The 60,948-nt window shown below is 36.3% G+C and overlaps 1 protein-coding gene across 1 annotated transcript; it reads right to left on the reverse strand.

Annotated features, from left to right (window-relative positions):
• Positions 1-33,084: 33,084 nt before the first annotated feature.
• On the reverse strand, positions 33,085-52,216 carry TSPAN19 (tetraspanin 19). Its single transcript, XM_004602823.2, has 8 exons — positions 52,151-52,216; positions 51,804-51,876; positions 46,474-46,598; positions 42,181-42,255; positions 37,587-37,697; positions 35,563-35,706; positions 34,495-34,578; positions 33,085-33,161 (listed from the first exon to the last, which is right to left on the reverse strand). Exons 1-8 carry the CDS (start codon positions 52,214-52,216, stop codon positions 33,093-33,095), a joined length of 747 nt encoding a protein of 248 aa, XP_004602880.2. The 3' UTR covers positions 33,085-33,092.
• Positions 52,217-60,948: the final 8,732 nt, after the last annotated feature.

Consider the following 60,948-nt stretch of genomic DNA (forward strand, 5'->3'; position numbering starts at 1 on the left):
TCATTGCACATTGTCCAGTTTATTGCAGAAATTAAAATTACTACCAGTGGGCAAATTAATGGAACAAGCAGAATCTTATAAATTAGGCCTATGTACATCACTCATTTAGTAAGTGCCAGAGTTGAGTTTAGAGGTTCTTGATCTCCCCTGTTTCAAGATTTACTTTTAAACATTTGTGCTATATTACTGTAGACAAAGAGTACTTAACATCATAAAAATAGTATGTTGGAAACAACTTCTCTTTATTAATCTTCATTATGACCTGAGGCAGCATTGCTTGGAATACTCAAAATTGTGACATTTTTATATATAATTAAAACCTCATTCCTCACAGCTGCATAATTTAGTGTGTAGAGAATTCATAATAATTTCATCTAAAAGTATTCAAGTTTTTCTGCTTCATGTAGCATTTACTTGATATTATTATTTACAACAAATCAAGTTTGTAAATAATGGATAGTGTCATATGGTGTTTAGAGTTTTCTATATTCACAAAAAATTTGATCAAAAATGGGGGACTTTACTTTTGTAGGATACCAGCTCAAATTTGTATGATTCCAATCCTTGCAGTACTATCATTTTAAATCCGGCACAGAGACCCAAAACAAATCTTATGTGAAAAGGCTATCTTGGTTATCTCTTATCAGGTCACCAGTTTCCTGTATATTCTTGTTTTATGGGAACATGAGTCACTTGAGAAGAAATTTTGTCATTTCCCCTGAGGAGAAAAGGGATTGTAAGAGGTTTATTTTATATTTAGGAGATAAGTTTTTCTTGTGATGTACTTTAGACAGATGACATGTCAGATGTAAGGAAAAAAACTCAAGAGCAATTTTTTTTTTACAAGTAATTGATAATTTTAACCTCCACAAATGTAGACATCTTTGTTCTATTGGAGAATAAGAAAAGAAACTTAATGTATACAAGAGCAGGCCAAGAATTAAGACACACTTTTTCTACTGCTCTTGCTTAGAATCTTCACAAAGTTACATGAAGCAACAGTCATGATTGAATGTCTGGCTACTCATTTTTTCTAAACAACGGCTGTCTTCTCCAGTCAGTAGATATGTCAAAACTTCTTCATATTGAATGTTTTCCCTTGAGGAAGAAAAGGTAATTCACATAGTAAGTGCTTTGTTCTTTGTTTTCAATTTTGTGATTTATCAGTTCAACAGTACTCTTTCCTTCACATTCTGATGCAAGTGCTAACCAGCCCAAACCAGCTTCAACAAGCAGCAATATAATTTCAAAAGGAATAGTTTGCATGAGAAGTCATAAGGGGGATCACACACTGATATTGGAACCTAACTAATACACACATTGTTCTTATAATCCAATGTTGATATAATCAAAATATTGACGACCACAATCTCTGAGGATATGTTTCAGATATATAAAATTTTTCTTTTAAGTTTTTGTAAACCTCTGACCCATTTGTATGGTGAATTTATTTAGTGTTATCTCAAAACTACTGTAAAAAAACATGAAGACTCACATTCATTCATCCTGTGATTAAGATAAGAAAATAGGGGCTAGAGTGATAGCACAGCGGGTAGGGCATTTGCCTAGCACGTGGCTGACCTGCGTTTGATTCATAGCATCCCATATGGTCCCCTAAGCACCACCAGAAGTAATTCCTGAGTGCAGAGCCAGGCATTACCCCTGTGCATCATTGGGAATGACCCCTCCCCCCAAAAAAAATAAGAAAATAGTTAGGGATTTTTGTTTGTTTGCTTTTTGGGTGGTGCTTAGGGCTAACTCCTGGCTCAAAGATCACTCCCGGATCTTTATGTGTTGACTAAAGAAATATGTAATTTTACATGTGGCAATGTAATAATTTCTTTTAATCAGAAAAAATAGTAACCTTGTATTTTTATGAAAGAAGAGTTAAAAATATGTCATAATCTGCTATTAAACTTTTGGTATATAATAATACTACATCACGTGACTAGGATAAAGGATTGAATTATGATCTCATAATCTTTGTATTTTATTTTTTTTCTTTTTGTTTTTTGAGTCACACCTGGAGATGCACAGGGGTTACTCCTGGCTCTGCTCTACTCAGAAACAACTCTTGGCGGTGCTCAGAGGACCATATGGGATGCTGGGAATAGAACCCTGGTCGGCCTCGTGCAAGGCAAACGCCCTACCTGCTGTGCTATCACTCCAGCCCAATAATCCCTGTATTTTAGAGATCTTTCTTATAGTCCATATGTGGAACAAGTGGGTATCATGAAATGTAATCACTGTCACTGTCACTGTCATCCCATTGCTCATCAATTTGCTCGAGCGGGCACCAGTAACGTCTCCATCGTGAGACTTGTTACTGTTTTTTGCATATCAAATATGCCACAGGTAGCTTGCCAAAGCTCTGCCTCGAGGGTGAGATACTCTATGTAGCTTGCCAGGCTCTCTGAGAGAGGCGGAGGAATCGAACCCAGGTCGGCCGTGTGCAAGGCAAACAACTTACCCTCTGTGCTATCACTCCAGCTCAGGGATCAAATTTAATTTTATTCTCTAGGGGAGAGTTCTTTCTGTCATTAGAACTGAAAACAGATTTTCATAATTTTACACCTTACTTTTAGGTGATTTACTTGTCCTCTTTATGATCACACAGATCTTCTGGGCTTCCTCTGAATCTTAGATGATGCAGAGAAACAGTTTTATCTAGAGATTCTTATCTTATAATCTTCTTGATTAGACCACTTATACAGGATTATGTGTATTCTAATCACTATGGTACACTGTTTCTTGACCTGCTAAAATGCCTAGAAAAGTGGTGGCCTTTTCAAACTCTCTTACATATATCAATATTTTAAATTAAAAATACCAGACAACATGAAAAGTACTGAAAATTTAATCAAACTCTTATAAACAGGCTGCAGATTGGTGACTGAGGGAAATGGTAAAACCACTTTGGTAGAAGTGTGCAACATTTCTAAAATTTTACTTATATTTATACTGTGGCCCTTTGCTCTTGAAGTGAAAACGTTGCACACATACACAAGATAGTAAAATAATTTTTGTGATAAACTTTTGCTCTTAAAGAGTTGACTTATTCATACCTGAAAACTAAAAACAGAAAAGAAATATTATAAAGAAATTGTACATATATAATTCTAGAGCAGGTAAAATCATGGGGGAGAAAGGGAATAATATTTATTTTATTTAACTTTATTTTATTTTATTTTTAATATTTATTTATTTATTTTTGATTTTTTTAAAAACTATTGAATCACTTCACTGTGAGAACAGTTACAAAGCTTTCAGGTTTAAGACTCGGTCATACAATAAAGAAACACCCATACCTTCACTAGTGCCCATTTCTCACCACCAACAACCCCAGTATACCTCCCATCCCACACCCTCCCCCTACCTGTGTGGTAGATGATGTCCACATTACTCTCTCTACTTTCATTACATTCAATATTTCAACACAGGGCCCACCATTGTTATTTGAGATATTTTCCCAGCACTTAGATAGCCGAAAAGGCAACACTAGACACTATGTTTTCTATTCCTGATTATGAATAGCATAGGATGCAATTTTGGAATTCTGGAATTTTAATAATTAAATCTGGAGGGATTTCTGCCAAAAGCCGCTGGGTTCTGGTACTTGTTTCTGAATCTTTGGGATCATGGTCATTCAGCAACTCGATCAGGAGTCAAAGAGGCTATTCTTTGGCTGCAACTCAGGGTCTCGTTCAGATGGGGGAGAAATAAGGCCGGCACCACCCCCATCCTGTGATGCCCAACATACACCTCCTCACTGTGGACCCAATGAACTGTCTGTTTCATTGGCCTCCGGAAGATGGCGACCCCTGAGCCACGGGGGGGGGGGGGGTGGGGGGGGCGTGTGGGGGGGGAGATGGTGGATCATCATCTTTTCCCACCTGGGGAGGCCTGGGACCGAAAACTTAATTCAGAGTCTGGGTGAATTTCTGCCCAAAGCCGCTGGGTTCTGGTACTTGTTTCTGAGTCTCTGGGATCATGGCTGTTCAGCAACTCGATCAAAAGTCAGAGAGACCATTTGTGGATGGCAAGTCCAATAATATCTATTTTATGGTATTAGAATTAATATATGACAGAGAAAGAATATGAAGGAAGAAAAACTTCACATTACAAAAAATTTTTAGTAACTTGTCAGAAATTTAAAGTTTGATGTGTTTATATTTTACTACATGCAAATTTTGTTTAAAACTCAATTTTATAAAATTTTGTATTCTCCCAAGTAGAGGATGTTGAGAGGACCCATTTGGGTTGAAAGATGCATACCAAAAGTAGACTATAGACCAAACATGATGGCCACTCAATACCTGTATTGCAAACTACAACACCCCAAAGGAGAGAGAACAAAAGGGAATGCCCTGCCCCAGAGGCAGGGTGGGGTGGTGGGGGGTGGGGCAGGGGCGGTGGGAGGGATACTGGGAACATTGGTGGAGGAGAAGGGGCACTGGTGGAGGGATGGGTAAACAATTACTATATAACTGAAATTCAAACATGAAAGTTCATGAGTTTGTAACTATACCTCATGGTGATTCTCTAATAAAAATGTTTTTAAAATGTATTCTCATTTATGTTATTATGTTCAAAAGTTTCTGGAAGCAAAATCAATAGGTGCATGTGTGTTATTTGGGAAGTCATAAAAGTGTAAACTAAATTAATAAAGATCAAAGAATGTATAAATTAAAAATGAAAACAAGAATAGTATCAAAATTATTGTAGAACCTAAATCATAAGTATACATGTATTTCCTACAAAATTCCTTGTTACTTAAATGTTAATAATTCTCAAAATAAAGTTTTAGGGAGAAAGTTTGGTTGAATATGGGACAGCCTTTATTATTATGCCTTGAGCATAGAATTTAAATAAGAACACATGATGTCTTTTTAATGTAGTTCTTACTGAAATAGTAAAGATTATAAAAGATATTTTAACTCACTCAATAGTTACTGAGCAATTAATAATCAATATCCAAAAAGGCCAGGCACAATAGTCTGTCCTTGACCTTAAATTCTAATGGAAGAAAAAAGGTCTTAATTTGATAATCATTTTAATTAATAATATAGCACTTACATTAGAAATATTGTTATTAAAATATTAGGAATCAAACTGAGAATCTCACAGGTACAATAAAACAGCAATAATTTATTTTCAATTAAGTATAGTGGATTATGAAAACAAGTTCTAATATGTAGAAAATATCCCCAAATAATATTCTTCATGTCTTTCATGTAAAGCATAATCATAAATTATTAGTATTTTAGTAAATTAATCCAAAATGAAACCAGTTGGAAAAAAACCTTAAAAAACACAATGTCAGACATTCTTTTTTATTATTTTTTTGAACTATAAGCCAACTCCCAAGATTTTTTTCTTAATACTTTCATAATATAATTTGCATCTGGCATGGTTTCTCATCATAGTCATAGTACCCAGACAAAATTAAACTAAATTGCTTTGAGTGAGTTAATCTATAATCACATCCAAAGGATACACATATAGCTCCTCAGAAAACATTAATCTTGTCATTACTTATTTTAAATACAAATCCTACTATTCTGTTGTAGAAAGTGTTAAACGTAAGCTTTGAACCAGTAGTACATTATGTCTAGTCCGTAGTTTTCTATTATTTTTATAATATATAGACTTATCTATATATTATAAATATATATATAGAGAGAGAGTCTCTTGCCCGAATGCCTGGCTGTCTTCCCCGGGGCCCCTCAGAGGGGATGGGCTCCAGCTTCCCTCCCCACCTTAAGCAGAACTCTCGGCGGCCGGCCAAAGACCACCGGAACCTAACTACAGCCATGCTGAAGGCCCTTCTCCACATGTTCGGATAGGCCTCATGCATGAAGGTACCAGCAGAGAAACCCAGATGTGTGTAATCCCATCAAGGGCCAACATCCAGAGAGAGACTTAAAATTGAGCTCCCAAAAGCGATATCTTGTAGCCTACTTCTCCCTCTGGGAGATACTGGCAATCTTCTGAGAGTTTCCTGCCCACATGGGACAGCCTTGCAAGCTTCCCATGGTGTATTCATATGCTAAATCCAGTAACAAGCTGGATCTCATTCCCCTGACCCTGAAAGAGCCCCCAGTCCGACATCCTTAGGAGGGCTGAGTCCAGATAGACTTCTAAGATCTCAGGGAAAGGACGAATTGAGATGTTACTGAGCCTGCCCGAGAAATTGGTGATTAATGGGATTTCATGATTTGTGATCCCTCTATGCTCTTTTCATATATCTCTACTAGAATACTAATTTTTTTCAACATTAGAATCTTCATATTCCTTTGCAAGGTATTTGGAACTTACATGATTAATAATAGTTCTCTCATATTTTCATTAACATAATATATTTTGTACTTTTTAAAATGTAGTTTACTAATTCCCTGATTTTTCTCTCTTCTCTCAAAAAATTACTCATACAGCTCTTTCTTTGTATTTTCACTGCCAGCTTAACTCAATTATTTCTTTTTGGTTTTTTTGCTTTTTGGATCACACCCGGTGATGCTCAGGGGTTACTCCTGGCTCTGCACTCAGGAATCACTCCTGGCGGTGCTCGGGGGACCATATGGGATGCTGGGAATCAAACCCAGGCAAATGCCCTATCCGATGTGCTACCGAACTCAATTATTTCATACTTATCTATTACAATAGTTTTCAAAGTAAAATTTATTCTTTCCGTTACTAAAAAAGTCACAAAATATGAATTTTTTAATAAAAAGAAGTTAAAACAAATTTTTGTTCTGCTCTTAGTTTGAGGGTTTTTTACTTTTGATTTTAGAGGTTTAGAGTAGTAAGCATTGTAAAATTGACTTTTATTTTTTTTTATTTATTTTTTTTTTTTGGGGTCACACCCAGCGATGCACAGGGGTTACTACTGGCTCTTCACTCAGGAATTACCCCTGGCGGTACTCAGGGGACCATATGGGATGCTGGGATTAGAACCCGGGTCGGCCTCCCTCGTGCAAGGCAAACGCCCTACCCTACCCGCTGTGCTATCGCTCCAGCCCCTAAAATTGACTTTTAATTATCTATGTTATTTTCTGATAAATAGAGTATTTAATCTTTTGTGTATTTATTTCATTGCAAATTTCTCATTACAAAATAACGCATAAGGATGAGGATAGAACGATGATTCCTTTGATATTCGTTGTACTGAAGAAATCACTGGAAGAGGAATCAATAAACTCTAGGCTACTTTGGTTGTAGTAGGGTGCAAATCAACACCATAAACATGCCATAGCACTATTTTAACCTTGTTACTTAAAGTATAATATAGAAAAACAAATACAAAATTTTTTACAAATTATAAATTCATGTCTTTAGTCTTTTCTTTTTTAGAAAATGTTCTTTGCATCTTCATTTTCACATCGTTTTTTTGGTCTGTAAGCTTGTCACCAATTTCTAACTCAGTGTAGTCTGCTTCATTGCAAGAGTAACATAATGTAGCATTTGATTGTCTGAACTCTAAATGTTCCCCATTATCGTCTTCTCTGCAATCAGAATCTATTCTTCCATCTTTACCAATTTCAATGTAGCTTCCTGGGGGAACCCTTTTCAAATCTGAGTTCTAGGTCAGTTTCCTTTATTTTTGTGGCTTATATGATGTTCTTTGTCTCTGAAGTGCTAGTGATGACTTTAATCACTTCTTCACTCTTGCTACTAATTATTTAATGTTTGTGGCTTTCCACAAGGGCAAGAGGGCCATCTTCACACATTATTTTTTCAGCTTTTTAAGTAAAGTACCAGGTAGCAAGCCTGGTTAAAACAAAAGGTGGAGCAAAGAAACAAAGGCAATGTCCAGCGAAAAGAAAATGTTAGATGCTGAACTGAGTTTAGCAAGAAGGCGGGTGGTGGGTATACAAAGTAATGGGCTAAGAGGGTCTTCTTTGAAAACAAGTTCTAATATGTAGAAAGATATTGGTACTTTGGTGGTGGGTATGCTGTAATGATATTTGATCCCTAAAATGAAATATTTGCACTCTTATAAACAAATGTTATCTCAATAAAAATAAATATATGAAGGAAAAAGATTAAAAAGTTAAACAAATAGAAAGAAAACAAACAGATTCAATCAACACTTTGGAGTCTAAAAAAATAGAAAAGAACTTCTGACATTCTTCAGTACAGTATCAGCTTCTTGTTCTTTATATTATCCTGTCATTATTTTCTTTTCTTAAATATATTTTGTCTTTTTCAGTCGAAAGGCTTATGTCCTATATGTCTCTAGAATCCCCACAAATGAGAGCAGTTCTGTGCATTGTAAATAGTCACAATATTGACCTTTTGAAAAGAAATTGAGGCATGGGTGATCAAAACAAAACAGTATTGAGGAAAAACATAACAGATTTTTTTTTAAATTTATTTATTTTTAATTAGAGAATCACCGTGAGGGTACAGTTACAGATTTATACACTTTTGTGCTTATACTTCCCTCATACAAAGTTTGGAACCCATCCCTTCACCAGTGCCCATTCTCCACCACCCGTAAACCCAGTGTCCCTCCCACCCTCCCCAATCCCATCTCCCCCCCACCCCACCCTGCCACTGTGGCAAGGCATTCCCTTCTGTTTTCTCTCTCTAATTAGCTGTTGTGGTTTGCAATAAAGGAAACATAACAGATTGAATACAAAAAACCACTACTAGTGGCTGACTAAAATTTAAATTATCAATATTAAAAAAGTTTCCAAGTTCTCAGTATTTTCATGTTTAACGTGATCTTAACAGATGAAATCCCTCAGTGGAAAACAGTTTGTTGAAGGCAATTGATTTAAACAGTAGTTTGAGTTCATTATTTTCTCCTACATAACAAATATTACTAGCTGGGTTTTAAAAAAATCTTATGAGCTCATTTGTTAAAGAACAATTCAAGTGGGTAAATAGGCATTGGTAAGTGCCAGGAGAAAATTGGTAAGATCAGGGGAAAATAAAAATTAAAACAAAAACATAACTTTATTGATTACTTAGCAGTTAAGAATTCCAGTCAAGAATTCAGATTCGAAGTCTTCTCATTGCCATAATCAAACACAGGCAAAAGCTAATATGTGCTGATGACCAAAATGAAGAGAATTCTAGCTTTGGGATTAAGAGATGTGATGAATAAGAGGAAAGCAAGTTTATGGGATTGGGAGTATCAGATTCATCCTAAGAGCAGTGCCAGAGACTAGATTTCCCCTCCTCACACCTGGAATAAAGCTTAAAATCATGATTTAACCACTGTCAAGTTATTTCGTTCCTCGTGGATTATGTTTCTCCCGGTTTCTGCTATATCCCAGATTGGAACTGCCCTTTCTCTTAGTCATCCACATTTATATTTGTATATCTATATATGACATAACTTCATAAGTTAGATATATAAATCCTTCGTTTTAAAGTTTATTTTTAATAGTGTACTCTATCAGCCTTCAATTTTACATGCTAAACTCCTTTGTGGGTTTCAGGACGTTAGTGTTTAGAATCCAAAGAAACCCACTTAATTTTCAGAACTGAAGAATTACAGTACAAAAGGGAAAGTTGCAAGTAAGAGGTAAGGCCCGGACTCAGAATGCAGATGGGAGAATGTTCCTGAGATTGGGAATGACCATGAAGGACTGCCATCTTCTTCAACAAAGACTCAAAATCTCTAGTTGAGTCCACGGTAGCCTATACAAATTTTTTTTCCATGTGAACTGCTGGTGTAATAGATTATGAAAGGGGCTTAGATTTACAGCCAGTCACTCTAAGATAAGATATAGAAAATCGGAGACAACATCCCTGCTAGAAGCAAAAATACTTTGAACAATTCCTAAAGAAGAGAATAAGAAAAGGTCTTTAAACTGCCACAGTATAGACTGGGTTTTAGTAGTTGCAGTGGAGCTAGATGTCTACAATTAACATCCCCATCTAAAATTTGTATTTTATCTTCAATGAGGTTGTTAAAATGTATTTTATGTTAAACAAATATGAAAGTTCTTTTACGAACAAAATAATTAAAATGATAAAAGGACTAAATAAGAGTATAAGTTAGAGTCATCTAAGTAACTTTATAGAGACACTGGCATTCTGGGGGTGAGTATAGTGAATAGTTTTGTATGCATAAAGCATATAAAATTTTGTAAATTAGTGTTACCTTAAAGATGAAATATTTATTACATAAAATTAATTACAAAAGCATTACATAAAAATAACTATGCATCTGTCCATGCAAAATTATGTTATTGTGCAATATTTTAAATTTCAGGATTCATGTATTGTTAGTTTTTAGTTATCTGTTTTGTTTTTTATTTTACTACTGTCACTGTCACCCCACTGCTCATCGATTTGCTCGAGCAGGCAGTAATGTCTCCATTGTGAGACTTGTTGTTACTGTTTTTGGCATATCGAATATGCCACGGGTAGCTTGCCAGGCTCTGCCATGCGGGCAGGATACTCTCAGTAGCTTACCAGGCTCTCCAAGAGGGGCAGAGGAATTGAACCCTGGTCGGCCATGTGCAAGGCAAATGCCCTACAGCTGTGCTATCGATGCAGCCCATTTTATTACAATTTTAATTTTTGCTGAGTGAGTGCTACTACTTGCACTATCTCAAGAGAGTAAGCCAGTTTCTAAAATAACACATTTATGTGAAAATGTATTACTTAAATATATATTTACATGTAACAGATTCAAAATTATACGTTGTTTTTTTCTTTTAAACAGGAGTCTCACAGAGGTAAAGCAAAGTCCCATATCATATTGCAATGAGTAGGAGTAGATAAATTCAAATTCCTATTTTTTTAATTCATTTTATTTGTTTCTGAGTCACACCTAGCTTATTCCTGGCTCTGTTCAGTAATCCCTCCTGATGGTTTCAGGAGGACTATAGGCAGATCCAGAGATCAAACCTGGATAGGCAGCACGCAAGGCAAATGCCTTAACCTATGTCCTATCTCTCCGGTGCATCAAATCCCATTTTTGACTTAAACATTTTTTCTTTGATATCATCAGAAGTGATGGACACAAAGGTATATGGATATTAATCAATGACAACCAAAGTCAAGACTACTGATTTTGTGCCTACAAATATTCAGATGTTTCTAGATGATTCACTTTTTAAATTCATTTTTAATTCATATTTATAATAGCAAATACAGAAACTGAGTAATGCTTTAGTCAGTTCATTTGAGTGATACACTTCATCATTCTGACATTCATTAGCTAAATAATTGTCTCAGCTTTTTCAATTTTCTTTGTATAGATAATGTGAAACTGAACTTTCATTGAATCAAGATCACATTTCTGATTTTGCCAAAATAATGTATTTAATTTTGTTTGCAAATTTATTGACAACTTCTCAGAAGAAAAAAACCCAAAGTGAAGCACCAAATTAATGATTTATATTCTAAAAAGCTCTTGATTAATAAACAATTCAATGCCTTATGTAATTTTGTTTGTATGTTTATATTATGAGTTACCTATTTTTATTTATATTTTATGTGATTATTTCTGGTATTATTTAGAGACATTTGGGATCCCCAAGTCCACAATTATTTGGAGTAAAATCAGGAATTAAACAGCATACACATTGGATTACATGGTAATTCAAGTTAGAAATTCAAGTGTAAGATAAACTTAACTATATCCTTTTTCACACTTGACCTGTATTTTGCATATTTTAAATATTTCTTATTGACTTTGAAATAAGGCTTAGCCTAGTCCTACAGGCATTCAATTGATTTTATAACAGGAGTTTGAGTAATTTTATTTAACTGGATTCAGCTCAGTATTTCAAAGGTCATCTAGTCACATGGCATAGAAAATCCCAACACTTAGAGGCAAACTGCCCTTGAATGACTTAAGCTGTTTGAAACCATCATGTGTTTGTGCGTGTAACATGTGACGTACTATAGCCAGTTTTTGCCATCTGTAGAGTTGCCCTTAGCAACAAAAAAGCATGTGACAGTGCTTATGTGACTCTGCTGGCCTGCTACAGTGTGTAGAAGGATTTAAGCAAAATGAAACAGACAGGAATATTGATCCAAACTACTAGACTTTTCAAGGTATTGCAATGATATTGCAGACTGTTACAGAAAATAAATGAGGGGCGAAGGAAATCATTTGGAGTGATATCATAGTTACAAAATGTGAGGCATTTTCCAGAGGTTATTGTAAAGTTGTTTTAAATTTTATACAAATAAAACAGTTATTAACATTTTTCCTTTGTGTGTATCATGCTGTAACTTATATTGAGTAAATAAACTAAGCATAGTTATGCTACTTGATATGAAATGGGGTGTTTCTAGAATTACAAACACATTTGCCTACTACCATCATAATTAGGAACTAGATTGAGGATCTATTAACCATTATTACTGTCATTTTAAAATGCAAGAAAAATACATTTTCTGTTGACCATCACTATGGGTTCTTATACATATTATGAAAGACATATTATGACTAAATCAAAACTACTGTGGCAAAAATACTGAATTAGAAAAATAAACTTATTCTTTGCTAGACCTTTGGTTGTTGTTTTGTTTTCTTTTGTTTTGTGTTTTGGGCCACACTGCCTTGCTCAGTCCTTACTCCTGGTTCTCTGCTCAGGACTCAGAACTACTCCTGGTAAGACTGATAAAGCGCAGAAATCTCTCCTCACTGGGCTTAGGAGACCATAATGGGGATCTAACCGAGGTTGGTAACGTACAAAGCAAGTGTGTTACCTGCTATACTATCTCCCCTGCCAAGACATTTTTTTTAATTTTAAATCCCCTCACCCCTGACATCCTTGATAGACCATTTATTTATTTACTTATTTATTTGGTTTGGGGGCCACACCCAGAGATGCTCAGGGTAACTCCTTGCTCTGTGCTTAGGAATTACTCTCGGTGATGTTCTGGGGACCATATGGGATGCCAGGAATTGAACTGGGGATGACTGCAGCATTCAAGGCAAATGCACTAGATACAACCCTCAAAGCATAGGAAAAGCCCACAGTTTACTGTGTAGTGAGATAATTTGTTCAAAGCCTCTGCATCTTTTAATTCCCTACAGGTGTGTGAATATGCAAGTTACTCTATCCCTTTCTGCCATAATTTTCTCATGTGTGTACTTATCTGAAAAGCTTGTCATGAAGGTACTTGCTGTTCTCTTGCTCAAGCTCTTTAATGCCTTACACTGATCTTCTTTTAGAAGGAGAGTAATAAGTAAAGCCTGAGTGTGAGAGTTCAGCCTGGGAATGTTCTTAAGTAAAGACAGTAAAATGAGTTTCAGGAAGTGAGGTAGAAAAACTTCTCGGTGTCATTTTATGATGTGTTGTGCTGAAAGAATGTCATGTGTTTGATATCTTATCCTCTTTCTTGTGCTTGAAAACCACATGCTAAGAGAAATGCAGACCAAAAAAAAAATACAGATAAAATGACTCAGAAAAGATGAGAGAAAAAATATTGTAAACAGTTTATGTTTTGTTGTTTGCTCTTGAAAACAAAGGAATCTTTATTATCTGTATTCTAAAGGAGTCAGAGGGAAAAGACTAAAACGGTTTTGAAAATCATCCATATAACTTTTGATTAATAGGGTTTCTAGCATTAATTCAGAACCTGAATTTTGAATGTTGACAGAAAAAAAACCAAAATTAGGCCACTTAAAAAAACAGTACCTTTTACTTTTAAAAAAAAGTCATTTTCTTTCTTTTTAAAAAAATTCAGTTTTTGGATCACATTCAAAATCTATAGAGATCACTCAAGAGACTATATGCATTTCCAGGAATTCAACCCGGATGAGCTACTTGCAAGCTACGTACACTATCTGCTGTACTCCAGACCTCTCCATACAATTTTTATAGGCTGCACTATTTACATTCCCAAAGAAGCAGAGAGATCCCTTTCTTCCACATTCTCACCAGCAAGTGTTTCCATGAAAAAATACACACATACGCACACACACACACATACTTACACACACACATACACTCACAAACACACCCACACACTCACCACACAGTCACCATTGACCACCTTGAGGTGATATTTTATTTTATTTTATGATTTTTTTGGCGATATTTTATTTTGGTTTGACTTTTATTTTCTTACCAATAAGGATGTTGAGGGAGGTGAAGAGATAGTGTATAATAAGTAGGACATTTGCCTTGCCTGTGACAAACTGGATTTGATTCCTTGCACTCTCTAAGTTCCCCTGAGACTACCAGGTGTGATCCTGAATGTGGAACCAGAAGTAAGCCCTGAGCACTGCTGTGTACGGCCCATCCATATTGTGATCTTTGGAAAAGTGTCTCTTCAGCTGTTTCTTCTATAGTTTGAAGAGGCTCTTGCTTTTCCGTATTGAGTTATTTTATTTTTATATTAATATTCAATAGATATTTCATGTTTTGACCATCATCTTGTATCTTATTTCAAATATTAGGTTGTCATTTTCTTTCCGTTCTACTTTCACAGTGTAAAGCGTTTTATTTGAGGTGCTTTCATTTTTTCATTTGTGTTTCTCTCGCGATCAATTTGCATTGGCAAATACATCTCTGATAGTGAGATCCTGGAGGAAAAAAAGGTTCACATTTTCTTTTTTCTATTTTATGGTTTGAGGTATAGTACCTTGTGAATTTACAGAGAGTGGGGTTGCATGACACATGCATTCAGTGGCCAAGAACCACCTCCCATCCTCCCAGGCCTCCCTAGCCGAGGAACAAAGAGACGAGGGTCCTCAGACTGATGATAAAAATGGCCTATTTAATGCAGAGCTGCTACCATACTTATAGAACATCTGAAAGGATTTGAGTTCTAGACTGCATGATTGATCATTGATCGTTTTTGTCGGAGGCAAATTAACTTTTGCCTTGGGGGAATTAACATAAGGCAATACTCTGTCTCCCAAGGACACCTATATTGCTTTTCTCTTTCCCTTTAGTTGTACATATTAAACAATTAAGTTTACTTCTTATTAACACTTGCAGTTACTGGATAAACACAGTAAGATGTATAGATTCCAAAACTTTGCCCTCTGAACTCAAGGGCAAGGAAGGCTTTTACCATAAATCCCAGACTAAGTCCTCAGACTAGTTCAGCTTCTCCTTCCCCATGGGGGTCCTATCACTTAAGCCATAACAGGTTGGAAAATAATATGGGCATTCCTCAAAAAACTAGAGAGTGAGCTCACACATGATCCAGCAATACCACTTCTGGGAATATATCCAGGGGGTGCAAAAAAAATGACATCTACACTTGTATGTTCATTGCAGCATTGTTCACAATAGTCAAAGTCTGTAAACTACCCAAGTACCAGAGAACAGATGACTTGTTAAGGGAACTGTGGTAAATCTACACAATGGAATATTATGAAACTGTTAGAAAAAAATGAAGTCATGAAATTTGCTTATAAGTGGATGGACATGGAGAGCATCATGTTAAGTGAAATGAGTCAGAGAGAGAGGAACAGACATAGAGTGACTATACTCATTTGAGGAGTATAGAATAACATCATATGAGGCTGACACCCAAGTACAGTAGAAGCAAGGGCCAGAAGGATTGGCCCATGGTTGGAAGCCTGCCTCAAGTGCTGTATCAGAAGGCAGTTGGGATAGAGAAGGGACCACTAAGTCAATGATGGTTGGAGGGATCACCTGGGATGGGATATGTGTGCTGAAAGTAGACAAAAGACTAAACATATTGGCCTCTCAGTATCTGTTTTGGAAACTATAATGCCCCAAAGTAGAGAGCGAATAAGAAACTGCCTGCTACAGAGGCAATGGGTGGGGTGGAGTGGGATTGGGGAGAGGGATACTGGGAACATTGGTTGTGGGAATAGTGGAGGGATGGGTGGTCCTTCAGTGTATGACTGAAACTCAGTCATGAAAGCTTTTTAACTTTATCTCATGATGATTCAATAAAAAATAAAGAAATAACAACAACAAAATATCACATACAAAGTCCAGAGTTACCAGAAACTTTTGTTTTATAAGTAACCAAGACTGTCTCGGGGAATTGTGACAATGAGAGGTAAATCATAAAAGAAAGGTTAAAAAATAAACTTAGGAGATTGGAATGCTCACAAAAGCACTGTAAGCTCTCTTGGGGGGGAGGAAAAGGAGCAAATCACTGATGAAGCCTAAAACACTTAGGGTTAATATCCAACAGTATACCTATTTTAAATTAAATTTTGAGTTTTGTATTATACAGTGATCTACTTATTTTCCCCCAATGACCTTAGCTAACCCAATACAGTTTATTGAAGACAGTTTCCTGTCTCAGTTTTATGTTCTTGGCTCATTTATCAGAAAATAGCTAGTTGTCCATATGGAGATTTGCTTCACAACTCTCAATTCTATTCTGTTGATCTTTGTCTCTATTTTGATTTAATTAGCATTATGTTTTAATTATTATAAGTTTGTACTATACTTTTATTGTTATATTTTTGTTGCTGGTATTTTTAATTTTTTCTCAGAACTCTGGGTACTTTTATTTTTTTGTAGTTCTAAAAAATTTAGAATTATTTGTTCTATTTTACCTTAAAAGGTGTCATGGATGTTGTAATATGAAATGCACTTAGAGCTATTTCTATCACATGCAGGAATTTATTTGGGGTATTAGATTCTTGTTGGTCCTCAATATAATAATTATATTTTTATCCAGCCCACCCTAAAGTCTTAAGCTTGATTTTGACTTTTTCCATATGGTTTGTAAATGTAAAATTTTATTTATTAAGTCTTCCTTGAATGTTGATCACAAAGATGTTTTCTTTTCTTTGATACTATTTACTTTATAATTATTTTTCATAATTAAAATTTTAAGATTTTCACTTTTATTTTTTGCTTTTTGGGGCACACCCAGCGATGCTCATGGGTTACTCCTGGCTCTGCACTCAGGAATTATTTCTGGATTGAACCTGGGTCAACCACGTGCAAGACAAACACCCTACCCTCTGTACTATCACTACAGCCCCAGATTTTCACTTTTATATGTGGATTTGGTAAGAGATCCTTTACTATTTGAATCTATATGCAAGTCAGTTTTCCCAGTATCTTGATATTCCTATATTTTCTATTAAAATATAACATTAAGGCGCATATGCTGCCCAAGCCTGTTTGCTGCTTGTGCCTGCGTGGCTGAGTACATGTAGTGCCTGAGCATATGTGTCACCCACATCTCCCCTCTTGAGATGTGTACTTTCATGCTTTCCTATCTAATGCTGGGATGTGTCTAGGGGCTTTCTCTTCACTCTTAGAGAAACACACATTCTCTCGAACACATTACTCTCTCTCTCTCTCTCTCTCTCATTCACTCTCTCCCCCTCAAAACCACTCCAAATAAAATCTATTTTACTTCACTGCTAGTCTACTCAAGAGGACTGGAGCAATAACACAGTGGGTAGAGCATTTGCCTTGCACACTGCCAACTCAGGTTCAATTCCTCTATCCCTCTTGGAGAGCCTGGCAAGCTACTGAGAGTATCCCGCCCGCATGGCAGAGCCTGGCAAGCTACCTGTGGCATATTGGATATGCCATAAACAGTAACAACAAGTCTCACAATGGAGACGTTACTGGTGCCCACTCAAGCAAATTGATGAACAACAGGATGACAGTGCTACAATGTTATGTAGCATTAAATTTAACATTAAGTTAATGTCCACATTACAGATACTAGTTTCTGAGAACTCTATTTTGCTTATTGTTTTGTTCTGTTGTTGTTGAGATTGGTGTGGTCTTTGGACCACACTTGGCGGTGCTCAGGAGAGCACATGATACTGAAGGTTGAACCTGGCACTCCCACATGCAAAATTTGCACTCACTCCAAACCATTGCATAATCTCTCTGACCCCTAGTAAGTATTCTGGTGGTGTTCTTTCTGATTAAGCTACAACTCTCTGCTGTTAATCTTGACTTTTTATGTATTTTTTGTTTGTTTGTAGGATTTCTGTATCAAGAGGGATAGATCTAGCTTGTCCACTTAATGGTCAAATTAGTAATTCTTCAACCTTTACATTTTTACATACATTTTGTAGCAAACTAATTTGATTATTCAAAACACTAACCTTTTAATTTTTTATTATGTCTTATTTGTGATGTTTTGTTGTTGTTATTATTGTCTGGGGCCTGGGGGAGTAAGCACAGCCAGAAGTGCTTACTTCTGCCTATGCACTCTGAGATCTCTCCTAATGGGGCTTGAGGATTAAGCCCCAATTGGGATTCCAGGGATAGAACGTGGAGTGGCTGTAATCATGGGCAAAAAGAATATCTTCTACACTGTCTCTGTAGCTCCCAACTGGAATTCTTATAGAAATTGTACTAAATGAATAAAGTAATTTTTGAAATGTTGATATAATTAGGCTGTCCTATCAGACATTATGCAATTCCCTTTAATTTTTATATAACCTCATATGTTTGTTTGTTCTTTTCTTATGGAGATGCACAGTGATTACTTCTGGCTCTGCACTCAGAAATCACTCCTGGCGGTGCTCAGGGGACCATATGGGATGCTGGGAATCAAACCTGGGTCGGCCTCGTGCAAGGCAAAAACGCCCTACCCGTTGTGCTATCACTCCAGCCCCACATATGTTCTCTTAATGTTTAAGGTTTTCTTTGTATAATTATTGTTCTGAATTGTGCTATTTAAAATATGCTGTTTAACTACTGTTGCTATTATAATTAGTTCCTCCTTATATTGGATTTCTTAATTCTTTATTGGTAAACTAAAATAAAGATTTTGAATCTAGAAATCTGCACCATCCATTTTAATAATTTTTGAAGTATCTCCATTATTTCCATGGTTGTCTGATTCTTAGTATATATTATTATTATTATTATTACTATTTAAAAAATATTTTTTAGGTTTTTGAAACACACCCAGCAACGCTCAGAGTTTACTCCTGGCTCTGCACTCAGTAAAGTTTCCCAGCTGTGCTTAGGGTACCATATGCTATACCAGAGACTGAACCCTAGGTATTCCTGGCATTTTAGGGCCTATGCAGCATTGAATTTAGGGGCTTGATCTACTTGACTGGTAATCCCTAGTGTGGACCCCTGATCCTCCTGAGCACAATTTAAAACCTGCCCTCCATCAAAAGACAAGGAAGATAGAAATAGAAGTATACTGTATTGAATCACCCATTTTGTGAGTTAGCAAGCTAGTCATCTCTAACACAGATCAGATTATGCTTCAACTGAAGTGGGATTAAAAAAATAATTCTTTATGTTGGTGAAAACAAAACATGAAATATACATCCTTTTGAGATGCAAATACTGAACTCTTTGGATAAGGAGAATATGAGGCATCCTCAGAGGAAGGTAGATTCCCCTCAAAAAAAGAGAAATGACGAGAAAAGCTAAAGGTCCTGATAAGTCTGAGAAAGAAAATATAGTCTAAAGGTTTTCCTCTTAAAAACATCCTAGCAACAGACTCTTACCAAGGCAGGGGCAGTTTGGGAAAATTTCTACTATAAAACCAGCTTTGTGAAACCTTGCAGGGCACATTCTCCTTGAGCATTGCTGCATCAGATCCTGAGACTTCCAATGCTTTTCTCTCACTTTATGACACTTTGTTCATCTTGAGAGGTGGTCCACATCTCAGCCCAAAACACTGCTTGAGATATATCAATCCTGACTCTTCCCCTCTGGAGAAGCTGGGGTTACCCCCCACCACCCCACCTTATATATCTATAAATAAGACTATTTTATTTAAAACATATATTGGATAAACATACTTTATTTAGTAAAAAAGTGTTTAAAGAATAGCATGCAATAGCATATCAAATCCCACTTCATTTGAAATTAAATTCATTAACTTTGTCCAGCGGCAATATCATAGCCAATGAATTTTATCCAAGTCGCGATTATTGCCGATTGATATGAAACTCACTGAACTTGATTTTGAGAGGATTCTCACTCTTGAAAAAGATGTTTATCAACTAAGAATTTGAACTTTAGTAGAGCTTAAAATGGGGTTAACTTTCCATGTGAAGAAATCAGAATTATAATTACAAAATCAAATTATAATTAGTTTGAAAAGAAATCCAAGAATTTCTATATATACATGCATGAGGTAACAGGATGACCTGTACTTTGAGGTGTCACTGAAATGGAACTTTACTGAAAGTTGGTCTGACATCTTTAATTGCTATTTAGTAGACAACTGAAGGCATGGAGATACAGCAGCGGGTGACAAGTTTCCATGGTAGCATTTTCTCCCCAGCTGAGGATGCTAAACAAAAGAATGGATATAGGTCAGAAAGTATTTACAAGGACAAAAAAGCTGCATATTAAAATCAAATGTCTTTGTAATCATCATTTATGAAAGGAGAAAATTGACTACTTATTTGAGGCTATTGAAGTTTTGGACTATTAGGACTAATTCATCCTTGGGGTGATGCTGCAAGTTACACTGTGAGACATGGGACAATAAAGCCAAGAATACTTTCTTCCCTGCATATTGGCAGTTCTATTTTAAACGATATTGGGGTCAGGATAAAACTTTTTCCCACTGGATTCATCTGTTTCTTGAAATAGAGTTGAATAATTCTCCCAGATGGCAAATAATTTTAAAATGAATTGCTCCTGGGTAAAACAACAACAAGAACATGGTATTCTATGGATAATAAACATCTATTATTAATTTTTGTTGTGGTTAATGAACAATATTGTTGAAATGCAATTAAAGCAAGGTATAACTGAAGGAAGGAAGGGAATAAGGATGTGATAGATGCGAGAAAGAATGAAACTGGTCAATAGGCCAGAAACAAATATAATTTTAAAAGAACAAAGAAAGAGGGGAGCTGGAGCAATAGTAAAGCAAATAGGGTTCTTGCTTTGCACAGACTGACCTGGGTTCAATCCTCAATACCCTCATATGGTTTCCGGAGGTGCAGCCAGGCTTGATTCCCCACTAAGTATGCAGAATCAGGAGTGAGTACTGAGTTTACAGCCAGGTGTGGAGTGTGACCAAAAAAAAAAATAAACTAAAAAAAGAAAGAAGGAAGAAAAAATGGAGGGAGGACCAAGTAGGAAGGAGGGAGAGAAGGAAGGAAGGAAGGAAGGAAGGAAGGAAGGAAGGAAGGAAGGAAGGAAGGAAGGAAGGAAGGAAGGAAGGAGGAAGGAAGGAAGGAAGGAAGGAAGGAAGGAAGGAAGGAAGGAAGGAAGGAAGGAAGGAAGGAAGGAAGGAAGGAAGGAAGGAAGGAAGGAAGGAAGGAAGGAAGGAAGGAAACCTCCAACAAGACCATCAACCTTCTGAGCATCAGATTAGTGATTACAAGGGTCACTGGATGAACAAATTTCCTCAGTGATATGTTCTCATCTCAGGCAATGGGTAGGTCCAGAATCTCAAAGAGGAGGTAGAGAGAAGAGGAAACAAAGGTCAGAAAGTGCCACATTTTACTCTTTTTCCCAGGAAAAGTTAGCCCAGACTGGACTTGGATTTGCTGAACCTCCAAGACCCCACTGTCTCTGCAATGTTGGGGCTCCAAACAGATTTATTGATGTTGGTGGACCCCATGGGTGGCTCATATGGAATGGGGAGGAGAAAGACAGTTACTTTCTCCCAAACCATCTCTGCCACCCAGGACCCAGGGTTATTGGGTTCTTGTCTCGCTCACATAAAGGAATTTCAGGAGTAGACAAGCAGTGAAGCAAAATAGATTTTATCTGGAGGCTTTCTGAAGGTGTGGAGGGGAGAGAGTGAGTGAGTGAGAGAGAGAGAGAGAGAGAGAGAGAGAGAGAGAGAGAGAGAGAGAAACACACTCTAGAGAGAACATGGGCTTCTCCAAGGGTGGAGAGAGCCCCTACACACATCCTAGCATTAGACACGAAAGCATGAAAGTACACATCTCACGAGGGGAGATGCAGGCGACACATGTGCTCGGCCACATGGCCATAAGCAGCACATGGGCTCAGGCAGCATATGCACCCTTTCTTTGCTCAATGTGGCTTTTATAGGGTTTCTCCAACCTGCCCCCACATGGGGCTTCTACCTAGGTAGAATTCTACCTAGTCCATAGGCTTCCACCTAGTCCATTGCTAAGGAGGTTACTAAGGGGGTTGGTAGTGGTGATAGTCTTCTTTGAAATTCCTTTCCTGGCCTTTTGTTTCTGTGGGAGCTTCTCTGGATCTGTTGCTCTGTTGCTGGCACCAGATGAGGGTCTTACCAGGCCTTAGTTGCTGTTTTTTCCTGTTTCCTGTGAGGTTGGTCTTGCCTTGGGAGGGGCCTTCACTATCCTGCCTACATCATTATGGTTGACACAGGGGCTGGGCATGCAGTGGTGATTCCTAAGAAGGTTGGGAGCTCAAATAAATCTCTACTCTGATGGAAACACGTGTCCTTCCCTGGTGTGACCCCCCCACTTCACCTCTGTTCCCCATAAAGTCTATCATGATGCTCAGGGAGGAGGACCATGGGCTTTGGAGCCCACAAAGATTGGAAGAAGAAAACCCAGGCGAATTCTAGATCAGATTCCCTGAACCCTGGGAGGAAGGAAGTGCTCCCAGCGGGTGAGAAACTGAAACAGAACTCAGGCTGGGAGCTAGCCCTGTTAGCCAGGGGCAGACCCAATATACTGTGAGGTGCAGCTAGAAATAAGAGAATATCTAGAAAAGGGAATTTATGGAGAATATAGGTGCATAAGAGAATAGAGAAGAGAACATCCAAATAAGTTCCAGGAAGCTGGAATTTTGGTGGAGTGCACCTGACTTCAGAATATCTGGTTGCTCTGGAGTTAGAAGCCAAATGGAGAGTCCCCTCTTCCCCCCCCCCCCCCGCACCTCATCTATGCAGCAGCTCTGCTGTCAGTCACCCTATGGTCCCCAATCCTTATACTCTCTGGGGTCTGCTGCCCCCTACTGCCTCATGGTTTACTTGCCTGTAAAGATGCATTTTTCCCTTTACAGATTGCACTTAAGCACTAATTGCATTTATGGATTGCACTTATGCTCTTATGGTTTGATTCTGAGAGGGAGGACCCAGAGGTTTTGGGGAACTCAATGTATAGCTAAGATGGTATAGTATAGTTTAGTATAGCGAAGATGGGCCCAGCTATACTCCAAGGGTTCAATAACTCCTAGCCTTAGTTGGGGTAGGTTCTGGACACAGAAAAATTTCCTCAGGAAACCCTAAAAGTAACTTCTTGCAGGTCATTGATGATTTAATCCAATCAGTAGAATCCTTGCAAAGGTCATGCTTGAGACCCGGTGCTGAGTCTCTTGGAATAAAGCTCTATTAGAGAGAAAAGACCATCTTGTGGCCTTGATGGCTTAATCTTATCAGTAGAATCACTGCAAAAAGAGTTACAGTTCATGTCTGAGTCCTGGTGCTAAGCCTCTTGAAGGAAATCGATATTAGTAAGACAATTTGTGAAGTAACTGTTTCACATGTCAACGTGGTAAGTGAGTACTTGACCTGGCTCATGAAAGCCATTTGCAATAAGCTGGAGACTAAATCCCTGAAACAAGCTGGGAGTTCATTGGGGCTGCAGGTACTGCTGAATCTGGTTTCCTGGGTTCACTCTTGTTGCCAGGTGATTACACCGACTGCTGATGAACCCAGAGAATTCTAGGTCAATAGCTAAGATAGCATATCAATCGCAGTGCCCAATTATAGATAAGAGGATCACAAAGATGTGGCATACATACACAATGAAATACTACTCAGCTGAAAGAAACAGTAAAATCACGCAATCCACTGCAACATGGATGGGACGGGAAGATAGCATTATATGAAGGAAGCCAGAATAATAAAAATAGGATGATTTCACTTGTACGCGGTATGTAGAATAACAGGATGAGGGAATAGAATGCTTTAAAATGAGGATGTTTAATTCACCCTTGACCCAGATTATAGGGAGTATAGTGAGAAGGACAGAGAAAAAAGAACATCTAGGGTGAGAAGAGAGAAGAGATAGGAAGTAACAGGGAGCAGGGTTCAAGAAGATTCTAGTTCATCAGTGATATAAAGGAGTGGTATAGACAAAATATTCAAACCGAGAGTAAACAACACTGAAAATAAGAGATCCAAATATAAGCAGCCTGACTAAAAAACATGTGTGGTAAGGTGGTAGGTGGAGGAGGGAAAGAGTTGGGGGGAACCTAGGAACACTGGTGGAGGGGATTTGACACTGATGGTGAGCTTGGTGCTGGAACATAGTATGTCTAAAACTCAACTAAGAATAACTTTATATATCATGAGACTTTAATTTTTCAGAATTAAAAATTTATAATTTTAAAGAATAAAATGATGTGGATATGGATTATATGGTCCAGAGGCCAGGTGAGGTTATATTTAGAATTTGACTTGTTCAGGGCAATTGTCCCAGAGTGACAATTGTCCCACAGTGAACGCATTCTGAGTCAACGAGGCAGAATGGGGTGCAGGAGACATTATTGTAATTCAGAAAGCCTGGACTGAAACACTAAAACAGGAAGCACTGACTCCAGATCAAGGTGAGCACCTCCTCTTCTCTCTCACCAGTACCACCCAGAGAAAAATCTGCCAATCCTACAATGCTTCTGGTCCTACAATGCCAGTCAGGCAATAGTGAAGGAGACTGGAACCCATTGAAAGAGCAGGATAGAGAACATGCTAAGTACTGTGAGACTGGTTAGATGGAACCACAGAGCAATGGGACCAATTTATGTCATTCAAATTTATGTCATTCATGGTCCCCATACCTTACCCCAACCCTGGCACCAGGCAACACTGGGTTAGCATCTTCATATCAATGTCATGTGTGTTCTACACTACATACCTAATCTTCATTCCCACACATTCCTGGAGAAGTTATAAAAATTAGACTTGCAAATGATTGAGTACAAACCCTAAAGAGGAGGGAATGAAGAGGAATCTAAGGAACAAGCCCTCTGAATGAATTATTTCAGGATATGAATGGGTATAATTGAGTTAGAAATCATGATAAGAACAGAATGAGTTTGACTGGGTTGTAAAAACAGGCACTGAGAAGCCACAAGTATGTTAAATAAACACAGTTTAAAATGCATAACACTATGTACTAGCCATGGAATGCATTGATTGCAGAATGCCACCTCAGCAGACATATAGAATGCTGGACATCATACAGAACCAAATTGACACCCTGTCCATCATGAACTCTATTTGGGACTCAATTCTTATGGCAATAGCCAGGTTGAGTTCACATGTGTAATAAACTGGCAATCACTCTCACAATCCGAGTGCTGCCTGTTTCTTGGTCAGAATTCCTTAACACTGCCATAACAAACAGCTCTAAAGGTGATGATAGTATTTGCTAAATTCATCAATAGAGAATGTGTATTAACATATTCAACATTTACAGTTCCTGAAAGATCACTTCCTTACTTCTCCCTTACTTCATAACCTTATTCCCCAGGAGAAGAGAATCTTACCAGAGAAAGAAGTATCATTATTAGAAAGTTTGGCATGCAGAGATAATATTAGTAATCATGATTTTATAGTCTTTATCATAGTTTTGGTACTTTATACAGAAAATTTTACCATAGATATAGACTTTGCTATGTCTATAAAACAGCATAGACTTTGCTATGTCTATAGAAACAGCATAGACTTTGCTGCAGATTATGGGAAAGATAAGGAATGTTGTAAAGTTACTATGGATCACATAGCTATATTAAATTTTTAAAGAAGGTGAAGACAGAAGGTAGTCATGAACAGAGAGAATGCAAAGAGGTCATAGGCAAGGACTACAGAGGGAAGAGAACAGAGTGGGAGGAAGTTGTGGGCAGACATCAAGACATTTTTCTGCTTTCACTGAGTTGAAAGAACCAAGAGGCCCAACCATCCAGTTGATTGTATTTATAAGGAAAGATTTATAATACAACATCAAGCCCTGAAAACCGACAACTAAACACTGAAACATAATTTCAACACACTTGAAAATCAGACATTCTAACATGACTGTAAAGAATTTATTCTGAAGTTATTGGTTATATTTTTTATGTAGTTATTCTAGATCTTTTAAAAGAGCTCCCTCCTGAAGCATCCTAGAAACCAGGCAGATAATAAGTTATCCCATTCTACTTGTTACTCCAGAAGAATAGAGTACCAGTTCAGTGGCATATCAATACAAGAATCTATCCCTTTTTCTAAATTTTTGTTGTGGCACCTCATTCTGTGTATCAGTGACTTGGAACTTTATGCATATTTCTTTTTTTTTCTTTTTGGGTCACACCCGGTGATGCACAAGGGTTACTCCTGGCTCTGCACTCAGGAATTACCCCTGGCGGTGCTCAGGGGACCATATGGGGTGCTGGGAATCAAACCCAGGTCAGCCGCATGCAAGGCAAACATCCTCCCTGCTGTATGCATATTTCTTGGAGAAGCAAGATAGTTGGTATGTTTTGTTCCACAAAAATATTTATTGTATACAATTCTAAATATTTTATGAATATGGAATCATTTCATCCTAATCATACCTCTATCTGCCTCCTAGGTTTACTTTTTGTTATAGATGCATTTTTAAAGTAAGGAAATTATACTACTACTGAAAGGAGGCATAGATTACTGAAAGTACAGCTAAGAACAATGGGTTGGAGGAAACAGTAAAGATAATTGAAATAAAGTAAGTAAAAACAGAAATGAAAGAAATTATGTGCAAATTTCAGTGTGCTCATACTGATTTAGCTACCTATGATGGAATAGAATTAGATGGTGGCAGAAATTAGAGTGGCAATTGAAAATAGTTTTAGTTAGTTATTACCTTGACTACCAGAATAAATATATGAAGCACATATTTTCAGTGAAGGTAATGCACACCTATGCATTCACAACTTTGTTATTAATTCCAAGCCTCTTGTCAAAACCATAATCCTTGTTTTCAAGGAAGTATGTTGAAGGCTTTCAATATCAATTTAGTTGCTGTAATTCACTGAACTTTTACTGGAAGAACTCATTAGGACACACGTACATAATTTTATGCATGACTAAGATTTATTACAGTGAATGTATAAGAGGCAAAAATTCAAAGGGAAAAGGTAAATATGGGATATTTCATGTTTATTTATATATTATTTACATTTTTCCCCCACACCTGGCAGTGCTCAGGGATTACTCCTGGATCTGTGTTCAGGGATCACTCTTGGCTAAGTGCAAGGTGTGCCAAGGATTGAACCTGGGTGAGCCATGTGCAAATCAAGCACCTTGCTTGATCTGTGGTCCCATGGCCATTTCATCTTTATAGGAAAGTTTACATCAGTATTTATCATAGAAAGTAAGAGTCAATCTTACAAGGAGAATTAGTCTTAAGTTTGTCCTGACAACTCTTTTCTGTAAGGTCTTTAGAAAATAATCTCTAAAGGTAAAGAGCTTATCTTTTATTCTGAGTATGAGATCCCAAGTTAAAAAAGCATCCACATTTACCTAGATAAATTCATTTAATGTGTATTTGCGATCTGATAGAAATATTAAGTTCCAGTGCTCAAATCTGGTTTAAATATACACAGTGGTGGTTGCCAAAGGCTGAAAGTAAATAACTGCAAGATACTGTCAGATTCAAAAGTAAATTACAGGACATTTTTGGGAGTCCTGCAAAGAGAATGAATGGCTCAAATTTATTGGACAAACTTTAGCCTGTTCTCTACCACAAATTTAGGGAGAGGTTGTGGTAGAGAGGGCTTACTAAAGTTTGGATGCACTTGAATCTCCTTATTGAAACCTTGGGAAAGAAAAGGTTCAGCAACTATGATTGTGATATTGGGGTCACAAATCTAATTTAGACAAATAAAAACAACAGCTTCTAAATAAGACTGAGTTTTATTATGTGTAATTCAAGTCTGATATAATGTCTATAGACTGAATATAAATATTAGCTATTTTATAAAATTATTGATTAAATTTAAAGTAGAATAAAATGAAATGACAATAGTAATATTTTAATTAATATGGATGAATATACAGTATAAATATAAGGCAGAAATTTTACAATAAACCTATATAGTGTGATTCAGGTTCTATGTTTCTTGTCTTTAGTAAGAATTTATGATGATGTAGTTGCAGGTATCTAACAATAACTCAGACATTTGGGATAAAGGAAATTGTACCACAATGTCAAACATTAATAAACACCAAACAGGGAATCTCAGTATCTTTGTATTATAATGACTTGAAAACATTTATGGCTGTTTTGTTTATAGTTCATTTACAGTTTGTAGGAGTACTGGCCAAAATTTATTATAGAATTTTTCTTGAGCTTTCAAAACATGTGTTGTTTAATGTAGAAGAAATTCTTGTAATCTTAATTGGTTAAAATTTATGTTCCATGATAAGCTAGCAACTTTTCATTTATTTTCATTTAAACACAGGAGAAGAGTGATAGACAATACAATATGAAAATTGCTGATTGCTTTTATAAACATTTTTATAAGTACACATCATAATATTTTGCTTTCTTTATATGATTAGTAATAGCAATACTTTTTTAAGTGTACTGTGAGCATTTTCTCCTGAATAAAATAAGTAACAAGCAATCTATTCATGTTTCCTATAATTGTTTCTTTTCAAATTTATTTTATGTGAAAATTTAAATATTCGCAAACGCATCACACATAGTAAAAACATTTATGTTAAAAAACTGGAAATTCTTGTACACATTCTAGTCTTAGTATATTTTATAGTTTTTGTCTTGAAATAAACTATAAAACTATAACAAAGTTTTTAATAAGGGAATCAGCAAACTTGAAAGCTTAATTTTACCCATCTTTTCATATATTTAAGACATTATCTACTATGCTTCAACTCTATTTGTAATTAAGCTTTAATAACCTTGAAAGTGATTATATACTATATTTTCACATTGTAAATGCTCCTGTACAAAATATTTCCCTTTGTTTTGTTTTCTTTGTTTCTAATATTCAGGATACTAGAAAATATTTAATGTTTATAACTTAATTTATTAAAAGTTTCTTCTGTTTCTGATTTTGTTATTTGTGGAAGTTTAAATTTTTTATTGTTTAATAAATACATATTTTTAAAATTATCATCCTCTTCAGCTTGATGCATGAGTTCAAAAACAAAAGGGATAGAGAAGAAAGTGCATAAAAGGGACAAAACAATAAAAGTCAGTGGATAATAATAGTTTTTTTTCCTATTGCACGTTATCTATTGCACAGTTTTGGTTTCCTTTTGCTAGGAATCCCCATGTCGCCTAGTAACAGAAACAAATCAAATGAGTACAAATATTAAACAAAAGCTATAAACATGGAATAGGGTCACTGGACTATATTTTTATTTTAGTATTCTTTTAAAAATTGTTTCAATAGAATTATTTAAAAAAAATTAATTCTGCCAACATCTCTCATTTAGAATCCTGGAGAAAGAAGAAGTGGGTGGCAATGACTAATTGAGCTGGCAGCTACTGCTTTACAAACACGTTTGGACAGATTATATTTATGATAGTCTAATGAATTCAGAACCATTGAGTGGAGTAAGTGTCAGGCAAACTAAAAGGGCAATGGGTTTTATCTGATGGAATAATGAGTAACCTGACTTACTTAACTTCATTAATATTTGTTGTCTACCTACACTGGTAAACTACTGGGTTAGGTTTTTGGAATTGCAAAGAAGATACAAAACATCCTTAACCCTGAGTTTGATTTTCTAGTGGGATATGCCAACAAAACTGATCCCTTCTGTAGGATCGTTAAATCATGAACTGTTGATTTAATATTACCTCACCTCTCCCACAGACATTTTCATGGCCTTCAATAGCAATCCATTCTTGTACTCATGTTGTCTTTGCCTCCTCTTTTCCTCTCATTTATACGGGTAAAAAACTCTTAACTACCGCAAAACTTACCCTAAACTTGTTCTCTTGCCAGCAACTCCACCTTGACTCTGCCAAACTCATTATAACGAATTCTTTCAATTATTAAATAAGACATATTTTGTTCTCCCTCTTTCCAAGCCTGTGCCACTTAACTCTATTTTCAACACGGCAGCAAAATTGCTTTTATTAAATAGTCTCACCATGTTACTTACACAAAACCTGCCATTTTCCATTCCAGTAAGCAAAAACTGAAGTCCACAGAATGACCGAGAAGTTCCTGAATGACATTCCCCTGCCACCCCGCCCCTCTCACACACACACCCTGCCATGCGTTGTACATTCCTTGAGGTAACTCTAGTATCAACTCATTCAACTGGAGCCACACAAGTTTTCTTGACCTTTGAATTTATCCAGTTCATTTTGTCTCACTCAGTTTCTTCCTTCCTCTTGCTGGCACGGTCTTTCACCTCATAGCTTCTCTCCTTTGGTAATTAATTTACTCAAGACTTTTCTCAATGGGGTCTTCTTTATACACTTTATTTAGAAATACAATCCCCCCAATTATCCAACACTCTGCATTCTACTTCCTGACTTTTCTTTTCTCTTTACAGCATTTCCCAACATCTGAAATAATAGTTTTGCTGTTTCAGCATCCTTGGAATGAAAGAACCTGCATAAGAGCAATATAATGGAATAACCTCTATAAGAGCAATGTATGCATTGCTTTTATTTATTCACTGCACTTCCTCTAGCATTTAGAACAATGTCCAACACACAGTACTTGCTCAATAAGTTATTGTTGAATGAATGATTCTCCTTGTTAGAAGGGCTTTCTGATCCTTAAGTGCAAACAGACATTCTTTTTCTGGATTGTCATAAAAAGAATCACTTTTTGTCTTGTTTGTAAATTAAGCTGTGTGACTGAGTTTAAGTTGTGGGATTGCTTTTAAATTTAGAGATCTCATAGAAAAACATAAATGGGGCAACCCTTGCTCCAAAATATTAATAATTTTACTACTGCTACACCCAGGCCATAAGTATATTCTATAAGATAGTGTGTGTGCCTTGCATACAAATGACTGCATTCAATCTAAGACACCATATAGAATCCTCAAGCACCATCAGAAGCCATCCTGGAGCACAGAGACAGGAGTACCATGGAAATCACAGAGAATGGCTCCCAAACAAAACAACCAATAGATGAAAACTACAGAGTACTAATAAACTAGTTCTGAAATTCTTCTAAGTGCAGTCTTCATGCCCCCATCACAATCCAATAGAACAACTTTAAAAGCAATGTCCCTAGTGAGTGTTTCATTGACAAAAAAGTCCTACAGAATGTATGCATGCAAGTATCCTTATTAAAAAAGAAGTTAAAATTATTTTAGTTTATTGCATCATCAGACAATAGCCTTAAAAATGGAAAATCTGAATCATGTTAAATATTTTTGCTAAATAATTTAGCAATGGGAAGGGAAAAGAGTGACTACATTCTCTAAGTACTAGTTCAGGGCTTCAATTCTGATACTGATTGATTTTCAGAACTTTCCCAACTTTCTATTTCCAAAAATTGAATAAAAATTATATTCTTGACTTATTCTATTTTATCTAGCCATACAGTCTTAATTTTTGTTCAGGGTATAAATTATAACCCAAGGTACTAGTCCCAAGAGTCATGAAGGATATAGGTTCAGTCAACAATGAATTTATTTTGTAAATTAACTGTATTAACTGAAAGTGGACAATCTATATCTAAAAAGTATTTATTAATGCAAAGACAAATATAATCAAATGATATATGTAGTATATTAATTTGATTACTAATAACTTTCAGCTTTCCTGTGAAAGAGAAATGTGTGCTGTAAGTATGCTCTTACAGTTAATTTTAGAGAAAATATGAATTTGAAGATGAGCTTTAAATTCTGAAGGCATGTATATTTATAGGTCACCTTAAAGAAAAATGGCTATTCTATTTTCCTTTGTTTTGACTTAGAAAAGAGGTGCTTAGGACTTTGAAATGTGCAATGTGTTGAATAGATGGATGTAAAGAGATATGATTGAAATAGTAAAAGAAAGTGAGCCTTTTATAGAACTGAGAACAATTCAGGATCTTCAATTCCTTTTTACATTTTCCCAAGGTTAAGGCAGGCTTTTGCTATAAAGGACATCAATGATATGCCAATATCTCACATTTGTAGAACATTCTCATTTTTGAAAGGACTTTATTTTTTGAAAGGACAATAATATTATCCCCACAATATTATTATTAGGAAAATAGAATATGCTATATATTTGTACATACTTCAGGGAATTGTGAATACATTCACTGACAAAAATTTAAGAAAAAGAGAAGAAAGTAAGGTGCAAGTAAAAAATATGGGAAATCAGAGATCATTTAAAACAGATTTTTTGGATATAGTAAAACATTTAAATTTAATATTTTTAATTTCCAAGTGAGGATAAGCAAATTTATAAAAATTTAATTTTACTATTTATTTTCAGCCATTATCAGAAAAGACAAATATTTGACTCTTTTATAGAGTTTAGTGTTTGAAAGAATTTTCAATTTTAACTTTTAACTTATTTTATTTTATTTTACACCTGGCAATGCACAGGGGATACTCTTGGCTCTGCACTCAGGAATTACTCCTGACAGTGCTCAGGGGACTATATGTGATGCTGGGGATTGAACCCAGGTCAGCCGAGTGCAAGGCAAACGCCCTACCTGCTGTGCTATTGCTCCAGCCCCCAGATTTTCAATCTTTATTTCTTTATGTTTCCGTTTTGGGGGCATACGGGGCAGTGCTCAGGGCTTATTCCTGTCTCTGCTCTCAAGGATCATTCCTGGTAGGGGTTTGGGGGCCATATGGAATATAGTGCCAGTGATCAAATCCGATTGACCATGTGCAAGGCAAATACCCTATCTGCTTTATTATAGCTCAGGCTCTAGAATTTTCAATCTTTCATTTAAATATCACATATCAGTGCTTTTTTTTAAGAATTGCAAGTATAAGACATGTTACAATTGCATAATTAGATTTGGTAACATCTTGTAAGTAGTTTTTCCACACAAGAAACTCAAAACAGATGGTGAGGTTTTATCATATTTTGAACACTGAATTCACTATATGTGATGAATTTAGAAAAATGATTTAAGGTAAACTCAGAAACTGTAGAATTAGATATTTTAAAAAAGCGAATTGATATATTTTATGAAGTAATTATTATTTTCAAAATTCTATGTTACATGTAATTATTTATATAACCTTTAAACTTAATATAATTCACATTATTTTTGTTGGAATAAAATAATGCCACATATATTTGAGAAAAATTAACTGGATTCTTCTGGACAGATAATATTTGAAGTTTACATTTCTGTACTTATTCTATTCTTGATGTGTCTGAAGAAAGAAACAATCAATAAAACTTGTAAAACCTAGAAGAAACAAAAAATTATATCAATAATAATATTTTGTAAAGTTCGCAATTACTAGGTAAACACAAAAATCATACCAGTAAAGGAAATTCCTATCAAAAACATGAGAAAATTTCAAAGTAAGGCAAGTAAGTTTTTTTATTGAAAGTTTTAAGAGTTGTTGGTTTTCTAGAGAAACAGCAACCAGTCAGATTATTTCTTGAGGGAACTAAGAAATAAACAATTTTATTTTCACTTCATGACCAATCATTTGCTAGATGCCTGAATTAATTGATAGTCATTTCTATGTTATCAGTCCTAAAAAACTGTCTCTTTTTTGGAATGGAATCACTGAAGGTGGATGTGAGTTGTAGAAACAAAGCAAATTCAGGTATTATTTTGCCTTTTTAGTCTTAAACACCCCAGCATGAATACAATAGCTATTTACATAATAAATATATTTGCAAATAAAAATTTACAAAGAACAATATTAGTGTTTATAAGGATATCTAGGCTTACCACCATTATGAGATTAAAACAGACACCAACTGAAGAGGATTTATTCAAACTTGAGTTATTGCCTTTTCAGTTCAATAAAAATGTTCTAGAAATTTAATGTTCATTACAATGTTATAGATAATATTTTAGTCTAGAACATTAGAATAAAATTTTCAACATTTCTTTGAATTTATGCACTTGTTTTGACCTCTCTTTACTGAAAGTAGAGGGTGAAATCCTGCTTCTGATTATACATCTTTGAGTTATCACTTAACAGATCATAAAATATCTCTCCCAATTTCCTTTGAATTTCTAACATCCAATACAATACCTCATATATAGTACATGTTATCTCTCTTGCAAACTTCTTGGTGAATAAATGTGTATACAAGTAAATAATAATAGATTTTACGTTAAAATTTCAGAAGACTGCTAACTTGTAGAATTCCATTAACTAATTTAGGGATATCACTTTCTAATTAAAGGAATTACTTTTGTGTGTGAATTTACTAAGGTTCCAGAATATATTGTAATATCTTCTCTCATTAGATGTGCATCTCACAGTTCAGTGAATTATTGTATATAATTTATTTCTAATATACTTTATTTATTATTATTTTTTAATTGAATCACCATGGGAACAGTTATAAAGCTTTCATGTTTAAGTCTCAGTCATACAATGATCAAACACCCATCCCTTCACCAGTGCACATGTTCCACCACCAAGAACCCCAGTATACCTCCCATCCTACCCCCCACCATGCCTGCGTGGCAGATAATTTTCACTTTACTCTCTCTTTACTTTGATTACATTCAATTTTATACTTTATCTTTAAATAATTGAACAAATGCTTACTTCTGAAGTCAGAATTCCAAAGTTAATTCCAATTAATGTTAATGCATTTGTATGAAACCACACATAGATTTTATCTTCACATCCCTAAAGAAAAGAAACTAGTTAGAATGAAGGTGAAGATGTTCTTACACATAATTCTATTACAAAGCGGACATATATATTAGTAAATTACCAAAATTTTAAAAGCAAGGTCTATCTTGAGACTGACAGTAAGTAATAACTTAGCTGCTACTCTAAAGTTGCTAAAACATTGTTATGTGAATAAAATTAGAAAGTCATTAGCTTTTTGAGGAAAATATTCTGCAGCTTATTATTATTCAATATAGGATGTGCAACCACCAAAAAACAATTATTTCCTAAAAATAAGAAGTTCTTAAAAAACCTTAATAGTCTATTGGTATATAAATGAATTATGAATTTTAAATATGTATCTTAAAACAGAATAACACAAAGCATCAGAAATTCTTATAATAGATACATTTCTGGTTTATAAATATACTATGCCTGCAGTAAGTGTTTCTGCTATTATTCTGCTACCCTTTTTCTGGAGAGTGGTGTTCCCATAGAGTCAAGTTTAATTCAAGGGCACAAGGATGCTGTTTGGGTGGAGACTAGGTGGTGTAAAGTATAAAACCAGTACTGGCTGTATGCAAAACTCTGTCAGAATACCTGTATTATCTATTGGCGTTCACCTTACAACTTTACCTAAACACTTCTTTTGACATTGCTGAAATCACCGTTTTTTCAGCTTTTTCAAATTATCCTCTCTTACTTCTGATACTGCAAATCCCTTGACAAGTTTACATACCAAAAGTGCCAGCTTACTTTGCCAAAAGTGCCTAATCTCTAAAGGGAGTTGATAAGAAGTGTTTGAAACTTTGATGATATCTCAATTTTTAGAAATGCTTGTAGACCACAGATTAATTAACTTTTAATAATTACAAATCATATAATTTTAAGCAAGTAACTGAAGAACATGATCACCATCAAAAACTTGCTCAGAATTGTAAATTTAAAAATAAACCAAAACGTCATCATACACGAAGTCTTTGTTTGACGAAGTCTTACCTCTCTATAAGTTGCGTTCAGTGGTACATCACAAAACCATTTTCTTAATGTAGAGTTTGTGCAAGAACATGGCACCTGTTCAAAATTCTCTTTATTTTTATTCTTTGTCCAATCCGTGTAATTGTGTTGGCCACAGCACTCTAACTAGAAAAAATGGTTCATATAATTTCCTATAAGAGATACATCTAATTATATGATTCACATGCATTTGAAAGTGGTTTCTTTTCTTTTATGAAGACAGTTTAATTTATTCCTCACTAAAATGTAGTGAATTAAAGAAACAAGTACATTATGCATGATTAATTCGTTATTTTATTATGCTTGTTGATTTATTAAAGCTAAATATCTCTACTCATATAGACAATAAATATCCATATGCCATTGTTATAATTTCATTGTATCTTATAGGAGTTCAGGGTAGAAGTTATACCTGGCATGCCAAAACTAGGAGTATTTAGTATTGGAACACAGAATAACACCTTAGTGATATTTTTCTTCCAAATGATCTTAAACTATCTTCTACCATATGGTTTTGTATGGTTCAAATGCATAAGGTGATTGAGGATCATTAGCACTTTCTTAGGATTATTGTAAAATTTTAACTCTGTATTATGTATTATACATAAAACTTTGCACAAAAGATTTAAGAAGACAAGAAAATAGGCAGAAGAATGATTAAGCTTCTAATAAATATCTTGTTTTCAGTGATGATTCTGGTATTTTATTAAAGGAGGTTGAGAGAATGTAAAAGATATGCTTATATTTATGTCAGTGTATAAAATAAGAAAAGGTTGAAGTACCTCATTATTTCTGTTTGTTAGTTAGTTAAAACATCCGTTCCACCTACATTTTTAACATGTTCAACAGTTTCCACACTGTGATGGTGGAGGTGGAAAGGGACAGGGGTTGCTAGAGAATCTAGTCAAGACAATTGGTCATTTTAAATCACACCAGCATCAGGGTTAGCCAGTCAGATGAATAATGGAAATGGCTAAGGAATGGGACAGCAGCACTCACATGGCAATACAGTTCTGGAAACTTTTCCCCTTAAACTCTGGTGACTTGAACAGAGGGCAGGAGTCCCTCTGACACTGCACTCAGCCTGGGCAGATGACAATAGTACATAAGCAGGCAGCAAGGAAAACAAAATGTGGCTGGAGAAAAAAAAAAAAAAAAACTAAAGGACCAAGAGCAGCTGCACCAGCAAAGAGTGACAGATCATCAGAGATGACCGAGGGCCTTTGAGAACACTGAAACAGAGAGAGAGAAAGCCCCAGCAAGTGGTCAGCCAGCTGGGCCAAGGACAAAGTACAGTACTTAGGTGTCAGTGAGAAGCAAGCATGAGCCTGGGTGTGTTATTGGTGATCCAAAACTACCTTCTTAAAGCTCTTGTATGATTTCATAAACATGTAGAGTTTTTTTATACTAGTTTTACACACAGTATTTAAGGGCTCACTCTGAAGAGTCAGCCAGTTTCTTGTAGCAGTAAATTTTGAGAGTGTTTAATCACCAAAATAGTGCTCTCATGTTTGACTATTAAATATGAATGTAAACGTTAAACCTATATGCACGATTGCCACTATATGTATGACTGTATTCAGGTACCAGAGGCAGGACTTTAATTTATAATAGCGATGTCATCCCTAGAACTGATTTGCTATTTATCAGCTTTGGATCATAGAAGTTTTGATCATCTTCAATTAGGCATAATGCACTCTGATAATACAATCTCAGTAAAGATCATATGTATCAGGGAAAAATTAATATGGTAAATCCACTTTCAATTATATTTCAGTTGTAATAAAACTTATTTCTCTTAATACATGCTCTGAAATTAATAACTTTATGTGAGATATAGACATACAGGAACCTGTAATATCTTAGCTTCTATCCTCTGCTCTGCCCTATATCTCTGAACCCCCACTTTTGTATCTTCACTCCAAATTAGCAACAATATATAATGTTACAATATCTAATTTGCAGCTAAAATATCAAATTTTAGTTTTATAATAATTCTTTCTTACTGTTTTCTGTAAAGCATTCAGAATAGTCCACTTGGTTCGGTCTTCAGGCCTATCTTTAGATCCATAATTAGAAATGAGTTCATCAAATTTATTATGCCACACTTGATAAACCTATTGAAAAATGGTATATTGGGGCTGGAGAGATAGTACAGCGGGTAGGGCGTTTGCCTTGCACGCGGCCGACCCGGGTTCAAATCCCAGCATCCCATATGGTCCCCTGAGCACGGCCAGGGGTAATTCCTGAGTGCAGAGCCAGGAGTAACCCCTGTGCATCGCCAGGTGTGACCCAAAAAGCAAAAAAAAAAAAAAAAAAAAAAAAAAAAAAAAAAAAAAAAAAAAGAAAAATGGTATATTACATTTTTAAGATTTAATAGAACTTTTCTGAATGACTCACACTATGCTGCTAGAACAGTAAAACATCCTCACTCTTAAAAGATTTTTGAAAAAAAATAAAAAGAGAAAATTCAAAGTCTTTAAGTTTTTTCTGCTTATTTTAAGATTTTTTTTTCTAATGACTGTTTTTTAGCAATTTAAGTGTTTAGACTCTTGTTCTGTCACTGTGAATCTACAGGAAAAATACATTGGACAGAATTTAGGATTATGAATAAATCTATTCTCCTGATTCTCCCCATATTCAACATTTCTTCCTTTTACCCCTGAGGAAAAATGTGGGAGGCTTTGAAATGGGCTATAAAAGACCACTGAGTATTTTTAATGGAAAGGGGAGTTTCTTTAGTATAACACGAGGCCCTTTGACTCTACAGTCTTAGTTTTCAACTTATTTTATAATGTTGTAAGTTACAGAGAAGTATAGGAAGAAAAATAGTTCTTTTTCATATAAACACAAAGAGCTTTTCTTGATGAGAATCCAATCCTCTCCTTTCCAAGTTTGTATCTAGCAAGTCATAGTCTAAACAAGTACCTTTTCTTTCTGTTTGTTTTTATTTTGTGGTGACAAGGATAGAACCCAGGGCCTAACATATTTGACGCATATGCTCTATCACTGGGCAGTTATAAACATTACATTAGTAATTTAAGCACTGAAATGCTTATGTTTTCTCCATGACAAACTTCTAACTGGTTTTCAAAAAAAAAATACCAAGAGGTGGGAAGAAATATCAATTCCATTTTTAAATAAGGATGTTAACATTCAAAATATGATATTTACTCTGAACATGAGAGGAAGAGCAGTTGGGGCTTCTAAAAAGATTTCATTTGAATTTTAGCCCAAATCATAGAAACTAAGTTATAATAGAAATACTATTCAGTTACCTGTTATAAGTTAAATTCCATAGCACCTGAGTTTTTAAACCTTTAAGAATATTAGAGCAGGGTCAGGGAGAAAGTCGAAATAGCTGGATCACATGCTTTGCACGTGAAGGTCCAGATGTTATCTCTGGTCCCACAATGTTCCCTGAGCATGGGCAGAATCAACTACAAACATTGGACCAGAAATGCCTCATGAAGACCTCTAGGTTTGGCCTCATAAAAAGAACACTAGAACAATATAAACTGCTCTTTAGAGATTTATTTATCTATTTAGATATTTAATTATAACACACTTATTAGTTTATTTTTATATAAAATAGAAAATAGCATTTTCCATTTTATATTTTTTTGGTAATACATGTCTCATTTACCCTCTAATCCATTGAGGTCTAGAGAATATTCGAATGACAATTTAGAATATGAGTTAAATGAGTTTTCTATATGTATTTTAGGAGAATATTATATAAATAAATTGACTTTAGGCATACTTGGTTTGACAAACACTGGTTGAATTCTAGTACATCTCTAACACTGAATTAGAAAATGTAAATGATGTAAGATTTAGAGGCTCAGAAGAACTTGACCCAGTTTTGAATGCAGGAGACAAAATTGATATAATCAAAGTTGTTCAGTTTATTTTATATTTTTAGTCACATAGTGTACTTATTTTTAAAATATTATAATTTCTTAGTAACTAGTATATAGAGATTCTGCCAATATTTTATAAGCATTATATTATTGAACCTGATAGAGGTTCAACCTGTAGAACCTTATAAAAGTGCAATCTGTGGTGGCACAATATCTGTCTCAGGTGGGAAACAGGCTTTCAGAAGAGAAAAATGAAAAAAAAAAAAGTGCTGGCTGAAAGAAGAGACTTTGAGAATTAGATATCCAGAATATATGACCAGTAAATGAAATAAAAAAAAATTATCTATAGAATGGAATACTATGCAGCTGTTAGAAAAGATGAAGTCATGAATTTTGCCTATAAGTGGATCAACATGGAAATATGCTAAGTGAAATGAGTCAGAAAGAAAGAGACAGACATAGAAAGATTGCGCTCATCTGTGGAATATAAAATTACAGAGTAGGAGAATAGTAGAAATAAGTACCATGAGGTTAGCTCCATGGCTTGGAAGCTGGCCTCACATGCTGGGGGAAAAGGCAGTTCAGATAGAGAAGGGAATATCAAGTAAGTTCTGGTTGGAGGACCCCCTTGGGAGGGGAGATGTGTGCTGAAAGTAAACTATAGATTGAATACAATGGCCACTCAATACCCCTATTACAGACCACAACACCCAAAAAGAGAGAGAGAGAGATCAAAAGGGAATGCCCTGCCACAGAGGCGGGGGTGGGTGGGGGGAGGGTGGGACTGGGAGGTGGGAGGGATACTGGGTTCACTCGTGGTGGAGAATGAACACTGGTAGAGGGAGAGGTGCCCGAACATTGTATGAGGGAGAGGGAAACACAGTATGAAAATGTGTAAATCTGTTACTGTGCCCCCATGGTGATTCACTAATTAAAAAACAAACAAACAAATAAATAAATAAATGAAATAAAAAGAATTTTAGGTCAACAGCATTATGTACTACGTTGTTAGAGCTTCACCATTACTTAGGAGTCTGTATGTAAGCAATTTTTGTTTTGTTTTGTTTGGAGGCATTCCCCATGGTATTTTGAAGGTTACTCTTAACTTTTTGTCGTTGGTTGTTCTCAGGACTCAGACAACTAGGTGGTTCCAGGCATTTATTCCAGGCCTGCCACATTCAATGCATGTGCTCTAACCTTTGGAGCGCTTTAGCCCTGAGAGAGGGACTAGAAAGTCTAGGAAGCATAGGAATTAATCAGGTACACTTTCAAAATTAAGTTAGAGCAGAAGAAATGGCTACTCTATAACAAGAACTTTGTAAGTTCTTAGTTAATGATAATTCTATAAGGTAGAAAAATATTAACTGTCATTTACTTAAGAAGGAATAGCCAGAATCTGGAAAAAACCCGAATGCCATAGAATGGATGACTGGTTGAGGAAACTTTGGTACATCTATACAATGGAATACTATGCAGCTGTTAGAAAAAAGGAGGTCATGAATTTTTTATTTAAGTGGATCGGCATGAAAAGTTTCATGCTGACTGAAATGAGTCAGAAAGAGAGAGACAGACATAGAAAGATTGCACTCATATATGGTATATAGAATAACAGAGTGGGAGACTAACACCCAGGAATTGTAGAAACAAGTACCAGGAGGTTGACTCCATGGCTTGGAGGCTGGCCTCACATTCTGGGGAAAGGGCAACTCAGAGAAGGGATCACCAACTATAATGTAGTCGAAGGCCATTTGGGAGAAGGGAGTTGCGGGCTGAATGAGGACTAGAGACTGAGCACAGTGCCCACTCAACACCTTTATTTCAAACCACAACAGCTAATTTGAGGGAGAGATCAGAAGAGAACGCCCTGCCACAGTGACAGGGTGGGGTGGGGGGAGATGGGACTGGGGAGGATGGAAGGGATGCTGGGTTTACTGGTGGTGGAGAATGGGCATTGGTGAAGGGATGGGTTCCCGAACTTTGTATGAGGGAAGCATAAGCACAAATGTGTATAAATCCGTAACTGTACCCTCATGGTGATTCATTAATTAAAAATAAATAAATTTATTATAAAAAAAAAGAAGGAAAAGACTTCAAGCTCTTTAGTATCCTGCTGATCTATAGTTACACAGAAATAAGTATAACTTTAAATTCCTGGTCTTTTATTACAGAGCATTTTCCCATGATACAGAAATATCCTTTAACTATACTAAATCACAATCAATTTCTTAGAGAATTTTAATAATAGGCTATATTAAGCTTTTTTACTATACATATATGTATATATACACAATGTTCAAGTTTATTTGTGCCACTTGTTATAACTGTGTGAGACATGTTATACTGTTTATAATTTTAGCAATGGAAATTACTAAATTTCAGGTAGCTCAGGTCTCAAGGGATTTTTAAAAACAAGAATATGGTACAGTGACTGCATGGATAGTATCAGTCAAGGCATTCTGACTCGATTTTGTATTCCTCGTGCTCATCATTATCTCTTTTTTCTCAACATACTTTCTTATTTATAGCCGTCTCATTCTTCTGTAAACAGAGTTAAAGAGGATTTTTTTACTAACATACCCATTCATTATGATCCCTAGTCACTTCCTGTATAAATTTCTAGTGCTTTGTGGAATGCTCTGAGACATTTGTCTTTAGATATTAATGAAGTTCGCAGGTCTCAATGAATGAAGTATTCAATTTTCCTTATTTTTCAAATAAAAAGATGATATATTCATACCTCTTCTTTCTTTGTGAAAATTAAGGCTGAAAACACAACTTGAACAGCAAATGCCACCACTAATAGTACTGCATACTATAATGAAAAAAAAATATGAATGACAAATTTGCTTTCAATATATTTAGACACTGCAATGATAGAAAATATATAATATATGAAAGTCTTTAGATGCACACAAATTTAAGTAAAGTTTCTGATAACATATATGAGTGAAATTATTTACACAAAACCAAATGAAAAATGATTATTTGAATAAAAATACAATAGAAGTGATAGTATTTCATAGGTCCTAAAAGTGGTCCAAACAGAATTTAGATCTGGACTCAAAACTGACAAACACCTCATAGCTTGGGGTGGCTATTGAGATTGTAAAGAATAGTCTACTCTCTTTTAATTTGTCCTTTTCCTTAACATCACAAGGAAGACAGAATGTAGTCAGAATCCTTAATTAGAAATCCTTCTTTAGTTATAAAACCGATGGGTCATAACAAAGTTTACTGACCACACTGGATCCACCAGTCTTAAGCTACCTTATCTAAAATTAGGTTTTCCTGTTCTTTTCTATGTAATTGTTATTTTCAACAGTGAAGGCAAGATGGTTCTCTGGACACTTGTGTTCCACTTTCCAACTTACTGGATTCCTGTTAATAAAGATTTTTCTCTTTGTCTCTCAATGGAATGACTAGGATGAGTTGTGGCAGAATTTTATCTTTGCTGTTACAGGTCTACATGCTACTTGGTCTGATAGAGTTGTTGATGATTCTCTTTTCCTTGGGTTTGGGGCTACAAATCTTGCTTTGTGCAGGGATTTCTCTGTCCTGGCTCTGCACTTAATGATCACTGAAGGATCTCTCATGGTGGGCTCAGGGGACCATATGGGGTACTGGGGATAGAACCCAGGAAAACTTTGTGCAAGGTAAGGTCACACTGCTGTACCTGCTGCACCTGTTCCTGCTTCATGTTGATGATACTTTCTTCATTTAGTTCTGAAACTGTTAGGTTATTTCAGTAATCTAGAACTACCCTTAATATTCTACTTTGCTAAAACAATGACATTCACTACACAAATAATTTCATTATGCATAAAATAATGAAGAAAAGCAGAGAGCAAGAAAAGTAATTGCCATGGTTTTCTATATTTGCATTAGGAAACTTTAATAATGACAACATTTCTATACAAAGCTAAATAAAGTGATTTTCACATTATTTGATGATTTTCTTTATCAAAAAGGTATGTCCACTTCTGTCTTCCTCATAATAGCAGCACATAGTGAAATCCAATAGATAGAAATCACATTAATGTGAAAAGTTAGTAATATGGATATTTTACTAAAATACAAGAATAATTTACTGTTTGTGTTCTTAGTTCAAAATTCTAAACATTCAATATTTGAAAAAAGTCAACTAAGACATATTTACTTTTGAACCAAACCAATTACCAAATAGTGGGGGAATAACAGCAGAGCCTGGCAAGCTCCCTGTGGTGTATTTGATATGCCAAAAACAGTAACAAAAAGTATCACAATGGAGATGTTACTGGTGCCCACTCAGCAAATCGATGAATAACGGGATGACAGTGCTACAGTGCTACAGTGGGGGAATAAAGTGCAGGAAGGACCAGACAAGAGGTGCAGGGGTGGTAGAGTGGGTTCTAGGGACTTTGGTGGAGCTGGGATGTAGCAGTTTAGTCTATCAATACCATAAATTTTTACACTATTGTAACTTCCTTAACTATATTAAAGTTCAGTTAAAAAATACATGTGCTTACTTGACAGAAATGATGTAGCCTATTTTCAGAGATAAAAATTTTTAGGTAGGAGCTGGAGAGATAGTATAGCAGATAAGGCCCTTGCCCTCATACAACTGACCTGGGTTTACTCTTTGGCATCCCATATGGTTCCCTGAGCACCATAGGGAGTAATTCCTGAGGACAGTGCCAGGAGTAACCCCTGAACATGTCCAGTTGTGGGCCCAAACAAAATAAAATAAAAATTTTGACAAAAATATGATCTTAAGATCTTGTTAGATATGCAATATTTCTTCATACAATATTTTATTGACTCTTCAGTGAGATGATGGTAGAAACAGGAAAATATGCAAAATTATTAAAATGAAAACAATTACTGGGTTACTTTTTACTACTCCTCAGTGGATAGTCTCAGGCCTCTGATCCTCTGAGGGACTTGAAGCTTTACCTCTGGCAAAGCTATTATATTCTGTAGATCATTAACTTACAGAATTCTGATATTAATACCAAAGTGTATTCTCCTTAATAATTTAAATTATTCCTATTCATGGATATGTAAATGAGTATAGTCCATGGAGAATATAAATCTCTACTAATATAATTCTCATTTCAATAAGTTAGTTCATTAATTATTTAAATGAAGTCTTGACACATGATGATTTCCATAAGCATGAGACATGATTTCTACCTAAAATTCTCTTAGCAGCAGTTAGGTGTGTAGTTATAAGAAAATTTTAGTACACTTATGTTATGAGCACATACAGCACATTGGGAAATACTAGAAATTCTGTCCAACATTTAAAAGAGAATTAAAATTGCCCTGAAGGTTAAACCGTAAAACTATTATCTATTTAACTAGAGTTGGGTATGCAAAATCACCTGCCACTGATTAGCATTTTTGGCCAATAATATTTGTCCATAAATTGACTGTGTGAACTGAAGTGGTTATTAAAGGAAACCTGAGTTTATTAAATAACTAGTCAAATCTTCAGTCAACTAGAAAAAGCATTTATGCTTATAAAAACGTACAATATCCGTCCACAGAGTGGCCAAATAGTAGAGAATAATGTCTCAGTTCTAGGACTTAAGTGTTACATTACAGTACTAAGTATATTCTTCGTAATGGGGTCTATCAGGCTGTATCTGTTGAAATCCTTTAATAGTTTACTCATCTTCGGTAAAAACTTTTGTGTTATGCTTATGTATGGCTCTCTCTATTTAACCCTTTCTTTCCCACCCTCCAGTTGAGTTGTTCGTTTTATGGTCTGTGTATGCTTTACCTAAGTAGAAATTGGTGGCAAGGATATAATAAAGAGAATTCTCTCAAGCCATTATTATTTCAGTTTCTATCTTCAAAATCAGAAATCCAATAAACCATATTGTGTTAACTATCCAGGAGAAAGACAGGAATAGGACTTGCTAAGACAAGGGAGGCCCCTGAGGAGAATAAGAAGGGAGAGTCTTCTTTTAGAAAAAAAAAAAAGCCTCTGAAACTAATCTTGGATGTCTGGGATTTTAGAGAAACACAGTTGTTACCTGGATTCTTGCCCTTTCCCTGGTAAGACAGCATGACCCCTAAGACACCTGAAGGTGTGGTTTCCGGCTTTGTCTAAAATGCCTCTTCAGAGATAACATCAAAATTAAGAAAGCAGTGATTATTAACAAAAGGTAGCAACTAATCCTTGGCCAGGAGCGAGTTCTTAAATTGCCGTGTAATCCTGCCTTCAGGGTTCCTCCCAGGAAGTTAATCTTTGCCAAGACATTTTGAGGTGCTAGATTTTGGCTCTCCTATAATAATCCATGTCCAGAGTGCCCACGCAGATTTTCAGTGCTATAAAATACCTACTTGTCTCTACATTCTTCCTGGCAAGAGACACAATGACTGCAATTGGATTTCCCCATTGGATTTTACAGTCCCTGATAATTAAACAGATTTGATGAATTTGTGTGAACTGTGATCCTTCCCTGCCGTGTATATGGTCAATAACTCATGTTCAGGTCTATAATCCTGATTTGAGCTTATATTTTCTTATTACTTGCTAAGGAGAAATAACATGCTAGCTAGCTGCCATATTCTAACCTTCTCAGTAGTTATATTTCTCCATGACAAGGAAAAAATTGTAGCCTCAGTTTTAAAATAGCTTTCCACAGGGCATAACCCCAGGAGAAAAATTGCTGACTCCATGGCAGATTTCAGTCTCCTTTCTAAGATGCATTGCTTATTGCCTTTAATATATTTTATTCTTATTGTAATATCCAGGTTTTTCACTTTGGTTGATATCAGTTAAACCATAAGACAAATTAGTTTCTATAGATTCAATGAAAATTAATACCTAAGTGTTCAAGTGCTAAAATACAAATTGAATCCATGGGAAACTCAAAATGAAAATTCTACCCAAAAAAGTTCACTGGGATTTCATTTACCTCACCATTAAGAGATTTGAAACTACAATATTAAGGTGATATAAATCATTAAGCTCATTTTGTCATTTGACTTAAATATGAAAATCAAAGACAAAAATACAGATAATTGAAGAAATACAAACCAGAATTAAGAGACGTCTCATTTCATTGTGAATTCCTAAGTAACCAAAGAGACAAAGAAGGACAATAGCAGATCCAATTCCAATCAAAGTTTGAAAACTAGACACTATCAAGTAATTATTTTCACCTGTGGAAACCACAAAATAATGTTACTAATATTTATTTTCTATTTAGCAACAAATGCAATAATCTAAGTTTTCCCTATACATCCATTGCCAAATTATTGAGATTCTCTTTTATTTCACACAGCATTCTAAAATATTTCTTACTTTCTCTTAGAAATAACTTTTCTTCCTTTAATTACAAGTTTGAGAATTTTTTCAATCTCAGATATTTCTTTACTTTACACTTACTGTCAATGTCTTCTCTAAAAGAAGACATTTTCCACCCATGAAAAATGTAACTCGAAACATTCATGAACTCCTTCATTCATGTACCTCTAAACATTAAAAATTAATTAGTAAATTCATAAAATATTTTTTAAAACGCTACTATATTTGGATTGCTTCCCTTCTGTATTGTATTCTCTCCTTAACTAGAGTAAACTCTCGGCCAAGATGTGATCCCAGGGGCCGCACGCATGTGCGGCCTCTCCGCAGCTGCACAAGCGTGAATCCAGACCCAGCAAAACCTCTTTCGGCGTGGGCAACTCCTCGCAGAATGTCTCCAGCCTGAGAACTAAGCCTCGGCCCCGTGCCCGCCCAGGAGGGGAAAGGTATTTCTCTCTCTCGCCTCTTTCTCTCCGGGGATGAAGGGCACGGTGTCCGCCATATTAAGACGACCACAGATTGGGTTTTCAAGCCTGCAATGATCCAATATCTGGAAGAAATCTCCCTGGACTTTGTGTCAAAGTACAGAAATTCAAAACCGCACGGCCGCACTAGCGGCCTTATTTGTCTTCACAGTAGGTCTGAATCTAGTGGGGTACTCCTAACAACAATAGTGAGGTTTGTGTTGAAATATTGAATGTAACCAAAGTAAACAGAATGTAAAATGAAAGTTATCAGTTACAAGGTAGGGGGTGGGGGGGCGGGATGGGAGGTGTACTGTGTGGGTTTTTTTTTTTTGGTGGTGGTATATGGGCACTGGTGAAGGGATGGTTGTTTCAGCATTATATAACTGAGACCTAAGCCCGAAAGCATTGTAATCTTTCACAAGGTGATTTAATAAAATAAAAAAAAATAAAAAAAAAACCTAGAGTAAACTCTCTGTGCTACCGACTCTATAATGAAATAGCAAATTGGATAATTGTTTAATGTTTTATGCTATACTATTGTGCAATAATTTTTTTTTTTTTTTGCTTTTTGGGTCACACCCAGCGATGCTCAGGGGTTACTCCTGGCTTTGCACTCAGGAATTACTCCTGGCGGTGCTTGGGGGACCATATGGGATGCTGGGGATCGAACCCGGGTCGGCCGCGTGCAAGGCAAATGCCCTATCCGCTGTGCTATCACTCCGGCCCCATGTGCAATAAATTTTTTAAAAGAAAAAAGTATGTTCTATATTTTGTACAAGCAGTGTTGTGTTACTATTAAAAGACAATTTGTACTAGTACATTAAAACTGATAGCTAAATTTTCACAAAATTTATAAACCAACTCTATTTACATGGGCACCTTGACACTAGCCAATGTGGAAACATTTAGCTACAGAAATTGGAAAATACCCTAAATCATGCATTTCTGTCCTAGAACCAGCTACTAAACTTTCCCTATATGCTACTGAGTACTAGAGCACCTAATATACTAGGGCTATGAGGTTAGATAATCTTAGTAATCTTACACAAAATTACTGTGTGAGGTAATACCTGAGATTAGCTTTTAAATGATAACTGGAAATTCTAGTTTGGAATAGTAAAAGCATTGAGCTACAAATGGCAAAGAGTGTGTAGGAAACTCAGCTTTGCCAGTGCTTAGTTTGAGCAAGGTGAGGTAAAAAGATTTTCAAGGGTCAAAAATATGCACACTTTCCATATTGTTTTTAGTCTTCCTCACTGTTACTAAACTCCATGTAGACAAAGCCTTTATTTTTTTATACGCTACTGAAATTTTACCTGTGTACTGTGTGGAAATTATTGCACAAATATTCATAAAACTGTTACAGAAGTGAGAAGGGCAGGGTAGATAGTCAAAGAGTATATAATTGATCATTTTAAACTTTGCTGACACGAGAGGTAACCAATCAAATAACAGAAATGCTAAGGGAAAAGGTGTGCATTTGTGTGTGTGTGTGTGTGTGTGTGTGTGTGTCGAATGTGGCTCTACATGGCAGACATTAACTTTCCAGGGCCATGTTATCTGGTTCCATGCTGTACTCCGACAGTGTATACTTGGACCAGCCCTATGGATGGAGAACTTCCTCATCTCCACATACATCTTCACATACATTTTTTTTAACCTACTCCTGTTGAGCATTACCTCTACTTTGTCCCCAGAGTACACTACTGAGAAGGCCACATATACTTTTCAGAGGATGAGACCTATTACTCTGTGAGGTCAGTGAAACCTGCTTAGTTTAATCCCAATCATGTTTGTGACAAGGAATGATTGTTTAACAGGTCAAGCCCAATATGAGTGCCATAAAGCACTGAGAATCGCAGTTGGACGTCTCCCTTTTTCATCAACTGATATGGATTTGCCTTTAGCTCATGCTGTTACTTGGCCTGGTGGTTTAAATTCAACGGTGTTCACCTATCCAAAAAAATGCTTTTGATCCTGTCCTACGGCAACTTTCAGTTACAGCTTTGATTGATGTCTGGTGGCTACTTTTCAGCCATATTTCAAAGGATTCAAATAGTTGTTGCTTCCTGTTCTGTGCCAGGGTGATGCCTGGGTCGAGACAGTTATGCCATACATACTCCAGGATCCATGAAGTACTGACTTCAAGCTTTTTCCCATAGTAGGAAGTTGTTTTTTGGTTCTGCCCTAGAGAATTCAACGAATGGTTGTTTCTTGGTGCTGTGAGGGTTATTTCCGGAAGGTACAGCCCGCAGTCCTGTGTGCCCCAGGCTGTGTGGTAGCTTCATAGCAATGACAATGACAAATGGTTTCTGTCCCAGGCATATAGGTTCCTGTTTCTGTGACTACTGCAGACTGCAAAACTATACTCAGATGAACAGTACAGTAAAGAGCTGTTAAATCAAAGAGGTTTTAATACTAAAGGCATTTGGTGGTCAGTGTGCTAATCTTATACACTGTCCACAAAGACCCTAGTTGGTTGTTCCATAGCAATAAGGGTAAGTGACGGCAATGTGAAGCCAAAGAAAATCTCTTATTTGTTTAAATTTGAATTTTAAATCAATTGCTTCAACAGAAATTGAAAAAGTTCATATGAAGGATCAGAGTACATGTCTATTGTAAATTATTTTAGTGGCAAAGTATAGATGGGGACCTTAGGTGGCATGGTGTTATAAATGGACAAGAGGAGAATATCCAAAAAGAGGTACAAGAGGGAAGTAAATTATGTTTCTAGTTTCTGATTATTTTTCAGCTCTATATCCTGAAATCTTTTATTTTTAGAATTTTTTATTTGATTCCTCTGTTTCTTTTTTTAAAAAAAAGTTTTATTGAATCACTGGGAGATAGCTACAAGCTTTCATGTTTGGGTTACAATCACATAATGGTCAAACACCCATCCTTCCACCAATGCACATTCCCCATCACCAATATGCCCAGTATACCCCCCCTTTCCCACCCTCCCTGCTGCCTCCTATATCCTGAAATCTTAATAGAGGTTTTACTATCTTAAATACATCATTAAAACAATAGACTTCATTTTTGTTTGTTCTGGAGGGCTTGTTTGTTTTGGTTTGGAACCACATTCAGAGATGCACAGGGGTTAGTCCTTCCTCTGCACTCAGGGATTACTCCTGGTGGTTCTTGGGGGACCATATGGGACGCCAGGGATCAAATCTGGGTTGGCTGCTTGCAAGGCAAACACCCTACCAAACACCCTACTGTACTATCACTCCAGCCCTAAACAATAAACGTTAAGGGGTACATTCTGGACTTCTTTTGCAGGAATTTTTTTTTTCTCAAGTTAGTACAAGAGGGCTAATGAGAATTTCCTCTCAAGAACAAAAAACAGAGAGAAGGAAAGAAAAAAACTGGGGGCTAGAGCAATAGCACAGCATGTAGGGTGTTTGCTGTGGCCAATCCGGTTCGATTTCCAGCATCCTACATGGTCCCCTGGTCAATGCCAGGAGCAAGGAATAATACCTGTGCATTTCCCGTGTGACCCAAAAAGCAAAAAAAAGCAAAAGACTTTGTTGTTCCTTAATCATTATGTTATTAAATTAGATATTGTAAGGGAGGTGTTTAGCCCAGTGCCTGATACACAGTCAGTGCTACTCTAGTCATTATTATAATAAAGTAAAGGAGAAATAAAACAATTGACATAGATCTCCATACTTCTATTTTCTGAGTAAAATCCTCATTCATTCAGTGGATACTCTTTATAAGCAAAGAATACAAACCAAAAAGTCTAAACATGTCAGACACTTAGGAATAGCTGAAATTTAACTAAAGTGTTCTTTATTTCATATCAATATTTAATTTAGTTTTCACTTTCTTACTTTTTCTTATTTGGTATTCACTGAGATAATGTTGTTCTCTACTGCACATGATTTTAACCATATATTTATTTATAAACAATGCTATCCAGTAGAACATACTAAGCTAATACACAAGTATGGGTCTGAATAGTCCTGCAAGGTAGTCAAGATTTAATAGCCACATGTGGATACTGAACACTGAAGAGGACTGGACATGTGGCTTCCTTCCCTCTGCAAGCAGGGATATTACATCAAACTATCCACAGCCTAATAAACTCCATTCTACGGTAATCACAGAATATAATTGCAAGATTGAAATGGCTAGGTAAGGGCAAATTAAATACCTAAATTTTCCTTTTTTGTAGAGTTCAATGCAGTAATTTGTGTAATAAAATTTATTTTAACCATATGAAGATATAAGTACAAGTTGGATGTTATTTAAAAAGAATTTTTTCTTGGACACTGAAACTATATTCATTCCATAATCTTTTCAAATCTATAAATATGAAATGCTTTAACTGAAAAGAACAATTTTTTATTTCTAGTCTTTCATAGCTCTTATCTAGCAAATGTCACTAGACCTCTTTCTTTCAATTCTCACTTCCTTTATAGTCTTCAATTTAAAACCAATTACTCAATGAAACCAATTGACAAAGACTTTGAAAGATATTTGGATACTTTTAATAAAACCTTAGCGAAATACTGCCACCTGCTGAAGAAATCATGTAATTTTTTTTAAATGGTATTGGTTCTTTTCAGAAAAAAACTGTGACATACATACCCAAAGCAGAAAGAAACTTATTTATATCCAATAATAGCCACAGACCAAATCCTATGAGCAAAAGTCCAAAAACCTAAAAAACAAATCATAGCTCCTTTAGTAACTCAGTTAAATGTAAAGTTGTAATTAAACGATTTGAAGATTCTGGAACTGGAAAGATAGTACAGAGGGTAAAGCCCTGGCCTTGTACATGCCCAGTCTGGGTTAGATCCCGAAATCCCATATGGTCCCCTAAGCATCACCAGGAGTAATTCCTGAGGGCAAATCCAGGAGTAAGCCCTGAGCATTGCTGGGTGTGGTGCCTCCCCTCACCGCCCACCAAAAGAAAATGATTTGAAAGTTCATACCAAAAAAGTTCCATTAATGAGATTAAGATAGTATTTAAGTATCAGTGTCTTATTTTTTCTTAACATCTTTTTAGTTCTGGATTCAATGATCCTGAAAAGATAGATACAATTTTAAGTGTAAACTTTTCTACTTTAAGTAATTTATCAACTTTAATTAATTTGGCTTACTCATATTGTTTATTTACTCATTTCTTCTCATGCTATTGTCAGTATAACATTCTCTTCTACTCTTCCAATAAGAACATATTGAAGATACCATAAAATTGTTCCTGCTTTTCTCTGTGATTGTGTCTTATTTAATTTAAGCCCCAAATGTCTGTATACTATGCCATGTGTATGTACATGCATAGAATGTGGATAATAATCCTCCTTATTTAAATATTTGCAGTTTTCAGGAAGGAAACCACTTTGAAAACATCTTAACATGCTCTGTTCTCCTCTTGGGGATGCTTTATTCATTTCTGCCTGCTCCTCCAATTTGCCAGAATATTATTAGCTCATTAAATCAATCCATGGAAGATTTAGTTAAACCTTAATTTGTTGCCTGCTTACTCTTTTACTATGAGGTGTTTAAAACGTTCTACATGCCATTACAGCATCACAGTCTAGCATATAGAAGGTAAACTCAATAGGTTCCTGCTGAAGGAAAGAATGGATCTATCTGAATAATCTAAAACTTAATAATTACTAACTTAAAATTATTTTTCAAATAGCCAAATTTCCTTAAATCTATATCAGAAATTAAAAATAACAGCACTATTTTCTTTGTTTGATATGAGTGTTTTCAATCTATTTAAATGCTAGCAACCACTACACTTAATTTTTTATTGAATCACCATGAGATATACAGTTACAAAACTGTTCATGATTGGGTTTCAGTCATACAATGTTTCAACATCCATCCCTTCACTAATGTACATTTCTGACCACCAATGTCTGTAGTTTCTCTTATAACAACCAAGCCTCCTCCCTCTAGCCTGCCTCATCTGTCTCTCTGTCTCTGTCTCTCTCTTTTTATCTTTCTTTCCCCATAATGTATTGCATTATGATTTGCAATATAGGTACTAAAAGGTCATCATGTCTGTTCCTTTGTCTGTTCTTTCAGCACTCAGTTCTTGTCCAAAGTGATCATTTCCAACTATCATTGTTATAGTGTTCACTTCCCTACCCTAACTGCCTTCTCCCCTCACCAGTTGAGGCAGGCTTCCAACCATGGACAGGTCTCCCTGGCCCATGTTTCTACTTTCCTTGGGTATTAGTCTCATACTATGTTTCTTTATATGCCACAGATGAAGCAATCACTATGCTTTCAAAAATGCTACAATTTAAGCTGTTTTTTAAATATGCAGTGCATAACTGTCATAATAAATATATATTTATATTAGAGTAATTTTTACCATTTTTTAGTTAGGAAAACACCAATCTATTTGTTGACCTAAAGGGTACCTTGGAATGTAAAGAAATAACATACATCAAGGTCAATAAGAAATATACCTCCTCTTATTTGACTTTAGGCCCAATTGTTTTTTTAATTGATTCACCATGAGGTACAGTAACAAAGTTTTCATGTTTGAATTTCGATAATATAGTCATCCAACACCCATCCCTTCACCAGTGCACACTATTTACCACCAAAATCCACAGTAACCCCCTTCCCTTCTTTTCACACCTCCCCCTGCCTGTGTGGCAATTTGCCAAACAAAATTTCTCTACTTTAGTTACCTTTGATATTTCGAGACCAGTCCCACCACCACTCATACCTGCCGAAAATGCAATACTAGACAATGTGTTTTGTATTGTTTGTTATGGATACTTTAGAATTTCTGAAATTTTAATAATTAGGGTCTGAAGAGGTCGCTGCAGCAAGTTGCTCGGGACCAGGTTTGTTTGTGTGTCTCTGGATCCTGGCGGTGTGGGAGCTTAAAGACGGTGGCCAGGTGTTGCATCATCTCAGAGTGCCGGGGCGGGGGTATGTATTTAAGCCAAATTTTTATTCTAAAATTTCTTTGGTCTTTCAAGCTTAAAGAGACTTTCCAGGATTTGTCTTCTATCCTCTATTTTGAAATTCCCAGCTAACACTTGATTTCTCTGGTTTCTATTCTCTAGTAATATTCTTACATTCTTCTGGTGCTTGGCTCATTCATGACACCAAATTTTAAGAATATTTGATTTTATTTTCCTCTCTTAGGACACTGTAGGTTTATATTTTAAGCTGCTATTAAAGTTATTGCAGAATATAATTCATTTGTCATCATCTCCTTCAGCTGAACAATAATTTAGGGTTCAAATGCTAACTTCTAGTTTTCTGTCAGTAAAAGATATGGAAGACTGATGAACAAAAGCACTTGAAAGTACTTGACATATTAGGGTTAAAACTAACATGCTGTCACAATGGGTCCTTGTGTAGGAGTAATTCAGAATGGATAAAGAAAAAAAATGCAGTAGTCTCCTATAATTTTGGCAAAATCTACAACCCAAACTAGGAGATCCCAGTGGAGATTCCCAGGGGATCTGAGATCTTCACCAGGAGAGAGGCTCCCCTTGTGGAAAAATAAGATGCATCTGGGAATTCAAGGCCTAGTTGCGGAACCTCAGCTTGATACATGAGAATAATTTGGAGCACTAATCAGCACTTGGGGAACAATCTCTAAAGCAATGGGGCATGTGCAATTTTGCCCTGGGGAAAGGGGGATTAACCTCAAAATCTGGCAGCCTGGCCCTATTATTCTACTCTAGAACTGGAGACAAAAGACTATACAGGGTCAATTATTCAGGAGCCAAAATCAACTGCAGGCTTTGCCTCAATGCTCTCTTGCAGCCTTGCTGGCAGACTGCCTTTAGTTTCCACTGAAAACAGAAACAAGAGCATTTAAGCTCCACCCACCCCAAGCGGAGAAGAAAGGAACATAGAGCTGAGTAGGAGTTATTAAAATCCAGACAAACAAACCCAGGTCCTCCGAGTCCACGTCTCACTGACAGAGGCCAATCACAGAGCAAGCCTAAAGTCTCAAGACCCCCTGCAGACTTCTCAAAGCATAGTCATTATAGCAGGGGGACCACAGCACTGGCTCTGTGACTGAGACTCCAGTCTCTTAAGCCCAGCACTCCCAAACAAGCCTCCTGTAGGCCGGTGGGACTATCACAGGGTTTGGAGGCTGCTATATCAGAGTTAAAACTCACTCTGGAGGCTTGTTGCATCTGTGGTTTTCAACATGGAGTTGCAGCTCCGGTCTGTTCCAATTTGGTGCTACAGACCTTGCCAGATACCACCATGCCACACCGCAGGCCTGCTTGACTATGTATTAGAATTGCAACCCTCGCTTGCAGAGGCAAACACACAGGTTGTTGTGCAGTTATCCTTGATGCTATGGTTACTACTGGGCACTCTTGAGCATAAACCCTTGGCCTCTGCCAGGGTCACTGAAATTCAACACAGCAACCACCGTCAGGCAACACAAACCGTGAACCATGGGTCATAGCCCAGGTCAGCTGCATGTTAGTGTTACTACTGCCAACAGCATTTTTTTTTTTTTTTGCTTTTTTGCGCCACACATGTTGATGCTCAGGGGATATGCCTGGCTCTGCACTCAGGAATTACTATTGGTGGTGCTTGAGGGACCATATGAGGGTCAAACCCGGGTTGGCCGCCCTACCCACTGTACTAAAACCACACACACTCAGGGCTATAGTTTTTAACTGGAATCAATAATCATGTATTGATGGATGAAAACAAAATCTGTGAGAGAGCTCAAGCAGATCAGAGTTTTCTTCTCTCCCTGGTGAATACTTCAAAGCAATATTCCTAATAATATTCCCTGAAATGAGGAAATCAAAGAAACATTCAAAAAGGACTGAGAAAGTCTGAGAAAAATTAAAACAGAAATGATGGAGTTAAAGTGTACAATATTTGAAAACCTTTGTGTTTTTTTTCTTTTTGGGGGGAGGGGAGAAGGCACATCCAGTGATGGTCAGGGGTTATTTTTGGCTCTGTGCTCAGTAGTTACTCCTGGTGGTGCTCTGGAGAACATATGGGATGCCAGGAATCAAACCTGGGTCGGCTGTGTTCAAGGCAAGCACCTTACCATCTGTACTAATGCTCTGGTTCCTACTTGAACTGAGAAGCACAATAGATGGGCTCTCGACAGCAGATTAACACATGCCAAGATCAAATCAGTCAGCTCCTTTAGATAGAAGGAACCATTTTTTTAAAAAAAAAAGAAGGGAAAAGAAGAATTCTTAAAATGAAGAAAATATTATATATTTGTGGGACACCATGAAGGGGAATACAGTTTTCATCAGAGGGTTACAAAGGAGAGGTAAGAAAAAGGAATAATTACTGGTTGAAGAAATAACAGACTAGAACTTCCACAATCCTAGAAGGAAACAGAAGCACAGATCCAGAAAGCTCAGAGTACAGAACAAATTAAATTCCAACAGATAAATCTTAGGTCATGTAGTAATCTAAGTGACAAAAGTCAAAACAACAAAAGTCAAGGAGAGAGATGGAATCCAGAAAGTTGCTAGAGAAAAGCAGACTCACATCTAGTGAAACTTCCGCAAGAGAGCATTGAGTCAGCAGGTTTTTCAAATGAAATCTTATAAGCAATAAGGAAATGGTATGATAGATAAGGGGCTGGAGTGATAGCACAGTGGGTAGGGCGTTTGCCTTGAATGTGGCTGACCCAGGTTCGAATGCTCTGTCCCTATCGGAGAGCCTGACAAGCTACCTAGAATATCCTGTCTGCATGGCAGAGCCTGGCAAGCTTCCCGTGGCATACTTGATATGCCAAAAATAGTAACAAGTCCCACAATGGAGACGTTACTGGTGCCAGCTGGAGCAAATAGATGGACAACTGGATGACAGTGCTACAGTGTTATGATAGATTCAATATGTTGAATGATAAAAAAGGCCACCAATAAAGAAAACTGTACAGATAGGTTCCACTTAAATTCAAAAGATTTAAACAAAGCTTTTTAGATAAACAAGTTAAACAAATTAATTGCTATTATTTCAACTTTGCAAGCTATGCTAAGTGGTTTTCTTTAAAATACAATGAAACCCTACTTGGAATTATTAAGGTACACACACATACACATAAAATATAATGTGGTCAAGGAGGAAGGGTTTTCAACTGAGTCTATCTTCCTTACCTAATTTATGGGTATTAACCTGTCTGTCTGTCATCTACAAGTTGTTCACTCGTGTCATCCTTAATAGAATAGGCAGAACACTAGACGAAGGACAACCTTGTGAGCAAGCTGGGTTCCGAAGGGGATTCAGCACTATAGACTATATCCACACAGTGACCAAACTCATTGAAGTTTCGAGAGAGTTCAAGATGCCTCTCTGTCTAACGTTCATCGACTTAAAGAAGGCCTTCGATTCCGTTGAGACTGAGGCGGTCATCTAAACCCTGGCCAAACAGGGCGTTCAAACTCAGTATATCAAAATCCTCCGAGAGCTGTATTGTGGATTCACCACCAGGATCTCACCATTCTACAAGGAAGTGATCATTGATGTAAAGAGAGGGGTGCGGCAGGGTGATACCATTTCACCGAAACTCTTCAGTGCCACCCTCGAGAACATCATGCAATGACTGGAATAGAAAAGAATGAGAATGAAGATAGATGGTCGGCAATTACACCACCTCCGCTTCACTGGTGGCATCATTCTCATAACACCAAACATTTGCCAACCGGCACAAATGCTGGCCAACTTCAACCACGAGTGAGGAAAGGTCAGATTGCAGCTGAATCTCAACAAGATGATGTTCATGAAAAACGAACTGGTCCCTGAAGCTCCATTTGCTCTCAATGGAACAAACATCTCTGAATGCAGCAGCTATGTGTACCTGGGTAGAGAAATTAACATGAGGAATGACTTGGTGCCAGAACTGCGCAGGAGGAAGAGAGCAGCGTGGAATGCCTTCAAGAGCGTCGAAGAAGTGGTTAAGAGAACGGAAAACCTCCGACTCCGGGCACATCTTTTCGATTCCACCATTCTTCCTGCACTAACATATGCCTCAGAGACCTGGGCCCTATGCAAACAGGATGAGAACACTATTCGGGTATCCCAAAAAGGAATTGAAAGAGCTATGCTTGGAGTATTAGGTTCCACCCAAGTGAGAGAAGGAATCTGGAGTTCCAACCTCCGTCAATGGTCAAGAATCAGGGACGCTGTCTCATTTGCCAATGCGTCAAAAATCAGATGGGTAGGACAGGTAATGTGATTCAGAGACAACCACTTGACTAAAGTTATTACCGACTGAATTCCAAGGAACGTCAAAAGATCATGTGGCCGCCCACCTACAAGATGGTCAAACTTCTTCACCAAGACCCTGAATAAACGGTTTGAGGCTCTTGGTGTTCCTGGATTGAGCAGATGCCATTGAGCTACACTAGCACGCAACAGGGACAAATGGCGCTCGCTCAAACAACTCGATGAATCACGGGATGACAAGTGATACAAGTGATTTATTTATTTATTTATTTATTTATTTATTTATTTATTTATTTATTTATTTATTTATTTATTTTTGCTGTTCAGGTCACAGCCAGCAATGCACAGGGATAATTCCTGGCTCAAGCAGTCAGGAATTACTCCTAACAGTGATCAGGGGACCCTATGGGATGCTGGAAACTGAACCTGGGTCAGTTGTTTGCAAGGTAAACAAATGTCCCACTCACTGTGCTATCGCTCCAGCCCCTGGAATTTTTGTTTTTAAATAAACTTTTGAAAGAAAATTGAGGAAATAAAGAAAGGTTTCACATAAAATAATAAAGAAACATATCTAGTAAGTCTAGTATAATAGTTTTTTTTTTAAATAAAACATGGAGTATTTTACTCTTACAACCTGTCAACCTGGTAAGGCAGAAGTTTGTGAGAGTTTCAAAATGGCAGTACTATAGTGCATTTGGGCTGCTGTGAGAGACTAGGTAATGTTTAAGAAAAGTATCCTCCTCCCAATTTCAGTTCCTTTATATTCTTATGTGACAAAGTAGGATGAGAGAGCTCTGTAAGATTGATCATATAAGAATAGTAATCCCTAAATATATTTTAAAGGACCCACCTTCTAACACAGTATTTTGGACTTTAGAATTCCAACATGTGAATTTAGAGGACAATCAGGCACTGAAACTGTAGCAGGGAGTTCAGAGTAAAGAATTAGAGCATAAAAAATGGGCTGTCCAAGCAATGTACCTGGAATTCAGAGGTCATATTTGCACAAATAGAAAGAGGAGATGGTCATGCTGGTCTTTTCAATAACAAACCCCATGGACTGAAGCACCCTAACTGAAAACAAAGTGATGTGAATGCAAAGATATACAACATGTTAGCGACATCCCTATCTAAATATTTGTAATATATAATAATAATTTACTGTCTCATTTGCCAAGGCCTTGAAAATCAGATGAGCTGGACACGTAATGCAATTTAGAAAAGACTGCTGGACTAGAGCTGTTACCGACTGGATTCCATGGGATGTGAAAAGATGGAGTGGCTGCCCATCTACGAGATGGTAAAACTTCTTCGTCAAAACCATGAATGAACGGTTTGAGGCTCTTCGTGCTACTGGAGTGAGCAGATACCATTGGGCTACACTAGCATGCGACAGGGACCAATGGAGACCTTATTGGCGCCCCCTCGAGCAAATTGAAGATTAACAGAATGACAAGTGATAGAAGTGATATAAAAAGAATCTACATACCTTCCACTGTACAAATAATGCAATCAAATTTTGACTGAATAGCATAAAATTCAAAGAAGATCTCATGGCAGCATTTCTCTTATTTCCTGACTAGTTATCTGATGACCCAACAGAGATATATTTTATTGTAGCATACCACCTATATGGGAAGAATAATTTTTTTAAATTTGCTTACATATGTGTCATTTCTTACTATTTAAATAGTATCCAAACTACATTTTTGGTTCTGTTTTTAAGTTCCTTGTAAGATGAGAATACAAAAGTAATAAATAAGAAAACAGCATAAAAGAGAAATATTGAAACATGAGAAACCAGTTCTGATTTACGTGTTGGGGTTGCAGGACATGGATTAAACAACAGCACAGTTTCACATAGGAGATGGATTTGTGATGCCCTCTGAAGGACCTAGTTAGATTAAATAAACAAAATAGAGGCAGTAAGTTTTTCAAGACAGGTGAAATGTGTTCACAAGCATTCTAGAGAAGACCACTGAGATATGGTTTAGAGTAGCAAGAGATGAGATAAAGCTAGATAGCAGACCTGCTAGCATAGCAGAGGACCATGCATACTTTGTTAAGCAATTGCTCCTATTTCTCTCAAAGTAACAGGGAACATTAAAGTTGTCATAAGTGTAAGTCACATTAGGAAAGAAGCCTGTAACAGGGAGCCTACTGAAAAATGTAATGTACTTGTTCATAAGAAATATGTGATCTAAATAAAAAGACTGGGAAAAGTACTCAAAATGAGAAAAATGAAGAGTTAGAGATGACAGCATGGGACTTCACAATGGCTGAGATGAAATGTGAACCCAAGTTTGTAGAGCCTAGTGATTAACTAAACTATTATCCCATATTCCATAATGTATCACATAACAACAAGTCTCACAATGGAGACATTACTGGTGCCAGCTTGAGCAAATCAATGAGAAATGGGATGACAGTGATAGTGATACAGTGATTATATATATATATATATATATATATATATATTCCATGTACTACAAGAATTTTGCAAATTATGTACTACTATGCTATTATCCCTAGTGTTATCAATGAGAAACGACTTGGAAAGTAAAACTACTTCAAAGAA

Source organism: Sorex araneus, chromosome 10 (genome assembly GCF_027595985.1).
Source record: "Sorex araneus isolate mSorAra2 chromosome 10, mSorAra2.pri, whole genome shotgun sequence".
Taxonomy (NCBI): domain Eukaryota; kingdom Metazoa; phylum Chordata; class Mammalia; order Eulipotyphla; family Soricidae; genus Sorex; species Sorex araneus.

Excerpts from the sequence above, each read along its gene's own strand:
- TSPAN19 (XM_004602823.2), bottom strand. The coding sequence starts at position 52,216 with ATGTTAAGAAAAAATAAGACACTGATACTTAAATACTATCTTAATCTC. Across the intron at positions 46,599-51,803 it reads TAAGTTTCTTTCTGCTTTGG|GTGAAAATAATTACTTGATA; the intron begins GTATGTATGTCA and ends TGGTTTCCACAG. Across the intron at positions 42,256-46,473 it reads TGAGACGTCTCTTAATTCTG|TATGCAGTACTATTAGTGGT; the intron begins GTTTGTATTTCT and ends TTTTCATTATAG.